Genomic DNA, 72,089 nt, shown 5'->3' with positions numbered 1-72,089 from the left:
TCCATCACAAATTTTAATCTACAGAAGGGGTAATTTATGTATTAACAATGGGCCGGGATGTACATAAATTTATCGGCCATTGTCTTATCCCTTTCGATCCCTGACTATAAGATGATAATTCATTCTAGACAGAAATATGAGTTTTTATACATTCTCATACAAAGTACAAGACTCCACTTTATCTAAACCTTTTTATAAGCAAGTCAAAAGGTGGCCTTGACAGGGATCTAAAGAGATAAGACAATTGCCGATAAATTGATTTATATCCCCAATGGTGATACACAAAATTAACCCTTCTATAGATTACAATTAGTGCTTAAAATGTTTGGAATGAATAAACCAATCAAAATTCAATAAAAGTCCCCAAAGTTGTTAAGTCAACGAATAAGAAAACGTTATTATAAAACTTTGGGGAAAAACTGTCCGTCAGTCCGTCCGTAGCGCCATGGGGGAAATGCGATTTTCTTGGCTGCTATTGAGGATATACGGGTAAAGTTTTTGGTGAAGATTTCCTGTATCAATGAGCATCAAGTGTATAATTTACTTTGTCCGTCAGTCTTTCGGTCATGCATAAAAATATATATTTTTAAAATTATTGCATATTTATGAACTGAACATCTTTTCTATATCCCTTTTTGTTTGTTTGTCCTTCCGTGAATTTTTAGTGCTTCGCTACTTATGGATGTTGTCATCCTTGTTCTTGTGCCTAAGTAATTCAGAAAGTTATGCATTTGGATAATATGACATTTGAAAATTTGTTTTTAAAAAATTACATACTTTTACTTTACTGTTTGAAGTATACACTTTCCAGGAAGGGAGGAGACATTGGCATGATTATTACACTAGTCCCCAAAGTTTTATAATAATATTTTCTTATTCGTTAGCTCAACAACTTTAATGAATTTTGTTTGGTTGTTTTATTAAGTTGTGTGTCCAAACGTTTCACTCACTAATTGTAACATACAGAATATTTTGTATCATCATTTGAGATGTGCATCAATTCATCAGCCATTGTCTTATCCCTTAGGATCCCTGTAACTGTCTCTAAATGTTATATTCTATTCATCTGAATTCTATAATTCCATATCAATGAAAACTAAAAGAAAAATTATTCTTTAAATTAAATCTATTGAGGTGTTGAATACAGTAAGGTTACACAGGGATCTAAAGGGATAAGACAATATCCAATAAATTGATGTACTTCTCTCACAATGACACACAAAATTAAACCTTCTGTAGATCAAAATTAGTGATTGAATCGTTTGAACAATCAACTTAATTAACCAAACAATCAAAATTTAATAAGTGTCCCCAAAGTTTTCCAACCAACAAATGAATAAACGTAATTATAAAACTAAGGGGACTAGTGTCATAGACAGCCCATTGTCCCCTCCCTCCCTGGCTGAGAACATTGAGGTGACAGGTATATAGGTGGATTGTTTATAGCACTGTGCTTATTTTCATTTTGCATGATACGGATTAGTCATTTTAAAAGACCGGTCTGCGGATTACTTTTTGAAAAAAGTAAAGTAAAGGTATTTTTTTTTCTTTCTGTCTCTACGATATGCAGCTGCAGCTTATAATATTGAGAGAAAAAAGGTATTTCATACGGCTGCATACTTTACCAATCCCAGCTGTTTATACTTAAACCAATTAATTTCAACACAGATTAATAGTTGTTTTGGGCAATGTGTGTTTGTTTTCAGATATCAAAAATGCATGAGCAAGGAAAATTTGTGTGTAACTTATAGAATAGATTTATTTATCTATCAATGCTTTTTCAAAAAAATTAGAACTATATAAATGTAATACTAGTTGAATATATTTTAAAGATACCATGCTTTAGAGTAAATCATAAATTTCAAAAATCAAAAAAGCAAGGAAAAAACATCAGTAATAATATCACAAATTTAATCCTTTTATAAACATTGATTGTGAGTTTGTTTGCAAAAAATCAAAAATTTTAAAACAGGAAAATTGTGCGGGAAAAAGTGTTGTAAAGTTTTTGTCATCAGTGTGATTTTGTCTCCGACAGAGGTGTGTTTTGAGTGTTGAAGAGGTGTTTTGTGAGCATTGTCAGAGATGCGCTGTGCACGCGGCAATGTTTGGCTTGGGTTGATTCTTTGTGGAAGATAGAATGCGGTAGTGTGATAGGTGCTTGTGTTAATTCACTATCAGGTATGTTTGGATAAATATTTTAATCCTCCCTAAGCAAATTTATTGGTATGAAAGAATGTGTGTCCAAGCGTGGATTTTAGATAAAGATAATTTTTTTGATATAAAAATATTTTTTTTTATGCCAAAAATAATTATGAAAAATCAAAAGCCCATTTTTTATATCAGTAGATTTTATTGTGTTATGTGTATCTTTTTGGATAATTGATTTTAAGCTATATCTGAATACTCTAAAGATTTTACTTGAAGAAAATGTGATATTTTTTTGGTTGCATATTTACTGAATTTAGACGATATCTATGTTTTATATTGACTGATCTTGTTTTTCTTTTTTATAATTCATAAATAAAGACATATGAATCAACATCTGTGTGATATTAACCCCTATCACTGGCTGAGACTACTCTATAATTAAGTTTGTCCGAAGCAAGGGCATCTTAGGAAGACACATTACTGCAAGCGTTACACTAATAAATAACTGAAATACCAAGTTTTGTATGACTAACTATAACAGTTAATGTTGTTGATTGAATTATCCTAATAGAGGAAACTTTTGATTGATCTTGTAATCAATCATCTCATCTTTATTTCCTTCTGATTTTTTGTCTTCATATACACCAGAAAGGGAAGGGACGTTGGATTAGAAATTACATTGTTTTAAACCTTGTTTTCTCATTCCGTTGGAAACGCTTATCAAATCTTAATTGGATCATACAAATAAGTATTGTCAAAAAATTCCCATTTATAATAACAATATCATTAGGGGTGGTTTTGTTGATTATAGTTAGAGGTTTACATAGTTTTGTTTGTTTATTGTCTATACCTTAAAATCCCTGATGTACTTAAAGGCCTTTAAAAGAGATATATACAGTTTTTTTTATGTTCTACAGAAAAAGAAAAAAAAAATTTATCGTGAAACATGACCTAATAAAAAATTGAGGAATGCTAGAATCATCCTATTGATGCATTTTTAGACATTTTTAATCATTATTTCGAATTTTAAAATGGTCATTCTTTAGACTATAAAGCACCACATTAGAAGTGTATCTTCTTAAAATATAATAACGTCAATGTTTATTAGGGTGGGTTGATTTTGGACATTTTTTTCCTGAGACCAAAGCGGGGATCTGCAAATAAGTATAATACACCTCTGGATGATTTAAAATTTATTTTAAAACCGCTGACGACCAGACATTCAAGTGTATAGCTATTTGTAAATGGGTGACAAAAATTTATTGAATTATGGCTTCATGGTGCTCCCAGGAAAGGCATTGAGTAGTCGAATCAGGAAATTTTGACAGTTTAAAAAAATCTCGTTCTTAGCCTGAGAAAATCTCAAAAACCTCTACAAATTGGACAATTTTTAATAAACCTTAAAATATAGTGGTTTTTCAGTCATTTCTAATGCTAGGAACAAGATATTTTTAAACAGACAAAAGTTCCTGATTCTACTCATCAATGCCTTTCTTTGAGCACCATGAAGAAATAGTTCTGATTCAATACATTTTTTACTCTCATTGACAAATAGCTATACAATTGTATGTTTAATTGTTATTTTGTATCTATAATGAAAGATGCCATACTTGTTTAGACAAAACAAAAGAATGAATAAACCTATGTATCTCACTTTTTGTTCTTAGCTTTTTATCAACTCTTTTCAGTCCTTTATCTTTCTTTTTCTCAAAATTGCAAGGACAGGGATTAGTCAACAGCAATTTCACCAGATTTTGATCCTGCAAGTTTGGAAAAATTAAATAAGTGGCTGGCAGAAAAAGCCCCAAAAACGACATAAAATTTTATTTCCATGATCCAAATATTTTAAATTTTAATAGAGATAAAATTTTAAGAATGAGATACACAAAAACATAACATTATTTCAGATAATTAAAATCGGAGTTTTTTATCCCTTCTCCAACTGCCCCCCCACCCCCCCCCCCCCCAACCCGCCTTCCCAATTTCATTGGCGGGAAGTTTTTCAGGTAAAATATCGTATTTCTCAATGGACCTCCTGCTTTGTTTCTTTTAAATTTTACATCAAATTAGTCGTGGAACTGTCGTTATTTTGGCGGCTCCAAGAGTATTTATTATGTGGGTTTAGCAAAAGATATTATCAATAAATCTACATGTTATGTAAAAGGGGGGATTGTGTGGGGATTGCAAGGTTTTCAACTAAAGATGTATGAATTCTCCCGTTATTTGTGAAAAGTTAGAATACTGTGGAAAACATTTGAAAGTTTATCTGCAAAAGAGAATTTTGACCAATTGAGTCTGCGAATGATTTGCTTGGCCTAGTATTTAATGAAAATATATGTGCTAGAAGGTGAAATTGAATAAAGATGCATGAAAAACTCCCAAGACCTTTGATACCACTTTCAAGCGGCGAGAGCGGTAAAAATATAAGCCAAAAATTCACAGGCCACCAATAAAGGAACACAAATAAAGGAGCGGAAGGACCTAATTATTGGATTTCATAATTTTCAAAGTGTGATACTCTCAATATAAAATATGTTAAAATTGAAGAGATAGTTTCAGGTAAGGTTTTAAAAAGTCAAAATTAATTTTTGTTGCGGACAGTCATTTTAAGCAGTCAAGACTTGATATGAAAGCAACTACTAGTAGATTAACTTGTGTAGTACTTAACTTGTGTAGATTTCCTACAGTACTGAAGAAAGTTAATCTACGACTAAGGCTTCAGAAAGATGGAAAATGCAGGGATATAAAGGGATAAGACAAAGGCCAATAAATTGATGTACATCCTCAAAGATGATACCATAAGGAAAAAAGCTCTTTGGATGATACACAAAATTACCCCCTATGTGGGATAAATTTATTGGTTGAAATTTTTGAACACTCAACTAAATTCAATGAATCAACCAATCTAAGTTCACTAAAGTCACCAAAGTTGTTAACCCAATGTCATAATAAAACTTTGGGGACTAGTATAATAAATAGCCCATTGTCTTCTCTTTCTCTAAGGAAAATGAAAGGTATAAGTCTACAGGAAATATTCATCATAACTGTCAACTTTTTATTTATAATTTGATTCTTCTTCATATATACTCTCATGGGCGTGCAAAAGGGTCTTCTCCCCACTCCCCTGAAAAATTAACAGAGTGCATACATCCCTTTAACCCCTCTTCAACCATATCGATTTAGATCTAAGAAGGTTGTCAACATTTTCGCGCATGACATAAAAACTAACATTTGAAAATTTAAACATTTTCAAATAAAGGCAGGTTGGGAAGATGCGGCTTTCTAAACCACCAAATATTCTACTCCCAGCTGCAGACCTTGCAGCGGCCAGTTTATATTCACCCATGCTGCATCCGCGCGGCTGGATCTGTGGCTGATGACCCCCTGAATTATACAAGTATAAAGACAGACGGTTTGTTTAAAATTTGTGTTATTAAAGTAGTAAATAATCAAACTGACCACCAAAAAATCTCAATATTAAAATCTTAAAATTTCTTTAGAGAAAAATACAAGAAACATGTAAAAATCTGGAGGGTATAAATGTTTGAGGAATTGTTACAATCTGTTTTAAAATGTTTATTGTTAGTAGCTAAGCTACTCCCTTGTTCCAAATGTCCGTCTGTCCGTCCGTTAGACACCAATAGGGGGATTTCTCGGCTTCTTTATTAGATAGATGGCTGAAACTTTTTGAGAATATTCCCATCATTATGGAGCAGAATAAACCATAAAACATCCATGGCAGTCAAGATGCTTCTTAGCAGGTTTATGGCTATTCTTATATTTTTCACATTTTACCCTTATCTTTAAAAATCTAAAAAGCTGGAGGTTATAAATGTTTGAAGAATTGTAACAATCTGTTTTAAAATGTTTATTGTTTAGAATTTAGTACACATTCAACTTGCCGCATTGAACATGATAAATTGGGAAAAATATTAAAAAAATCAAAGAAAATGAAATAATTATTTTCCACCCTTTAACTATGAGTACTCAATAACCTTGTATAACTCAAAATGATTTGCCTAAAATGCAAAAGTACAAATAACCATTTTAATACTGCCTCTAAATTGAATTAACATTTGATTTTGAAAATATCTTTTTTGCCTTTTAATTTTTCTTGATAAGTAGAACTAATATATCATGTAGCAACGATATCAAAACAATGTTTTCTGATATGTAATTGTACAGATCATCTAGACAGGGAGAAAATCTGGATTCTGACAAAATATTCCCCATAGCCCATCCTACATTTTCTCAATTCTCACCCACTTCCCTTAGTTACAGCATAAAACAAGTTATACGCCAACATTACGCCACAAGTATATCCAAATTTTATGCAATTTCAGATGGAATTAATTTGCTGAATCACAGCCCCTGGTCCTAGATGAAAACAAACAAAGGTAGCGCACAATCACTTCCACAATTTACCAGTTCATTAGAATTAGATCTGTAAATTATTGCTATACAAAGGCCAATCATTAGTTATCCTCGCCAGTGGCTTACAACACAGGGGAATATGCCAGGGGATGAATACATCCTCCTCCTGAACGCCTATCATCCTCACCCTTTGAATTTTTTGTTATTGTGTTTTATTTGCTAGTATGAGGAATGTTTCAGATTTGATACTATGCGGGAGTGATGTAATACCCACAAAAGTAGACAAGGAAATCAAGACATCTGCAGCACTAATAAACATTAGGTAACAGAAAATTTGATTTAAATGGACAAACTTTGTCTGGAAGTCCTAATAGTGAATGACAATATGTAACACCTATTCATAGACCAATTAAATGAATATATACCCTGATTTCCTTTAATAACAGTAACAGACTTGATGTAGAAGCAGGTGCCATTTTCAGCGTCTGTTTTATGACATATCATTGGATGCCGCCTTAAATGCAAACATGGAAGCTTTGTGTAGTGCCTATACAAATGATGTCATATTAGAATAGTCCAATATTCTAATCTGCTTTATTTTTGGCCGAAAGTTTTTAAATTTATTATTTATTTTCCGTGTGTTAGCGCTTAGTCGAATGCTCTTATTAAGTCAAACTGTTCTTAATTATGGGCCATTTCGAATATATTTGGATTCGCAGACGTGCCACACCTGAATATCTCTCGTGGAACACACTTGTGTATATTGGGAAAACTCAGTGCTAAACTTTTAACTTTGTTTCTCTCTCCATCATAGGATTACACTGAAAGGCTTGATCAAGCCCTCCTTCCCCGAAGAATCTTCCTCCTTCATGCCCTATCTCCCCCTCCAAAGTCTAAAGTTTTAGGCACAAACGACTTTTTTCTTTCTAAAACGTAGCATCTCTACAAAACTTTCATTGTCACATATCCAAAGTTAAGAAAATAAATCTATACAGGGTAGAATGAGAAATGTATATAAATATTTAAGTCTACGATTTCACGGAAGCGTTAAACTTTTTTAGGTCAGGGTTGAGGCTGTTTTTTGGTACCCTGCGGGACTTGTATCCGATATAACATAACATAAGGTAAAAAAAGTAGCAAAGAAAAACTACCCCTCCCCTTATTTTATATGCTCGAGAAAACTCTAAGAGAAAATAGCTTATCTTTCTTTTAATTCTAAAGTAATAATTATATGTGTTTTGTGTAATTCTAATCTTTCTGTATATGTCGTCGTCGCATAATATGTTGCTATCCTTGTGTTTATATAGTGGACGCTTTTAACCTAAGAAAGTTGATTATTACATTGTGGGAATGAAAACCAAGGTTGATGCTGGATATAGGTCAGTCAGTAGGTGCTGCAGAGAGTTACTAGCGGCTACGTGCCTTGCATCTAGGGGTCTGTCTTCAAAGGGTCAAAGTTAAAGAAAAGTAATTCTAAGGCCAAATGAAGAAAAATGGCTTGCCCGCAAATTTGAAATTATAAATTCACGAAACCTTTTTAATATTACCAAAAATATATTTTCAAATCAGTCAATCTATTGTCAACTAAAAATTTAAAAAGTACAACTTTAATCTTCAAATTTTCTATTTCATATAGCATATGCAAAGTTTAAAATACTTGAAATAAGAACAAATTAAATGGTTTTATATTTAATTAAACATTTAAGTAGTAAATGATATTCTGTTTTTAAATAATGAATAAAAATAGATACAAAAATACAAAATATACATATAAAGATACAAAAAAATTATCGGAACAATCCTAAAATTTAACGTCATAAACGTCAATTCTCTTTAAACTGAAACAAATTTAAAACAGCCTTCTAAGTTTACCCTATGAACCTAAATGTGAACCCAATTAATTAAATTAAGCGGTTTCTGGATTTTTATTTATAGTAGTTACGTCCAAAAGTTATTCTCCAAAATTTATACTTTCTTCTAAACTCTAAGATATGAATTCCAGAGAAGAAAATTTTTCACCAAAAGTCTCAAAAAACAAGAAAATTGTATAAAATTTAGCGTTTGTGATTGAACACCGACAATGTTGATTAAGATGTGTTATCACATGCACATAAGATTATTTTTTTTATATTTGCATAAATCTATTCATATCCCAAAAAAAAATCCAGGGATCTATAGGGATAAGACAATGGCCGATAAATTGATGTACATCCCCAGAGATTATACACAAAATTACCCCTTCCGTAGATTAAAATAGTGGGTAAAATGTATGAACTCTCAACTTTTTAAACTAACCTATCAAAATTACCCAAGGTTGTAAACCCAACGAATAAGAAAACGTTATTATAAAACTTTGGGCACCAGTGTAATAAACAGCCCATTGTCCATGAAAAAATCAGAGAGCTTTATAGTGTTGAGTATTCATATGCGATTTAATAATGTAACATTTTGTGGATGTGATGAAACACCTACAATGTTGATTAAGGCAATCAGACGTTTGTCTGTAAATCTGGCTGATTAATACAACAAGCTAACTACATTGATAAGGGATAATGCAACATAAGAAAACTATTTTTAGACAGACTTTTTAACAAATAAAAGGGAATAATCGTGACAAACATACTTTTGCGCAAAATATTTTTTTCATATACTATCCTTTGTCCAGTGCTAACTAATCTTCGATTTTTCTTTACCATAATCTAGAAAATAAACAGCCTTATAAGTAATAATTCATATTTTTTTTCTATTAATGTGTTTGTTATACAATACTTTATTTAAACTTTATTTTGACAATATTAATTACTATCGTTCTTGCTTTTTTATATTACAATTATTTTTAAAAATTTAAAATTTAATTTCAAAGTTAATTATTATAGAAAGTTTCAATAGATTTCTTACATTTTAAAATTTTTGCAAATCAAAATAAACAAAGATGGTTTCATAAATAACAGCGAAGGTTACAAATTAACACATTTTTTACATAGAGTGAGGTAGGTTGTGCTAAAATTCCGTAAAAGTGTAAGTCTCCAGTCAAAAGCGATTATTAAGTCTAACTGTTCTAATATTGACAAAACACATAGTATAATTAAACGAATATTTAATAACAGTTAGACTTAATAATTGCCTTTGATCGGAAGGTTACTCACAATTTCACGGAATTTTAACACGACCTACCTCCCCCTTTATTTTTAGGCTACAATCAACGAGTAGAAACTCTTATCTAAGCAGTTTTAAACTGTAATAGAATATTCTGATGAATTAGATAAAAAATGGCAAATGTGAGGTAAAATGAGGTGGTTTTCTCAGGGAGGCTGTTACTATTGAGTCTTAGGGTGGCTGTGGCTGAAATGTGGCGGATTAAAAATTTGGTGGCTTAAGCTTTTGTTTACCTAATAGCCGCGCAGCTGATGGTGGCCTAGCCACCGAGCCCTAGAAAATACTTTTACTTTGTGATAAAAATAATAGTTCTTAGTAAACTCAAATTTTGCCATTTGTTTAATTACAAATAATTAAGAAGTAGCTGACCAATGTCCAATGTACAAAATAAATTACAGAGAAGCTTCGCTGTAGAAAAATTTATTTGTAATCAACTGGTCAATTACTTTGTATTGCACTCCTATATTATAAGCTGTATGGCTATGCATTCTACAAAATATTGTAGATCTGAATAAATTTGTTCAATAATAGTACATTAGAGTAAAACAATAGAGGGCCGACTTTCATTTGGGTCTTTGAAAATCAACTAAAAGTGTCAAGCATATTAACACAGCCAAATCACTACTAAAGAGCTGAGATCAATTTGCTCTAATATAAAATGACGTCTTACAATACAAATGACCAATGATACGCCAATATAAATTTTATTTTACCATTGGTCAACAATGTATACTTGCCTATCATTGGTCATTTGTATTGCATGAAGTCAATTTTTTTAGGCACAATAAGCTGCTTCCCAACCTTGCAGTCTATTGTGGTGGCATTCAAAAACATTCAAGTTCAAACTCCAACTTTTAAAGTATACAATTTAAAATGAAATACATTTTAAACTTTAAAATATTATTTCTTGATTGTCCGTGAAATGTTATTATGTATCCATGGAGGGAAATGAATTTGAACTGTTTATTACACTAGTCCCCGAAGTTTTATAATAACGTTTTCCTATTCGTTGTCTTAACAACTTTCATTGAATTTTAAATAGTTGGTTTATAAATTTGATTGTTCAAACGTTTTAATCATAAATTGTTATCTACAGAATGGGTAATTTTGTGTATCATCATCGGGGATGTGCATCAATTTATCGGCCATTGTCTTATCCCTTTAGATCCCTGATATGTACTCATGCATGATAAATTTAAACAATATGAACAAATAATTTTGTTTCTGTTCTTTCCTTTTCAAAAATGAATGAAAATATTTTCATACTTTTTTTTGTTGTTTTTTAATCCTTATAATAAAGTAACAGGATCTGTGTGTGTTTGTATTTGTGTACTGAAGGATCTCGTTAACCACTGAACCAATATGATTATTCTTTACAAGGTAACTGAAAAAGTTTATAACTATTTTAGAGGTGGATACCGCCACCCTCCCAAGAGAAATCACAGCTAGAACCCAACCATAATTTTTTTCTTTTCTTTAAAAACAATTGAAGGATGTGGGGTCGACTCCCTTCTCCCTCCTGGTATGTATATAATAAAATATATTTATACATTAAAGTTAGTTTGCTGATATTTAAGATTTAATTCATCATACAATTTACAATTGTAACTATTTATTAGTTGAAATCAGCATATAAATGTGTAATTATGTCTTTTTTAAAAATTAGAAGTATTGGTTAATAGGAATAATTGTTTAAAAATATTTCTTTTTTCAAATTAAAGAATGTCATATTTGTCAAAAATCAATTTACAATCAATCGTAGGAATTGTCTTTAAAAAGTTTGACTAAATGATTTTGTGAAACCTATAAATGATGTACTTATGGATAAATAGTAATTATATACAGCCAATAATTATTCTCTAATAGGACAATAAGGTCCAAAAGTAGCGAAGTAATAATAAGCCAGGGATCTAAAGGGATAAGACAATGGCCGACAAATTAATTTACATCTTCAAGGATCAAAATTAGTGGTTGATACGTTGAACACTCAATTACATAGATCAACCAACCAAAATTGACTAAAGTCCCCAAAGTTAATAAGCAAAACTTATAAAACTTTGAAGACTAGTGTAATAAAGAGCCCATTATCTTCTTTCTGTGATAAGAAGCTGACAATATTTTTGATAAGTAAGTAGAGTAAGAATAGAGGAAATGGTATTCAAGATTGCTGTTGAATAAAAAATAAAATAATTATGTACATAAAACAATTTTTTTGCTGGTAATTCCAATAAATCACAGAATATGCTATTCCTGTTTAGTTTAATATTTTCAAAACAATTTAACAAACGTGGATTAGTATAGTTGTTGAAATATCCTTGAAAGTATGGAGAGACGGACATACATTAGGTAAAGAAAAGCTTCGCTGTAAATAATTATTGTCTGCCCTCCTTGAAACATTAGTGGCGGCTATAATTAACTTTTTTAATAACCTCAGAATCAGCCTTCTATTTGTTTTATTCATACTTTATTTTATACCATCGTCGGCTGCGCTCCAAGAATCTAGGGTCCCTATATTTGAAGGAAGACGGAGGAGGTAGAAAAAGCCTAAAACCATCAGAGTCTTAGATTTAATAATAAAATAGCCTAAAGCCTTCCAAAAAGGAAAACTCGCTCAGTTGGAGATTTTAAGCTTAAGACAAATAAACCTTACGTCTTTATATATTAAGATGTGAAAAGGATGACAACATCCATAAAAGATTTACAAATAATATATTTAAAAAAAACTAAGATTGACAACTTTTTTTTTAAAACTTAGACAATTAACAAAAAAGTGAAGAAAAAAACTGTAAGAGCCATTTTAAGCGTTTAAAAGACTCACGTATGAGTCATTATAATTTTATGTAAGTATATAAAATAATAATATAATAAATCTAATTACCCCTAAATATGTATTCATAATAATATAACATTAAATATGGGTAAAAAGAGCTCTACCTTGGAACTACAGAGTAAATATTTGACAAGTTTCTATCTAGAGTCCAATACTTAAAAATTACCAAATATTGCAAATGTTGTATGCAAACTTATGTTGAACATTTTTTCCCTAAAGATAAGAAGTTAATTCTTAATATCCTAATTTTTTTGTGGATTTTTTTTATAATACAGATTTAACAGATCAAGTTGATAACAAAGAAGGTCTTTTTTTTGCGAATTTTCCGTAAAGTTGTGTGTTAGTGTCAAATGCGCTTATTAAGTCAAACTGTTCTTAATTTTGACCAAATGTTTATGTATATATGAAATGGTCAAAGTTAAGAACAGATTGACCTTATAAGCGCATTTGACAAAACGTTAACTGTTTTTTTGTCAATACTTTTAAGTAATAGGCCCAACGCCATAATTACTTAGTGCCCACAATTTATATTTTCTTAATGATAGTTAATGTAGGAATAGTTATTTATCGCATCGTATTATAAACAGCTTTCCGCGGATACAAAAATGTACAATTATAAAATTAAAACTAGTATTTTAGCCACGAAATGCCGAAGGCTCGAGCTTAAAAACAGGTTTTTAAGCTTATAATTTCACATTTTTTTTATATTCGTAGAAAACTGGATGTAATAAGATGCAATACATAATTTTCAATATGGTTGAGAAATGGTTCTAATCCACCGGATATTAATCGGTTTCGAAGCGATACTAGAAATATTTGTTCCTCCCCTGGTGCCTAGCAAACCAACTACCATTTTTATTACAAACAAGGACGCGTGTAACAAAACAAAATCCGGCAGATTAGATTTTCAAATACATGTTATATATTGATAATTAACCATTGGACATTTTCATCAAAAAAGGGAGAACCAATAATTTTTAGAAAAATAAAGTTTAAATTATTAATAATTTTCAAGAAAAATTAAGAATAAAGGAGGTTATTTGGGTTTACCAAAAACTGATTAAGTTCTACATTTTAGCTGACTTTAGGATATTGTAAATCTTGGGATGGGTTGAAGCTATTTTTATACCCCTCTCTTCCCCTTATAGACTATAGACTCTAGATGGTTGGTGATGGATTTTAACAATGTTTTAATAGGAGGTATTCATAACTTGTATATACAGAAAGTGTCATGTGTGATGTCATAAAAATACGTCTAAAAAGGAAGGATGAGAGGAAAACCCTAAAAAAGAGATGGATTTAGACGTAGTTTTATGACGTCACACATGACACTTTCCGTATCTCCCATATTTTTCAAGCAGACAAAAGACACAAAAAAGACAATAAGACAATGGTCGATAAATTGATGTACTGTACATCCCCTATGATTATACACAAAACTAACCTTTCTGAGGATTAAAATTAGTTGTTGAAACGTTTAAACAATTTAATTAACCAACCAATAAATATTACCCAAAGTTGTTAGGCCAACGAATAAGAAAACGTTATTATACAACTTTGGGGACTATCATTAAGCAGCCCATTGTTCTTTCTCTCTCTGTTTTTAATGTACTTTTTTTATGGGTATTTGGAAAAGCTAAGGAGGAAAGCTAAGCTTATTAGCCAACACTATGAGTATTAATAAGAGGCAATTATGTATCCGTTTTATATATTGGACAAATTATCTGTTTTCTTTAATGTTGGAATATTTGTAAGGGTTTTGTTTTTACCATTAAAGGTTATGCTTAAGTCACACTGTCCTAAATTATAGACATAAAACTCGGGAAGGGAGAAGATTTTGGACAATAAATTTAGAGTATAGATGTATAAACAGATAGCTACAAACATTCCTACAAAGCTCTGCAGAAGGTTGTTTATCGATAGAAATTTTGCTTTCTCACTTAGCTGCTAGAAAGCTCATATGCTGTCAATGGAATAAGGTTTGAAGAAATAATCAAAATCACCAACTTGTTGTATGAGGATTTGGGGGACCTTTATTATAAATTAAAGTCATCTGCCCCATTGTACAAGAGTTAAAACAATTAAATCAAAAGATTTTAGTGTAAAACTATTTGTAAATAAGAGTATAAGAATAAGATATTGTTATCAACGACAAAAAAATGTTTTGCCTAGTTTTTGTAAAAAATTTTGAGCATATTTATCATTTAAAATCAATGCTATCTTTTCAAAAGTGTTTCCATTAATTTGTTTGTGTTTTGTAAGCAAACCCTGTTTTATTATTATTTGTACTGTGTTATTTTATTTGAATATATATTTCAAAGATAGCTAATTTAAAAAAAAAATAAACTGAGATGAATGTCGGAATTTTCTTATTAAACATAATAATGTGTATATAATTAGAATAGTAAGACCTTGAAAATAAGCAATAAGTTATTAGATGATAATTATCAGTAAATTTAACAGAATTTAAACGTAATTATTACAAAGCTAGCTTAAAAAGTGTTGACAAAAAAATAATAATCCTTTTATTCAAATACTATAGAACATTATAACAAGGATGATAATATCAAGTGTAGCAGCATTACAATATATGTCTTTCTAAAATCAATTGATTTAATGAATAAAATATTGAAAATATAGCAATGTACAGATTTTTATGATTTTCAGGAATTGAAAATAATTACATTCATTTGGTTGCTGATGTAAAAAGCAGAGAAGGGCATGTATAGAGTCATAAAAGAGCTGCAATGATTTACATATATTTAATAGGATATAAAATCTTTTTATCAAATTCAAATACAGAATAATTTTTATTTGCAGATTCATTGGAAAAAAATTCGGACTTACTGATAGACAAAGTGAATTATAGAGTAGCTTCTCTACTAATTTTTTAAAACTTGGCCACACCACACGAGGGCCAAACCAGTGTCACTCTCTCATTGGCTAGTAAGCAAATAGCGTCCACAACAAACCACGCTATTGGCAGTCACTAATTTTTCCTCGCTTCCTATTGGCAAATCGAACTCAAAATCACCGCCATCTTAGCCACACGGCTTCACTCGTTAGAAAATGTTGCCGGAACAATCATCTCCCGCATTTTGGGAAAGAATGGAAGTGATTTTCGACAAAAAGTTTGAGGAATATGATAAAAATAAAGCCAAGGTAAGACATGAAGAAGTTTTTAACACAATCTCTAGCCATAAAAAAGAAATAGATGCGGTAAAAAAACAATTCTCCGAACTTAGTGATAAAATCTCTGTTCTCGAGCAAATTGACAATTTTAAGGATGCCCAATTATCGGCAGAAACGTTAAAAGCGATTAAGGATAGTATTGCGGTCCTCCAGAGTAAGTTCGAATGTCAAGCAAAAAACGATGACAATTTTAAACGCTATTCGTTTTTTCAGAACTCCTGCAGGGAGCAGCGTAGTAGGGCTTGGTCCCTGAGGGTGACGAATTTCCAGTCGCCCCACAGCCGAGAGAAGATCACCATGCTGTCGATATACAACGCACTCATTCTGCCCTCGCTGAAAATAGCCCACAGAAACGGCCTACTCGATTTCGTCCCCCAGTACTGGGGGGACGTCATCGAGTACGCCCATCATTTGCCGTTTAACCCCAAGAGGAAGGAAGTCCCGCAGGCCATCTTCAGGTTTCATTCCCGTGTCCACCTCCAAGCGGTAATGATATCCAAGCGCCCTGTCCTCGAGGAATACACAGCTAAGTTAAATAACACTTATAGAAACTCTTATAATAGGAATGTACGCCGTGCAAAACTAGAATACTATAGGTCAAGTATAAGAAATTGCGGCAAAGATAGTAAAAAGTTATGGCGTTGTTTAAAAGATATGCTAGGATTTGATCAAAAGAGTGCTGAGTGTTCATATTTAGAGGTCGGGGATAGGAAAGTTGAGGGTGACCAAGCTATCGCTAACGAATTCAATTCCTATTTTAGCCAGATTGGAACCTCCCTTAAACCTGAGATCCCAACAACAGAAAAAAACTTTGCAGAATTTTTACCCCCTCCTATTCAAGACTCAATCTTTTTTGAACCCCTTTACCCTTTTAAAGTAATAAATTTGATTAGGAACATCAGGCCCAAAAGGTCCACAGACATCAATGATGTCAGCATGTTTTTAATTTCTCGCTGTGCGGATGTTATCGCACACCCCCTTTGCCATGTCTATAACCTTTCCCTCCAATCTGGCGTCTTTCCTGACGGTATGAAAGTAAGCAAAATTCTTGTCCTTCACAAATCAGGTTCACTCAATCAAATGGATAACCACCGTGGTATTTCATTGATTGATAACCTAAGCAAGCCCCTCGAAAAATACGTATGCGATAGCTTGGTAAATTTTTTGGATGAAAAAGACTTTTTCAACTGCAGACAGTTTGGATTTAGGAAAAACATCTCAACTTACCATAATGTCCTTGATCTCTCAAATATGATCACTCAGTGTCTAGGTCGAAACAATTCCTGTATGTCCATATTTTTGGACATACGGAAGTGTTTCGACATGATCCCTAGGAACTTGTTGTTTGAAAAGTTAAAGAATGCAGGGATAAGGGGATTACCATTACAATGGTTCCGTTCTTATTATAGCAATAGACGTCAAAAGGTGTTTTTTAAGGGGTTGTTTTCATCTACGTTGGAAGAGATTATCATAGGCGTATTACAGGGGTCAGTCCTTGGCCCAATATTGTTTTTGATTGAACTCGCAAAAGTAACCATCCCCAAACTGACCGCCTGGTATAACGCAAATGAACTCTTAATCCATCCCCTCAAGACCAAAGTTATGGTCTTTACTTCCCCCAGAGAAAACCTTACCCCTGAAGAAATTCAATTAAAAACTGAATTTAATGTCTTCATAGACATGAACAACGTAGGTGAAAGCATCCCTGAAAAGATCACAAAGTTAAACCTTGTAGATGATAATAATGAGGGTTTTGTAAAGCACTTAGGAATTAGCTTGGATACAAAATTAAAGTTTTCTTATCACCTTAAAAAAGTACATGCCAAAATTTCAAAGATTATTTACTCTATGCGTGTCATGCGCCATTTGCTTGATAAGAAACACTTAAAGATTTTATATACAAGCTATATTAAATCTAGTGTTGAATACTGCTGCCTTCTGTTCACAGCCTGTCCAGCCTATCTCTTAGATCCCATTTTGAAGATACAGAAGGCGGCAGTAAGAATAATAGAAAACTTACCTAGCAGAGCACACACAGCAGAATATTTTAAAAGTAATGGGATATTGCCCATTAATCTATTAATAAAATTTAACGTCTGTAAATTTATGTATAGGTACCTACATGGCTTACAGCCAGAAATTTTTAATAATACCTGGGAAATCTCCCGTGATCGCCACAGGTACAATACAAGAAATGTAAACAACTTTGCATATGCAAATGGAGTAAATAGAACTTTTTTACTAAATTCACCCCTTCATTCTTTTCCCACAATTTTTAACAGTCTCCCTAATAATATAAAGCAAATAGTAAATGAAAAAGAATTCAATAGAAAATGTTTTACTCACTTTCTTAACCAAATAGATTTTACATAGGTACCTATAACAAACTAACTTAAAAATGGTAAGTGTTCTATCAATATTTTTATTTATCCATGTCCTATACTCAAAAATCCAAAAATAGGATCTGTAAGATCCGAACTCTCACCCGGGTAGTTAAGGAGGGGGGGGAGGGGGGTATATAGTGCTTTCTACAAAAACTTCACCAAATTCTTGCATTCTAACATTCTAACTTCAAACTTAATTTAATTATGTTTTTAAATTATATTTTTCATACTCATTATTTTCATCATACATCATTAATTTTCACCAAATCTCTTTTTCCCATTATCCATCATCTCACCAATTTCATTGTCATCCATTTATAGTTTTTGTTGAGGCCGGATAGTCTTATATTTGAACGCACGGACACATCCTATTATAGAGCAGCGTTGACGTTATTGGGTTGTTAAGTCTCTGAGAATTAAGCTTAGGCGTGAGGTTGGGACACAGCGATACATGTACTTACAACTGCAACAACAGTAAGGTTGTTGACATAAAAATTAATCCATTAAATTGGAGAGAATATTTATTTCAACAATTATTACAAACAAAACTAACTCGATCACTTTTATTCATTACTTTATATGTTGCTGCAGTTACAAGTTAATAAGCGTCGGAGCTGGGTGGCTCTAGCAGACTCATCTAAATATACGATTGGTTGATACATATTTTTTCACGTGTACATTCATTCACTACAAAATTAGGCATCAATATCATAGGGTTCAACCAAAATTAAATCCATCACTCAGTTTCATAGTCTTTAGTCTGTTGCCCACTCTCCTCTTCTTACATTCCTCTCTCTATTCACAATCAGCCATACCGTCGGTCAGTTCCTCCCCAAATCAGATCACTCAGTCATTCAGTCCTCATTAGCGTCAACAATCTCTGGCAGGTAAGGTGACCGACGCCGCCCACTAAGAGTCTGAGCACATCTTTCCGCACACGCCATGAGCCGTTCTTCGATGATAGGAACGGCGGCTTGCGTGCGCCGCAAAGAGAGCAACCCGGACAGGCAGCCTGTCAAGCTACGGGGTTGTCTGACAAAGATAAATGAGCGCAGCTCATTAATCTCGTCATAAATCCTAAGCATTTCGAGGTAAACAACATCCTCAATTGAAATCTCCCAGAGGTAGAACTCTGCCAACAAGGAAGCGTTTGTTAAACGCTCAGATAAGTTATTCCAGGGACCGACTGCCGCGGTCAGAACTCGGGTGCGCAGCCACTCGGACACCAAACCCGCCATCCCTCTCTTTCTCTAATTCTTTTTACCTCTCTCCTTGAATCTCAACGTCTTAACGTCTTAACGTCTTAGCGTCTTAACGTCTTATCGTCTTATCGTCTTAAAAGAACCTTCACTTGAAGAACAATGCTAGTATACTGATGTGTTTCTAAGATGATTTTTAGCCTTTTTAAATTGAATCTAGCAAAAACAATTCCTTAATATCAAACTTAACAAGATTTTTTAACTTCAAAGTCGCGAAGCCACTCTACAACTAGCTTAGCCAATATTGAATACACGATCAACTTAGGTTACCTAAGTACATCGCCACCTGTAACGTCTGACAAAAACTCTAATGAAATCAGTTTTTCTCTAAAATCTTAATTTTTAAAAAAAAAATATATGTAAGTTTTTTCTTATATTTTGTTTGGTTTTTGCTTGGCTTTATTTTTATTTTTAAGTTTTTACTTAACTTACTAGGTACATAGGTGCGCCTACCGCGCATATGTATTCCTTGTTATTGCAATGTTCAATGTTAAATGTTTAAATGTGGCTAAAATCCATCAAGCCCTCCAGTTTTTATCCAACAAAAACTCAAATATGTAAATTTATTCTTATTTAATAAACGCCATCAGGGATGTAGGAATATGGTGACGGGTTGGGAAATAAATTACAGGTATCAAAGAAGTGTGGGATTGGAATCCCGCAGGATTTTAAATTACTCAGTTCTTACAATCATTTAATCCGGGAACGTTAGGTCGGTGGGAGTCGCAGTCTATAACGGGAAAAAAAACATGGCCAACTTCCATGGCACCGGTAACATAATTGTACTGGTCTTATTTTTGGAAACCCCGTATGGATTCTAGTGGAATGATTGTTAGATGGTATATTCAGCATACCGTAGTATAGTAGTCTTATATATGTGTTTATATATGTCATTATGTAACTAAAATAATTTGTTACAACTATTTTCTAAAAGCTATGAAACGATTTGGTAAGCGCCGCGAAGAACTGCGGTTCAACAACCCCGGCCGGGGTTAAGCCATCCACTCGCTTCACAGCTTGCTCAGTGTTCAATTGAATAATAAAACTGTATTGTAAAAATGTAAAATGTAGGTGAACGGGGAAGGAGAAGTTCACTACAACCCTGAGCTAGGTACATAAATAGTAAATGTACTACAGGATTTTAAAATTGCTAATAAATTACAATTTAATGGATTATTTATCACTGTATAATATAATAATTTATTTATTATCTTGCCTGCAATCTCTTTCAGGAAAGAAATCTAGTATCTTAATTAACTTGCAATCTTTTTCAGGAAGAAACCTATAGTTAAAAATTGTAAACTTTATTAGTAACTCGCCCTAATTATATGCACCTTAGAGGAAATAAAATCTTATCTTATCTTATCTTATCTAAATAGACATGCGCAGAAGCTTTACGTAGGAGCTACGGACAGTTCTAATATTTCGGAAAGGGGAAAGGAAGAAAGTTATCTATCTATTACTGGGAAAAACATTTAAAAGCCCCCTCAAAAGGAAAATATTTTAAAAACAAATTAAACCTATATTGATTTTAATTTGAACCTTAATAGTGCTATTTTTTAAAATTGGCATTGATGTCTACTTTCCGAAATGGTTGTATTGTTAGCAGCTTAAAGTGAAAATATTTTACTGAAAGTCCTAATTTTTACAGTTTTTATAATTTTTTGACAATGCTAAAATTGATTTGTTTCCTTCATTATTTTAAGATATATCCATTATTTATTAAGGAAAAACACAAATATATGTTAAATTTTATAGTTAGGGCATTGTTTCTAATGATGAAAAATCCTGTATAAAACTCGGCCATTTTAGGGTCCAAGCTGTCAAATTTCTTGACCAATATGAATATGTTAGTAGGTCTTTGCCATAGTTCTATGTAGCCATATACCATCGACCCCTCTATACTCTAACTTTATTTTTTGGACTGTTTATTACACTAGTCCCCAAAGTTTTATGATAACGCTTTCTTATTCGTTGGCATAGCAACTTTAAGGACTTTCTTAATTTTAATTTTGAATTTTGATTGGTTGGTTCATTAAGATTGATTGTCTGAACGTTTCAGCCACATATTTTTAATCTAAAGGAATGGTAATTTTTTTTAATCATCATTGAGGATTTATCATTAATTTCTTGGCCATTTGGCATATCCCTTTAGACCCCTGCATAAAACTACTTTCCCTTATATAATAGTTTTAACAATGAGTCGATAAAAATAATTAGGATCATTAGATAATGCTGAAATTTGACTATAAATAATTAAAAGTTTTTCTATTATAGCTATATTGAAAGTTACATTCGGAGCTTAGAGCCAAAAGAAAATAATTGATCCTTATTTACGTCTTCTTGGACCATTTCTTTGATTCCAGAACTAGCTGATATTGAAAAATTACGTCATTCAATACAAATGACCAGTGATTGGTCAGTATATATATTGGTCTATCATTGGTCCTTTGTATTGCATGACGTCATTTTTTACAAATGCAGCTTCTAATTCCATACTTAATTTTATTTCTTTTTGAGGTTTACCACTAGTTTTTATCCACCATACAAAAGTGTACTTAAGTGCAAATTTTAACAATTTTTAATAAACTAAATGTACTTAATTTGTATATAATTTAAGATAAGTATTGTTTAAAATTTAAAATTATTTAATTAAAGTTACAAAAAGATTATTATAAACATTTTCTTGAAGATTATTTTTGTCTATTCTTATTGAAATAAAGGTATTATTACTTTCGGATCATGGAAAAAACCAAAGTAGCGGGTTTCGTCGTATTTTTAAAGTGGCTTTTCTCTTATATCTAGTCTCTGCGGAGAGCTCTATCCCTAAGGGGCAATCATTTACATATACCTACAATAAAAATTATTTATTGCATCGTATTATAGACAGCTTTTCGTTGATAGTATAATGAAAAATTACAGGACTAAGTTCAGTTTTCTGTATGGCTCAGAACCGAATCTAATCTATTGGTTTTTAAGTATTCCAGTTTAAAGCCATACTGTAGTAGTTATTTATCACATCGTATTATAGACAGCTTTCCGCAGTTATTAAAATCAAAAGTAAACGTTTAAAACCCGTTTTGTTAATTTTATTGTCTGTGTGTTTTAATTCATATAATTTGCTTTTCTCTTTATTTATAATAACTGCATAATCCAAAAAAAGTCTTAATGAAATAAATATTGCTGTAAAACAGATTAGACGTTAGGCGTAAGCCGCGTGTAAGCCTCAGTGAAATCTTCATGTTATCACTATAAAATTCAGCTGGATGTATAAAACTGCCCTTTAGCAGACAATCCTTCTTTCTGAAATTTCTTTAATTGCTCACAAGCAGGTTTAAAACTGAGGCTTATGCGCGGCTGAGGCGCGGCTTCCGATCCCTGTTTTTATCAAACTAAAATTCATCTGTTGTTAATTTATGGAAAAAAAATACTGAAAATCTTCGCTGAGAAATGTAAATATTAACTCTTTTGTTCTACATACACACAACATACCAACTTTTTTTCTCCTGAAAATGTAAATTTTGTTAAAGATTTCCACGAAAATGATATTGTAATTCCAAATAAAAATATTCACTAAATTCTCATATTTACATATTTTACACATAATATCTTCTTGCTACGTGCCATTCTTATAAACCTACCATCTTTAAAAGACTTGAAAAAAATATATGAATTGTCCATTAAATTTGCAAAAAATGTGCAAATATTTCTGCAGAGTGCATTACGGGTTGAAAACCATGCTTCATTTTTATGCATATAAAATGTTGCAGTACTGTACTTGCAAAGGGGGCTTCACATCATATTGTTCTTTAATTTCAGCCGTTATTTTTACCACCCTAAAAGCTTGAACGTCCTTGCTCAGGTGCACCGCTGCGGTGCCTATCCAATAAAAAATCCGCCAGTTACTCAGAAATATTCAGCCAATAAACTTTAACTGGCCAAACACTTAGCTGAAGTCAAACTGCTGGAAAATGAGCAGCTGTAGGTCTTTAGAAAATTGGGTATTTTACTTTAAAACTATATATTAAGAAATATTTTTTTGTCTCTAGCTGAAGATTTCGATGAATACTGAACCAATTGAGTTATCCATTTAATAGAAGCTTCACATTCGTCCCGGGAAGGTTTTGGTCTATCTATTTTTCAGCTTTATGTCATGGGAAGGTTTCAGGCTGTTTTTTTTATTATTTCCTCTCCCCTTTTCTAGTTTTACAGATTTATTTATTGTTTCAATGATCTGTAAATTGTGACTAAAGTTAGCAAGTTTAAAATGATAAGCTAATTCAAAAGCTTTCAGACACTTTGCAAATTTGTACACAGTGGGGATTAAAAACTAAATAATATTTATTGAAGCGGCTTTTCTTAGATTCATTTTCAATGATAACAGGATTTTGTTGCTGTTGAAAGTTTAATATTTTTGTGTAATAAGCAAAATTTATAAACTACCGCCTGGAACCTAAAATAGCAGAGAGAGGGGACAATTTGCTGTTTTTTACACTAGTCCCCAAAGTTTTATTATAACATTTTCTTATTCGTTAGATTAACAACTTTTGGGACTTTTAATGAATTTTGATGGTTGGTTTATTAAGTTAAATTTCCAAACGTTTCAACCACTAATTGAAATTTATACATTAACATTTTGGATGTACATTAATTTATCGGTCATTGTCTGATCCCTTTAGATCCTCGATGATAACGACTAAAGTAAACAGTTGTCAATTTATCACCCCAACTGGAAGAGACCACACAAAATAAGTTCAAATTTCCGATATATTGAACACAAAAGTGTAAACCAAGTGAGTTGGTAATTTTTATTGGGTAATTGTGTGCTAAATTATGCATAATTTTCCAAATATTATCATACTTTGGTTAAATACAGGTATAAGGTATAACAAACCAGCGAAATAAATCTAAAATAATATTTGGGGTGCCGATATAAAGGTTGTCAATTTTACTTTATGTTGCCCTTCAACGAGAGCTGAAAGTAACGTATAGGTTTTGTGATATTTTTTTCGAATTAATTTCGTTGTTGATAAAAGGTTGGTTAAATAATTATTTTGACTTATTTTAATATTTCTAATTTAGAGAAATAGTTTTGATGACGGTTTTATCTAGTGTAGATGTAAAAAATTAGCATACAGAAAGGGATATAGATATTTGAAAAGGGTGACGTGCCTACAAGATTCACACCCCTCTGACCAAACCCCGTGCACGCCACTGCTGACAATGTTTTGTTTTATGAACTTAAAAGACTTTTTTCCTTTTAATAATTACATTAGTTTGTTCTTAATAATTTTGTTAATAAGCAACCAAATTAAGTAATTTCAATTTTGTACCCGCAGACAACTGTCTGCAAAATCATCGCTCAATACAATTGAGAAAAAAACTGGATCTCAGTCTGTAGCAGCAGAATTTAGTTTATAGTCTTTAGAAAATGTCTGGTCTTGATTTTATCCGCCGTTCTATCCAGGGATATTTAGGGATAAGTCAATGGACGATAAATTGATGCTATCTCTAAGGAAGAAAAAGTACTTCATCTATAGAATAAAATTATTGGTTGAAAAACATGAAAACTAATTAGTTTGGAAACAATCAATCAAAATTCAATAAAAATACCCAAAGCCTTTAAACAAAGAAAACTTGATTATAAAACTGTAGGTACCAGTGTAATTTACAGTCCACTGTCCCCTCCCTCCCTCCCTGCACTGTAGCCCGCTCTGCCACTAACAATATCCAATCTTTACAATTCAAATATTTACAACAAGAATAGGAATATTACTAGCTTAAGAAACAAGGACCATTATGTCCAATAGAATAATCCGGGTTCATATACACAATTTAAAAAAAATGCTAAATTTTATCGCTCTGTTCCTATATGGATTTAACCAGCGGCTTCGCCCCTAGCCTCTAGGGGCTTTTTTTTCCCCAAGAGGTATAATTACATCTTCTATTACCTACCCAGCAGAAGCAAATTTTTGCGAATAAATGGCGAATTCGCAAAATTCGTAACAATTCTTTTTCAAAATTTGGGGGGAATTTTTTGTTTTTGGGGGGGTTGGGGTGTCCCACCCCCAAAGAAAATAGCCTTAAACCACCACAGGACCAGTAGGTATATTCCCTGAAGAGTAAAATCCGATCGGTTCAGTGGTTACCGAGATCTTAAGGGACGGACGGACAGACATCAAGCTACTTTGTAATATAGATGAAAATTACAAACTTTATTAACCATCAGAATTTAACCATGACGTCATTGAACACTGTGAAAACAAATTTGATTAAATCAGATTAAATTTTCATTACCATGTAAAAAATATACCAGCCTTTTACCTAAGTATCATTATATAAAAATAACTGGATCTCTGTCTATCTGTTTGTCTCTCTGTCTGTACCGAAGGATGGTAGCTGTGTTTAGTGCCCTAGGAAAATGGGGATAGATGTCACTGCTTTTGAACTACCTAATCTATTGACGTCATAGTAGAGGGAAAGATAAAGGGTAATAGGAAAGAAACCCCCTGGAAAAAAAGATTGGGTATAAGGTATTTCGTGTCGTTCTTCTTTACAGGGAAGCTTCTCATAGGTCCTGGGAAGGTTTTCAACTATTTTTGGGGAGGTTATCACAACCCTCCCAAGAGAAAACGTCTCAAAACTGCTAGTTTATACATATAGACTGTCCATTATGATCGACTAGAACCCTTTCAGATAATGTGTGATAGAACTTAAGATGTAATTGTACAACTTCCTTCAAAACAACAAAATTTGAAAGCTTTTGGTTTTGCAAGATTTCATGATTATTGGTTATCTGGTATTATCATTACATTCAATTCAAAAAAAAGAAAAAAAAGGATGAATATTATTGTCAAATAAAACTACACAATTTGTAATAATTTATTAAAAATTTATAAAAAATTTATGAACTCTAAAGATTTATATATGTGTGCGAGTCAGGGATCTAAAGCGATAAGATAATAGCCGATAAACAATGTACATCCCTAGTGATGATAAACAAAATTTTCCCTTTTGTAGATTACAATTAGTGGCTGAACGTTTTTATCAACCAATCAAAATTCAATAAGTGTCCCCAAAGTTATTTAATCAACCCGAAGAATAAGAAAACGTTATTACAAAACTTTGGGGACTAGTGTAATAAACAGCTCAATGTCTCCTCCCTCCCTGGTATTTAGGAAACAAATCCCTCAATGGATAAACAAACTAAACTATTATTCAATTTATATTCATAACGTGGCGTCAATTTAGAATGGCTAGGATTCCTTTCAACTTTTATAAAGGTGTATTATGTGTGTTTGTTTGCGTGTGTGTATGTTCATATTTGATATATCTATTAAAGTGTAGCTTTTATACATACTAGCGGCTGCTTTTAGGAGCTCTGTATACGAAGGAAAGTAGAAAAATAGCCTAAAACCATAGTTATATATAACATTGAATAGTCTGAAACCATCAAGGGACCTATAAGAAGCTTCCATGAAATGAGGAACTCAATAAGTTCAGTAGATATAGAAATCTTAGTCACATACAAAAAAAACTTGCTAATCTATACAATAGTTAAATTTCTTGTACCAGACGGATTGCTCTGATTGTGTATCTTTGTATGTTTGAATTGTCTGTTGTATTTCAAACCATTCATGGAAAGCAAGTATATTAACTTCTTATGATTCTTAGCTGTAAGGCCAATTCCTGGGAGGATTAAACACGGTGTCTGATGTGTAATCCCTTGCAACATATCTTGTATGTATAAATTTAAAGTTTATTAGTCTTAGATGTACATGAAGATTTTAGATCATTTGATAATAGAGTTTTACACTACTTAGAATGATTGACCAAATCTTAGTTTTCAAGAGTTATTATTTCCCTCCATTTTTTAAAGACCTTTCCCATCTGCTACGAACAGATCTACAGTATAGATCTATATACAGACAACTACATCTCTTCCTTTTTTAAAGACCTCTTTTGTCTGCTTCTAAATTATTTTCTGCTTCTTGGCTGTGCTAATATAAGCGATACCATTGGTTGATTTTCAATGACCAATAGAAAGGTTGCACAAGACGGTTGCAATGAGTAGATACAGTTATTTAACCCCTATCCACCAACGGGTGTGACACCTTTTGGGGATGAAAAATGGGAAAAGGCAGGTATCCCAAATTTGAAAGTTATTGGTGTTTTTATAGCCCCCACACCCCCTTACCGCACTCCACTGAGCAGAAACCCTTAAGGGTTTAGCTTCCAGTCAAAAACTATTCTTATTTTCAATATTTGACAAAGAGTTAATTCTTTTGGCCTTGAACATTACAGACTTTACGATAAAGGTTATACAATTATTAAGGCATTATGAAATTACCTAAATATAAGCAACTATTTAAAAAAAAATCCTATTATTTAGCTATTGTTAATACTCTACGTTATTTTATTAATTCTATATATTCATAAGTGATATATACATATGTATAGAATATTTGGATTTAGTGCAGTTCACGGTAATATGTTACTGGTAACGAATATCTAAAAACTTTAAAGGCTGCTGTTAAGCGGCATAAGAAGATCTTTAAATAATCTGGAATACCCAAAATCCAATGATGCACAGGGAAAACTTAACCGAAGAAAAAAAACGTGTAGAATAAGTCTTTTTCTCTCATTTATGTGCACTGCGAGATAACTGTGCATGCATTTTTGAGATTATTTGTAGGACTTCTTTTAAGATTTTGTGCGAAATTAATCTATACCGTTTGGCCGTTAGTGGCCTTTAAAGTTCAGATAATTCTTTAAATAATCGATACCAGTAATTTTTTACCGTGAACTGCACTAGATCCGAATATAGATTATGTGTTCCATATACTTGAAAGTAAAATATATGATGTATACAAAGGTACAGTTTCTCTTAATTATTATTAAATTAACATCAAACTTGTATATTCTGTTTATTACTGTATGAATATTAGAACGCTTTAATTTTTTAACTTATTAAAATGTTAAAAAAAAGGGAATAGTAGCTTTCACAAAATTCAGTAAAGTTTTGAATAAGATTCCAGTCAAATGCGTTTTTTAGATCAAACTGTTTTTAAATATGCATTTAATTATAAAATGTGTTTGGTCAACATTAAGAACACTTAGACTTAATAAGCGCATTTAACTGGAAGCTTGCTTACAATTTTAAGAAATATTGCGAAAGCTATTATTCCTTTTTTTATGATTCACACAAAAATTTAGAAATATTTCTGTCTTTTAAAAAGCTTTGTTGGAGAAAAAGATATATTTTCGCTCTTGCACGTTGAAATTGAGATGGAAAAAGGATGACAACATCCATAAAAGTGAAGCTCTGAAGCTCGAACATTAACAAAATATAAATATATAAGTTTGGACAAAATTATACGTTAATTTGTTGCAAAACTTCTAAAATACAGAATTTGGTCTAAAAACATACTTGCATTTTTAGGACTTGATTAAAGAAATGCTTCACTTATAATATTGTACCTTATTGTAATTATTCCAAGATTCAGATCAATCGGATGATTACATCGCATAAAAAAATTTGTTAAAAAAGATTTTAAAAATCAACATGTTTGAAATGGACATACGGACATTCTGGTTACGATGAATAGTTTCTACGCTTTCTGAGTCGTACCTAACTACCTCAGGAATCATCATGCAAAGTTTGAAATCAATAGGACAATTCTAACATGCCTAAATTAACGAAAAAAGCTATTCGTTACGGACGGACGTACAGGCCGACCCTAATTATAGAAAGCTTTACTATAATAAATATGGAAGGAAGGAGTTATTAAAATCCAATCCCCACCCTTCGCCCAAACTATTAAGGATCAAATTTAAAAAAAAAAACAAAGTTATAAGGAATCCCATATATTAGAATGTAACATTTGTTTCTCCCCCTAATCTCTATATTAAGTACTAATAGAGGGATTAAATAGCAACATGACCACGGGGTTGGTACCGTGTGCCGACTTTCAATTGGGTCTATATATTGGAATATCATCGGAAATATTAACACAGCCACGTCGCTACAAAAAATATTATGCAATTTTCTAGCAGACGAAAAAATTTCCCCTCCACTTGAACCAGATAGTTGTCTTGCTTATACATCTATACATATACATTTATTATCCCTTTGTTTCATATAAATAGAAAGATCTCTATTAGATATTATACAACTTTTCTTTGTAAGTCTCAATTCAAAGATAGATTTTGGGAAATACACAATAAACCTTTGAAACCCCTCATTCCCCCCCCCCCCAAAAAAAAATAAAAAAATAAAGAGCTTTTACGTCCTCAATCTTGAATACACCCAATGTTGTTTTCAAATTCAAAGTACAAAATACAAAAAAAAACATTATTCATAAAAGTAATTTTTTGCATGTATGCAAAAAAACTATATTTGCTAAATTATGATTTTTAGAATAAAATTACACATTTTAAATATATAAAACATGTAACAATGATAATTTTGATAAATAATTTATGTCAAATTATGGATTATTATATTTTACAATAATTTTATGCTATTCCTTAATAGGGTAAAGCTATAATATTTCAGTTCAAGGATAACTAGGTCCAGAGAAATGTAAGTTTATGAAAAAAGAAAAAAAAGTGAAAAATACAGGGAACTGAAAGGAATAAGACAATGTTCGATAAATTGATGTTCATCTCTAATCATTTTACACAAAATACCCTTTCTGCAGATTAAAGTTAGTGGTTGAAACATTTGGATACTAAACGTAATAATACAACCAATTAAAATCAATAAAAGTCCCCAAAGTTGCGAAGCCAGCGAATAAGAAAACGTTAATATAAAACTTTGGGTACTAGTGTAATACACAGATCAATGTCCACTGCCTCCCTGGATTTAATAGGTTAAATAGAAATGGCTACTATACAATTTAACCCCATAGGCTGATTGGAAAGGGGGCCCAAATTTGATCTCATTAAATACTCATGTAAGTTGAATTTTAAATAAAAATAATATTACCTATCTGTACGAACGAACAAATAAAGTGGATTATAGAGTGACTTCGCTAATAATAAAAGTAAGTAATGGCTTAATGAAATGCAAACTCAAGTATGGTTGGGGTTTCATACGTCGTAGTTCTACTAATAGGACTTGTGTAAACAATTATGTAGGTTGGTTAGCTTCTACATTATACACATATAAACAAGGATGACAACATCCATAAAAGCGAAGCTCTAAAAACGATATGACAGATGAACATTAACTTTTGTTCAGTGTCAGAACCTTATATACAAAATATGAAAATATAAGGTTTGACAAAATTAAACGAAAATTTGTTGCAAAACTTCTTAAATACAAAATTCTGTTTAAGGACATACTGACATTTTTAATACTTGATTATAGAGATGCTTCGCTCATAATATTGTACCTTATTGTAATAGGAATCAGCATTAAAAAAATCAGATCAATCGGATGATTGTATCACGTAAAAAAATTGTTAATAAAAAAGAAAAAAAATCAACATGTTTAAAATGGAAATACGGACATTCTGGTAGCGATTATAGAGTTGCTACGCTTTCTAAATCGTACCTAACTACTACAGAAATCACCATGCAAAGTTTGAAATCGATAGGACAATTCTAACATGCCTAAATGAACGAAAAGAGCTATCTCTCTGTGACGGACGTACGGACGGACGGACCTACCCTAATTTTAGAAAAGCTTCGCTTTCAAAAATGTAATATGTAACAAATAGCAGGGATCTAAAGTGATAAGACAGTGGTCGATAAATGGTCGTATATTTCCGATGATGATACACAAAATTAACCCCTCTGTTGATTACAATTAGTGGTTAAAACGTTTGGACATTTAAATAAAGTATCCAATCAAAATCCAATTAAAATCCCCCAAATTGTTTTGCCAACCAATAAAAAAAACGCTATTATAAGACTTTGGGGACTTATGTAATAACCAATAACCCCTCCCTCCCTGAACAATTGTTTATACATATTTAATATTTGAAAATAACTTTCGATATTAAATGTAGACTCTTTGTCTAAATTTTGGAAATTGCAATCCTTAAGAAGCAAGTTTATTTGTATTTAGTTTTAGATATCAATAAGATAAATATTTATTTCAGTCATCACATTGAAATACAATGATAATGACATATTATATATGAGGGACTAGTAATAGGAGAAAAGCTACTGGGAAAATGCGACGAAACCTGAAACTTCGTTTTCTTTCCATAATCCGATTTAAGTTATGGAATGGTTTTGGCTCTTTTTGTTGCCTTTTTTACCTCTTATTTTGCAAAGCTCCAAGATGCTAGAGTCATAGTAGCTAGAAATATATAAATTCAACAAAAACTATCTTTTAAATTGTGAAAAAGCTTAAGCAGAATATTTGCATTTCTATTCTCAAATAAAAAGACTAAATTTGATTTCAGTTACAACCCCTCCACTCTTTTCCTTTGTGGGAAACTTGAATCAAAGTCTGTAAAACTTGTAAATGATTTTCATTACTTTTTACTTGTAAATATATAGTTCTGCTTTAGATATTATACACCTTTACTATCAAGTTTAGACAATAGGAGCCAAAGGATAGCACAATATAAATTGGATTAATTTTTCATTCGATGTTTAGGTGTAAAACAGTTTTCTCATGTAGGTCTTAAATGCTATAGGAAATGAAGGGGTCTAAACAAATTAAATATACACTTTCTTATCTAATCCAACAAAAGAATTAAAATCTTTAGAATTTTGCTTTTGAACATATAATCTATAAATCTCTAATAAATGTATAAGTATAGATGTATAACCAAGACAACTACCTGGTTCAAGGGGCGAGGACTTTTTTTTCGTCTGATAGCAAATTGCTTTCTATTCTTTTGTAGCGACTTTGCGTATTAATATTTACGACGCTCTTGGCTGATATTCAAAGACCCAATTGAAAGTCAACACATCATTTAACCCTTGACTTTTCTATTATTGTCTATGTGTGTCTGCACCAAAATGGGTGCCTTGTAGAATGCCTTGGGTACGAATAAACTAGCATAAAACCTTCCTGATACAGGCCTTGTACCTGAATTCCTGGCTTTGCTTGATGAAAGTTTTTATCCTGTATCAACAAGGGATCTGTAAACCTTTTTACAACTTTGGTCTAACTTAGTTTATTTGTCTGGCTGCGTGTTTAGTATAGTAGTATAGTAGGTATAGCTACAGTTGCCTACAATATGCTCAACACTAGTAAACATTACAGGATCTCAGAATTAGGTAATGTTCATGTTCAGAAACCTAACCTTTGAAAATGAACATTATCATTTTGTGGGCATTTGCGCGGCATGCTAATATCTAGCGTAAAGCAGGAATCTTGATATTTTAAAGATTTCTGGAGACCTGGAGAACCAAGACCTGGATGATAATATCTGGATACTTAAATTGACATGAACACTTATATTTCATATGAGGATGTACTAAAATATGATATTTTAGTAATTTGGTAACATAAAATGCGTTGTTTAGGTCAACAAATATTTTTACCTGGATGACCCTGCCAGGTTTGCTGGCATCCTGTCCGATTCTCAATTATATCCCTCTATCTTTCACGCACATAGAAAATGATCGAATGTGATCCAATACTATGGTCCTCTAGTAAACATTAGACCTGTCACTTAAAATACACTTTTTAGAATTTAATTCTTCTGGTGACCTAAAAAGTTACTTTAGGGGCCTAGTAATACATGTATAAAAATTTTATCACTCTATCTCTACTGGCTACCTAGCGCCAGGCCTCTAAAAAGGCCATTTTTGAGATCCCAATATTTCATACAAAAATTTCAAATGCAAATGAGAATGGCTTGGAGATTATTTTAGGTGTTGTGCATATTTTTAAATGATAAAATACGATTAATATTGTTGTGTTAAAAGTGATGCTGTACGTATTGGTGCAAAAATGGGGACAAATTTCAAATTGTTTTAACGTTTGACGTCATACCCCCATCTCTTTTCTAGGGGGTTTCTTTCTTCCTTCCCTTTTCTTTCCCCTCACTTGTGACGTAAATAAACAGCCCCGTCAAATCAATTTAAAAATTGTCCCCATTTTTTGCACCAATACGTACAGCATCGTTAAAAGTATGCTGTGTTATCTTTGAATCTAGCGCTGGCGATGTCTGTTTTTTAACATTTTTCAGCATTTTTTTTAGAAAACTGACCGATGCTAGTTGTAGAGTAGACTTTGACAAAAGATTTTTGGGATATCATATCTTTGGCCTTATATGTTAAAGGTTGAAATAAGCAGAAGAGCTAAAAACCTACAAATTGGTGAGAAATTTTTAAAACCGCCGTGCTAAAGTAATTTTTTTAGGTTAGCAGAAGAATTAAATTTAAAAAAGTGTATTTTGAGTATCAGGCCTAGTAAACATGTTACTCTCAGAGCATCTGACCAAATGTGGATGTAAATAAAAATGAAATATAACTCAAACCCAAAAAGCATCATTTTATATCAGGATAAGAAAATGACTAAAAAATTCTTTTGTAAATGATTTCAAGACAAAAGTTAGAAAAAAGTGCTGAAAAATAAAAATAATTATAAAACAAAAAGATATTGTATATATAAAGTATATAAACTTAAGAAGAGCTACCAATATTGTTATGAAAACATAAAGAAGTTCACCAAGTTATTTAGAAAAATAAAAAGAAAACATTCATTTATCAAAAGTATTTTTCTTTAAAACTTCAAACCAACAAAAAAATATCCTAATAAACATAGATTTGATGATATTGGGCCTATTATATCCTATCAAAATTTTCTAGGCTACCCTAGAAATTAGGGTTTCCTTAGCCCCTTATAGATATAAGAGAATAACCCCTAACTTCTTGGCAATCCTAAGCAATTTTAAAAGGATCTATTGTCTGTAGAAACTAAATGAAAAAGTATATCATATTCCTATGATATTTCTGTTACAAATGAAATGATTTTACATTAAACTAAATCTGCAAAAAAAAATTCTCCTTAAATATTCTGAAGCTCTACTGTGATGCGTAATAGCCAGGGTAATGAGGTCCAATGCTTTATAATTTAAAATGCATGCTTTATGAAACTTAAATATTTATGCATAAAAGCTGAACATTTACTTCCAGAGAATATTACATGTGTAGAAATGATATGAAGTACTTTTAATAAATGACAATTCTCAAACGATTAGGTCTTTCAAAGTAAAAAGATTTCATTTTGTTTTTAAAATTCCTTTTATCAAAAGTACTTAATATTTCAACCTGTTGTTTTGTGTTAAATAAATTTTAACTAGAATTATGAATTGTTATAAAGTTAATTATTTTTATTAAAAATATTAGAAAACTTAGGCTGTTTATTCATATGGCTAGTTTATTTTCATATAGAATACACTATAAGCCTAAAATGCAGTAACCTTTTTTTTCGCTTTTGTTTTCTATTTTCAATACTAGCGGCTTCGCCCCTAGCCTCTAGGGGCTTTGCCCCAAGAGGTTTGATCAACCTAATTTTTCGTATTTTAGATTTAAAAATAAAAGTAAAAAATTTTTTTTTGGGGGGGTATTTTTCATTTTTTGGGGGGGTTGGGGGTGTCCCACCCCCCAAGAAAACAGCTTAAAACCATCACAGGACCAGTAGGTATATTCCCTGAAGAGTAGAGCCCAATCGGTTCAGTGGTTACTGAGATCTTAAGCTTCAGACGGACAGACAGACGGACAGACGGACAGACGGACAGACAGACGGACAGACATCGTTCTACTTTGTATTATAGATAAATTTAATATCAACATTTCTGTTATGTCTTTAGATTTTGCTCTATATTCTATCTGTTGTAATACTCTGTGGTTATCTGACATATAAATCATAAATCTTAAAGAATATTGTGTGAACATGATTTTAGCATATAGCCACCATACACAATACAGGTATAAATCACTAGATTGCACTGTAAAAAAAATATAGGGACATTTTTTCATGTATTTTCTGTTAATGCGCATATTCAAGTCCAACTGTTCTCAATTTTGACCAATTGTATAAATAAGAAATGGTCAAAATTTAATAGTAGAATCAAAATATGAAGGTTATACAATTTTTTTGTTTACAATTATTTGAAATTTTTTTTACAGTGTATCATTATTAATCACACCTTTATCTTTGTACACACTACACAAAATCTTTTAACAATGTGTCGTCATCAGAAAAAGTACATTTATTCAAATTTGACAAAAAACAATGCTTAAAAATATTTCAACTACCCTTCAACATAGGTGTAAATTACGTTTTGATTAAGATTATTGCACATTAACATTATTAGATTTTACATTATTTGTAGTTCATGGAATACTAAATTATTTAGTAAAGTAAACAAGAACGATGTCATCTTATTATATTTTGAATTTTTTATGTCTAGTTTATATGTTACTATCGGTTACGCCCCATAGAGGCCTCTAGGGGCACTTGAGGTTGGGGGAGGGGAAATTTTAGTTTTAAAAAGAAAAAGAAAAAAAATTTTAGAGGGGGAGGGTAATTTTTTTCAGGGTGATTTGTCTCTTCGGAGGTTGGTGGTCCCTTCCCCAAAATAATAAACCAGCCCTGGGCCTATGAAAAGCTACACTGCAAAAGAGAAACATATTGGTTCAGCAGTTTTTAAATATAGACAAAATATAATTATCTAAAATTTCCATGATACTTTATATAAATTAAGTTAATTTATGTCTTATTGTATTCTAAAATACCACAGAAAACAATTTAGATTATTCGAAAAAATGGAAAATATAAAATTAATTATTTTATATGCATATAGTCTGAAATACATTAGCAAAATGTCATACAACTGAATAGATTCTTGATAGCCGAAATAGATTATTTCACATATTATGTGCTTTGTTTATTTTTATATTTTTCACATATCTTATCTATGTAGTTCATTTTTTTGTCTCTTAAAATTTTTTAGGTAATAGCATAATCATTAAATATTCAGACATTCTATTGCTTTTGTTTTGTTTAAATCAATCATATTGACTGAAACTGGTTTTTGTAAACGACAATTACAAATATTGGAACAATAATGTTAATGCTTCGCTTATAACATTGTACCTTGTTATAACAGGAATCAGTAATGCAAAAATTGAATGAATAGGATAAAATAGGATCACATAAAAAATTGTTGTTAAATGGTTAAAAATCAACCTGTTTTAAATAGACGTACTCAAATTCTGGTAAAGATTGTAGAAATCATTAGGCCATGTTTAAAATCGATGGGACAATTCAAAGGTGCCTAAATTAACCATAGGAGCTATCCGTTGCAGACGGACATAAGGACGGAAGGAAGGACCCTTTGAAAAACGATATAATACTTCTGTGGATAAAAATATTATGGATAAAAATTTAGAAACCCTCTATCGAACAATTACTTTCTCTATAATTATGGTTTCAATGAACTTCATCAATATAAAAACTTATTATTAACATTTTCATTAATTGAAAACTAGTTCGCCAAACGTTTTTTTTATTGCTGTAGGTAGCACTGCTACTCTACATTTTAATGTCTTCCATTATTTATTTTCGAACAATTATTCACTACACAATTTTCTTTATGTAAACAAATACAGAAGAATTCAGAAAGGGGCCAACATTGTTTATTACGTTAGTCCACAAAGTATTATAATACGTTTACTTATTCGTTGGCTTAACAACTTTGGAGACTAGATTAAATTTTGGATCATTTGGGTTGGATCATTAAGCTGATTGTCACAACTAATTGTGATCTAATTTTGTGCATTATCATTGTGGATATACATTAATTTGAAAATATTATTTCAACATTGGTGTTAACAGTTTAGAAATAAATCCGATATATCGTTAGTAAGCTACTCTACCTATGACAGTTCTCATTATTGTTTTATGAAACTAATTGTTTTCTTTTATGCTTTACAAAAATGATTATAATCTCTAGTGTAATTAGTCAATATCCACAAGGTCTGCAACTGTTAATTTTTTCAATGGGTTATAGCGAGAAAGCCTAAAATGTCACGTGTGACGTCATAAAAATACGTATAAGTTTCGAAGCCATACTGGAAAGTTAAGGTAATGCAATCCTCGAATGTATCGGAGTTACTGCACATTTTGGCAGCTGAAGAAGATTTGTCTAGAATTAGTTTAGTTGCGAAATTTGGCAGTTAGATGTGGCTGCAGTTTTTGCAGCGTCTACCCAACCCTGCTATTTAAGCGTTTATGCAAAAATACTATTGATTATTGGTCACTAAATAAGTACGCGAATTATAAATAAAAAAATAAAAGATTTATAAAATTTGTCATTATAAAAAAATATATTACATCATAGTATTAAAACAGGATTATTAAAAATATTATTGAAATTAATATTTTGATGATGTTGAATTAAATTAATTCTAAATAGAATAGGCATCCGAGCATCTGTCGCGAATTAGACTCATTTTTTTTGGAAAAGAGTGACTGTCATCTTTCGTTCATGTTTGAACTTTCAGCTTATTTTTTAAATTGTAGAAAGTTGCCTGAGGCTTACAGGCGGATGACGCACGACTGCTGAGCCCTGTAATAAAGGCTTCGATTAAGATTAAGTTAACCCCAACGACTAACTGCCAGCCTTTTAAATAAATAAATTCAGATAGTCTACAAAGAAACATTTTTATAAATTTATAGAATTGATTTATAATTACCATTTGACAACTAGTTAAAAAATGGAATTACTTAATTACTACTCAAAGAATAATTGGAATCAATATACAAAAATACTTCATATAGTAATATCCTATTAAGTTACTTTTGTTCCCAAAAAATTTCTTAATAATAAATAATAATACTATTTCTCGTATTCATTCGAATCCGGTGGATAGGAACCGGTTCTCATCCATACGAAAAAACTATGTCTAGCATCGTATTATATCCAGCTTTCTACGAATATAGAAATGTACAATCATAAGATTAAAACCAGTTTTTTTAGCCCGTGCCTACGGCACCTAGGGGCTAAAAAACTGGTTTTAATCTTATAATTGTACATTCTATATCCGCGGAAAGCCGTTTATAATACGATGCGAGAAATAACTATTATACACCTAGATAGTAATCCAAACTATTATGTCATTGAATTGTGGGTGTTTTTTTTTCTGCAGGAAGGAAGAGCACATTGGGCCGTTTATTGCACTAATCCACAAATTTTTTTAATAATGTTTTTGGATGCGTTAACTTAACAACTTAGGGAACCTCTACTAAATTTTGATTGGTTGGTTAATTAAGCTGGGCGTTGAAACATTTCAATGAATAATTGTAATCTACAGAAGGGGTAACCTTGTGTATCACCCTTGGGGATGTACATAAATTTATTTATTCTTTTAGATCCCTGTTTTTTTTTGAGTAAATTATTGTTAAATAGTTAATTCAATTTTCTATGATAAATTTTAAGGGAAAATGTCAATATATGAAAGTAAAATGTATAATGTATATGACAAACCTTCAATCTAGCATAGACAGGCTGGTTAACACTGTTTTATAAGCAGCAAAGAATCTATATGAATAAAGATGTACGTATGTCTATATGTCACTGCAGAAAATTCATTAAGAGAGTCTCTAAAAAGTCTCTACAATAAAAAACGACTAAATTACAAGCATAAACAAACATGCTTACAAAACAAATTTCGCCGCTATGATTCAGAGTTCTAAAGGGTTAAGACTATGGCCGAAAAATGAATGTACATCCCCAATGTTAATACAAAAAAATTACCCCTTCTATAGATTACAATAAGTGGTAGAAACGTTTGGACACTCAACTTAATAAACCTGCCAGTCAAAATTCAATAAAAGTATCCAAAGTTGTTAAACCAACAAATAAAAACATTGGAGACTACTGTAATAGATTGCCAAATGTCCCCTCCCTCCCTGGCTATTATTGCTGATAATTTACTTTATGTTAATCAGACATTATTTATTTTTTTTAGTAAAATTATTGTATATTATTATTGTCCCTTTGTAGCTGCTCCACTTATGCACAAAATCATTCTTATCTACTCAATCAAATATGAATAAATAATTAAGCTTTTAACATGAAAAATCTTTGATTTTTTGATTGATATATTGATGGTTTTGGCGTTTTAAAAACTTTGATTGGTCAGAACATATTATCCTTATTTTTTAAGAGAGAGGGGACAATGGACTGTTTATTACACTAGTCCCCAAAGTTTTATAATAACGTTTTCTTTTTCGTTGGCCAAACAGATTTAGGGACTTTATTGAATTTTGATTGCTTGGGTTATTCGGTTGAATGTTCAAACGTTAATTTTAATTAGTTAGTTAGTGAAGGGATAATTTTGTGCATCATCATTGGGGATGTACATAAATTTATTGGCAATTTTCTTACTTATCCATTTAGATACATGACTTTAACCAATGCAATGGCTTTGTAAGGTTATCATTTATTGGTATTGGTATCGTATTTTAAAACATGATATGAATTAATAAATCAAAAAATTAAAAAAAAACTTGCAAATATGCTTTTCATTAATCTTCACAAGAATATGATTATACACAATATATTATATATAAAAATCATCAGTGTAATTTAGGTTAATTTACAGCACTTCACTAATCTACGTAAAAAGAACCAAGAAAGTTGTTCTTCATACACCTGTTCATACCATGTATCTAAAAAGTTGATTTACAATTTACATTACAACTTGCAGCTGCGACCCTTGTTTCTATGAGTTTTAAACTTGTTGGTTATTTTCCTTCCCCATTCTTTCAGTTACCATTCTTTACCACTTCATAGGAAAGTTTCAAGCCACCATTAAAAAAAGTTATTTATACCTTATTTTGGTTAAAAAGGGAAGCACATTTAAGAATCTCAGTAAATTCTACGTATAACTTAAAACTAGACAATTACAGTTTTTATTATCTTTTGCTCTTTTTCACTGAAACCCTGCGTTACAATAATAAACCTTAACTAACCTAACATAAAACCCACATATAAAATAGGTATTTTTATTAAAAGTATGTTTGTGGTCCAGATGCAATATTAGGGAAACTACCTGAAAACCTGGTCAGTTCACTGATAATACTAATTGCAACATTAATCATAAAGAATGTCCAAATACATTGTAGTGACAAATTATGTTTATTGTTCAAATAATTTGGACTTAGTAATTACCATTGAAAGAGGGAATAATGGGCTGGTTATAAGTCCCCAAAGTTTTATAATAATGTTTTCTTATTCGGTGGTTTAACAACTTTGGGGACTTTTACTGAATTTCGACTGAGTGTCCAAACGTTTCAACTATAATGTTATCTACATAAGGGGTAACTTTAAGTATGATTATTGGGTATGTAAACCAATTTATCGGCCATCGTCTTATCCCTTCAGAACCTTAGTAATTTCTTGGTAGTCTAACATTGTAAATAATAACTAAATATAAGGCCTGACGAAAGCATATATTTTTGTTTCCACACTAATTTAGGGCATAACTGATAATTTTATTTTAGATCGTATTTAGCTAATTGTGCAAAATAACAATACAGACAGAACAGAATATACAAGAAAAACGAATATTTCAAATACTGTCAATAAATTTCAAAAAATGACATCTATTATAATTTCTATGAACTAATAAACTAAAAGTTGCGCCAATGAAGATAAGTGAATCAAATGCTAACTCATAATTTCTTTGATGACATTTGAAAAGTAACTAATGCCTAGTTTCGCTATTTTTTAACAATCTGAAAAAAAATGTTTGCTGTACATGTCTGCGGCTAAAATTTGCAGTATCTATACAGCCTCTAGAAAGTCCATAATCAACAGCCTTTTTTTCTGGTACCCAAAGTTTTTAATAATGTTTTCTTATACGTTGACTTAAAAACTTTAGGGATTATTAGTGAATTTTGATTGGTTGTTTCATTAAGTTAAGTGTCCAGACGTTTCAACCAATAATTGTAATATACTCAAAGAAGAGGGAATTTTGTGTATCATCATTAGGAATGTACATCAATTTATCGGTCATTGCCCTATCCCTTAAGATCCCTGGGTGGATATAAACTTAAATACAAGTTACCTCTCCCTCCCCAGAAAAAAAAAGTTTTGAATAAGTAAGTCTGGCTCTCACAGACAGATCTTAGGTCAGCATATTTGGACTTAATCAGGCTAACATAATTCTATTTAAAATTTTATTTTTTGAATTTCATAAGTTGAATAACACAGATTTTTGCTTATATCTGAATGTAAAAAAATCATCATATATCATGAAAAAGTAATGCATGACCAATTGTTTTCGGTATTGTAATTAAAAGGTAGGGGAAAAGTGTCTCAAAAATCAGCCACGTGACGTCATAAAAATGAGGGAGATGAGAGGAGAAGTGGGAAAGAAAACCCCTAAAAAGGAGATGGATAATCCCTCATTTTTATGACGTCACATTGCTGATTTTGAGACACTTGTCCCCCTAAATTAAAAGTATAATGTGGGGCACTTTCATCAAAGATTATTGAATTAAAGAGTTTTTATCAACAACCCAGAAAGGGTTCCTATCTTACCAAAAAAATAAGACATTAATTTTATCATAAAATCTTCATTAAATAAAAAATAAAAATTTGCATTATGAATGAATTTGAGTTGCCCACATATTGCATATTGAATAATCCTGCACATGGGTAAATCATTTCATAACAAATGCAACTTTAATCAATGCAGTCAAAGGGTGTTCCATCACAGCTGTAACCAACAATAAATTCGAATTTTTTTTATTTTTTCAGCAGAGTTTTTCGTGATTTTGGGGGGGGGCAATGCTTTGTAGTAAAGACTTTTATTTGCTCCCCAAATATATTTTTAAAGATTTATTTTGCTTCTTGTCTATAACTAATTCCTGGTAACAACAAAAAATTTTATACCTACAAAAAATCTATCTGTAATTAACATAAATCAGAAAGTTATGTGTGACAATATATGATTACAATCAGGGGTGTGTACAGGCTTTTTTAAGGGGAACCGCACACGAAAATTTTGATAACCAAAATCGAGGAGGTGTATCTTTATTATTCCTCCCCTTAGAACCCAGTATTAGTGTCGGACTGATTATGACGTAACAAAAAAAATTAGCCAATGAGAGGACATTATTGACCAATGGTAAAATTCATTTTGGCGTCTCATTGGCTATTTTTTTTTGTTACGTCATAATCAGCCCGACACTAATACTGGGTTCCTCCCCTTATATTGTGACTTTTTTACCTTTACATTCCAATTGGCTTTATTAGGGGAGGGGATGTTTTTTGTTATGTATATTGTACACCCTTACGAAGATTATTGAAGAGAGGTGTTGGGGGTGTATACAGCCTTCTACAGCCCCCTTATGTACGCCTCTTATTATAGAATATAAAAACATTTACGTATGTTTTGAGAGGGGGGGGGGACTTTCTGCTGTATTGACAAATCTTCGCAACTGTGTATAAACACGGGCCTGAGAGTGTATTGGACTGGTGGGTAATCAGGAATATAGTCATTTATTTTGTCCAGGCGTCGTCTATATAGTCACCTCAAAATAACAAGGCGTTACTTATGTATGAATTAATAGTTATTTATAGTATTGTATTTTAGACAGCTTAAAGATTAGACAGATTAAAACCAATTTTTTATTTTTAACTTTGTGGAAAATTTTCTGTAATACAATACTATGCATGATTTTCAGTATGACTGTAAAATGGTTCTAATTAATCGAATATTGTTCGGTTTCGAAGCCATACTGGAAATATTATTATGAATGTGGAAGAAACATAATTGAGGAAAGCTAACCCAAATGCAAAGAAAGACAGAATCACAGATAGTAATTGCCTTCTCTGTATGAGGGGAAAACATCTATTGTAGAATTAAGATCAATCTAAAATTAAATTTGATATTAAAATTTAGGAATTTGATATTAATTACTATTCAGTTAGAAATCTTTCTCAACCCAATTTAAAAGGAAAAAGTCTACTTCATCATTCTGAAATATATTTCAAGAAAAAAAACTCATTATTAATCGCATCTCTTGTAGAATCAAGAAATATTAGCTTAGTCGTTGATATTTATTACATTTTTGTCACTTTGGCAAAGTGTTTGAAATACAAAGAAACATTCCCAGCTTTCCAGAACCTATGATAAGCTACAGAGTAGACACATAAACTTTAGTGGTTAGCGAGATCCTTCGGTACAGACACACAGACAGATAGACAGACAGACAGTCAGACAGACAATTTTCTGTTACTTTATGAAAAAGAAGAAATTTACCCATTATCATTATCCCTGATTATAAGTAGCTCTATCTGGCGAAAATGAGAGAGATGTCAGAGATAGAGAGAGAGAGGAGACAATGAGCTATTAATTACACTAGTCCCCAAAGTTTTAAAGAAACGTTTTTTGATTCGTTGGGGACTTTAGTGAATTTGATTTGTTATTTCTTTGGGTTATGTGTTCAAACTTCTCAACCACTTATTTAAATCTACAGAATGGGGTAATTTTGTGTAACATAATTAGGGATGTAAATCAATTTATCGGCCATTGTCTTATCCCTTTAGGTTCCTGGAGAGATGCACTCATTGAAAACGAATAGGAAATGATTTGGACCCAGGCCAACCCAACAGAAAAGACCTTATTATAGGAACCACTTATCCAAATCCATTTCTTATATCACACTGTTTTTGTTGAACTTGTTACATACCTCTATAAAGGGGTTGTTGAAAAGTACTGCTTTATGTCCAAAAGTACAACTATTAGTACTTTCAAACAAATTATATAATCGGCCTATAATTATATTTTACAATTGAATGAAATATGAAGCTAATAAATAAGTATAGAATTGTTGTAATAATATTTAATTGAAATAAAAGTAGCTGGATGGACAAAGTTTCTCAAAAACCAGCCATGTGACGTCATACAAATTATCAGTAGTAGCCACCCAAAGCCAACTTTGTCTACGTGATCCATACCAAAGCTACCAGTAGGGAAGATATGAAGGTAGAAGGGCCCGTCGATCAAGCATAACAAGCCAAGCCAGGGGGAAGCCTAACGAAAACCCAGCTAACCACCTCGTAGCTGGGTAGAAGGAGAGCATCCATCCAAAGCCATTTCAATCTCTGAAGAGCCTTCTGACAACAGTCTTAGATGGTGCGCTTACTCGCTCCTCTTAAATAGAAGCTACACTCGTGGTGACCTTGCATTCAGCCTCAGCCACCATCAGCTCTAATCGCCATCTTGCATGTAGCCGCAGCCGTGCGGCTGAAGACGTGACTACCGACCACTGCACTGGAAAGAATCATTGTTCCTTTCAAGTAAAGTAAAGGATACCAATATAAGAATATTATGACTCAATGAAAAAAATTGTATATAACTTTGTTCTTAAATTTCTCGATATAATGTTTACATTATAATTAGGAAGAAACAGAAGATAAGCAAAAGAAAAATTTATCATATACTTGAAGAGCAGCTTTTTCACCAAAAATACCTATAATTGAGTCCATGTAGCAAAAAAACCAGGGATCTAAAGGGATAAGACAATGGCTGAATAAATTGATACACATCTCCAACAATATTACACAATTTTAACTCTTCTGTAGAGCAATTAGTAGTTGAAACATTTGGACACTCAAAAATTGAACCAACCAATCAAAATTCAATAAAAGTCCCCAAAGTGGTTAAGCCAACGAATAAGAAACGTTATAATAAAACTTTGGGGACTAGTGTAACATTGCTCCTCCCTCCCTGGCAAAAAACTGTGTAATTATATATATCCTATATATAGACCAACAATGTAGAACAAACTTTTCTTTTGTAGAAAATAAATATTGGGATTTTGTGTAAAAAGGTTCATTTCCTAGTTTAATTATACGCTCTCAGGAAACACAGAATAATCTATTAACTTTACCTTGGCCCAAAACGAAACAAGGATATTCATATTCATGGGATATTTAACAAAATGGTCAAAAAGTGTGAGAAAAATCATAGTGTTTAATTTAGATTGGAAAGCGACAACCTTTTCTTATCTAAAATATTTAACATTTAACGAAGGCAGAATTTTGTACATTAATTTAATTTTATAGGTAATTTAGTAATTTTTATAGGCAATAATAATTATTGCAGCTTATTTGTGCATTTTGTGGACAAACCCCAAACTGTCCCAGTTTTGAGCAAGACGATTCCAGTTACGTCATATGCGTTTCGGGAAAGAAAAAGGGAAGGGGGGAAGAAAATCTCTTCAAAAGAGATGGGAGAAAAGGGAAGATATTTTCTTCCCCCCCTTCCCTTTTTATATGACGTAACAGGAATCGTCTTGCTCAAAACTGGTACAGTTTGGGGTTCGTCATTTTGTGGCTATTGATATCAATTTTAATTGTGTTATTACTGTATGTATGTGTTTGTTTGTCTCTAAATAAACTACTAATTGGTATATTTTAGGTTAAATTTGATATTATATAAGCGGCGCGGTGGTGTAAAATTTCCTGTCACCCAATACTTTCCGGAAAATTTCCCCTGAATTACCTTTAAAAATTATATTATTAGTAGCAAAAATTCTCGCTAACCGCAAGACTTATTGAGTCGCCTTTTCAATATAGCTTCTTCCAGGTCCAGTGAAGGTTTATGATATATTGTGGGAGGGTACCACCAGCAACCCAAGAGAAATAACAACTGAAAAAATTATGCTGCTTCCCAAAAAATCACCCCATCCCCTTTAAGTGTCCCTAGAGGCCTCTGAGGGCGTATCCGGTAGTATCAATATAAAATATTAAGATAAAAATCTAAAACTCAAAAGTATGGAATCAAAGAATAGCTTTTTATCCAAGAAAGATAAAAGAAACACTAGGACAAAACCTATTCATTATTTAGTCTACATTTTACTTTAATCTTTCTCACTATCATGGTAGGCTTTTTACATTAGGATAAATATACATAAATTGATAGAATAAGGTTAACTTTTAAAATTTCTTTTTTTTAGAAGATCTATGATATCTGTATATCTTTACTAAAAGATCTCAGCAACCGCTGAACCCAAGTCTCAGTTGATTTTTAGCTGGAAACAGCCAGTCCCTCTAAGATGAATGTCACCTTGATTATTCTAACCTCACCCCATGCCTTTTACCTAAAAGTTGTTGAATTTGTCCATCCCACTTACCTAGCCAAGGCCTCTGGAAGCTAGGGACAAACTATTATTTTAGTTGTACATTAGTAGACTGAGAAGATAAGTTAAAAAAAAGTCTTTAATATTTTGCCACGAAAAGCTCATTTATAACTTTTAAGATCAAAGTTAAAAAACAAAACATCTAACGATCAACTGATCAGTTAGGTAAAGCTTTAAAATATCCAATAAAAAGGTTAATTTTTGAACATGATTCTCCCGAATTTGCATTTAAATTAATAAACTTACAATATCTAAGTAATATTGGCAAACTTTTTCCACAAGCATGTGATTTATTGAATCTTTAATCTTTGCAACATTTATGTACAGTTTTATACAAGATTTTATGCTGAGATCTAATAATTACATAATAAACAAAAAAATGAACCTTGTATAATTAACATTGTAGTACATGCACCAAAATAGTAGACCATGCATGTTTAAGATTAGTTTTTTCATAATCAACCTTATGGTACATCTTGTTTAAGTTTAATTTCTCATCCTGTATAATTAACCTTGCAGTACATGCATGTTTAAGTTTAATTTCCCACCCTGTATAAACAAACCTTGTAGTACATGCATGTTTTAGTTTAATTTCTCACCCTGTATAATTCACCTTGCAGAACATGCATGTTTAAGTTCAAATTCCCACTCTGTATAATTAACCTTGCAGTTCTATAATTAACCTTGAAAACATGCATGTTTAGGTTTAATTTCTTACCCTGTATAATTAACCTTATAGGGAATGCATGCTTAAGTTCAACTGCCCACCCTGTATAATTAACCTTGTAGTATATGTATGTTTAAGTTTAACTTCCCACCATGTATAATTAACCCTATAGTACATGCATGTTTAAGTTCAACTTCCAAACCTGTATAATTAACCTTATAGAACATGAATGTTTAATTTTAATTTAACACCCTGTAAAATTAAAATAACTGTAAACATGCATGTTTAGGATTAGTTTTTTCATAATTAACCTTATGGTACGTCATGTTTAAGTTTAACTTTCCACCCTGTATAATTAACCTTGTAGTACATGCATGTTTAAGTTTAATTTGTCTGGTAAGTTGTTTGGTTGTTAGATTTGCATAATTCTTTGGCTGCACACACACTACATGTTGTAATAGGTGTTTATCTATTACATGTGCAATAATTTTTTGCGTATTATCTGTAAAGTTGTGTGTTAGAGTTGAGTCAAATGCGCTTATTAAGTCAAACTGTTGCTAGTTTTGACCAAATGTATAAATATAGAATGGTCAATATTAAGAACAGTTTGACTTAAAAAGCACATTTGACTAGACGCTAACATATAAAAATGACCCTCTATATAATTTTAATATTAATGTTGTATTAATTAATAGTCCTAACTGATGTTTTTTTCATAATACATAAAAGTTTAGAAATAGGATGATTGTCTATCAAACAGATTGAAATCTATAAAATTGTATCAACTTCGCAACATTTCATTGTGGATGTCAAAACTTTATCTATTGAAGCAGCTTATAATGCCTAATAAATATGACGTCATACAATACAAATGACCAATGATAGGTCAGTATACATGTATATTGACCAATGGTAAAATGTTTACATTTGAATTGTATGACGTCATTCTTTATTAGGCACTATTAGCTGCTTCCTTAAATGGATTAGATTAAAAAGGGCATATATTTCACATTTAAGTTAATTAAAGAATTAAAGAACAATTGCAATGCAAAATATTCTTTATTTCTACCTACATTTACATATGCTCTTTAGTTTAAGAAAAATCAACTGGATTTATATGATCACCATTTAAGATTGAATCTAGTGTACAACCTGGGGGCAACCTATCAGAGAGAAAGGGAACAATAGGCTATTATTACACTAGTACTAGTACCCAAAGTTTTACAATAACGTTTTTTTCTCGTTTGCTTAATCAACTTTGGGGACTTTTACTAAATTTCAATTGGTTGGTTATTAAGTTGAGTGTTCAAACGTTTCAACCACTAATTTTAATCTAAAGAATGGGTAATATTGTGTATTATCATTGGGGATGTACATAAATTTATTGATCACTGTCTTATCCCTTTACATCCCCGGGGCTAACCATGCAACCGCCAAATACTTGCAAACATGGGAGAATGGTATGGGGTCAAGGTACTATACTTGCCTGCAAACCAACGTAAAGTTAAAAGATAAAATTGGTACAATCAAAGGGTTGTTTTTCTCTGTCTTCTAACAAGAGCATATTTCGACCTAGGTCTCTAACTATTAGTTTTAAAAAGCTGTCTTTAATATCGACTCGTCGTATTTTAAAATGGCTTTTTATAGGTTATTTTAGGTTAATTAAAGGTTATATTGGGTTAGGTGGTTGCCCTACAGGGTTAAGTAATTGGCCCCGCAGGGCTAGAGCCCCCCGCAGGGGCTAGAAATAGGAGAAAAGCTACTGTGAAAAACACGAAGAATCGCCCCATAAGGTGCGATGTTACGAAAGGAACTATACCCTGAATATCTCCAAAAATCTATGAATTTTAAAGGCTGCTAGCTGTCAAACGGCTGAACGTACATTTTTATGCTCATACACCGATTTAAGCGGCATAATAAGGCCGACAAATGATCTAGGGTAGCCAAGATCCAACGATGCACAGAGAAAGCTTCACTGAAGAAAAACGCGAAAAATCTTTAGTCGGTTAAGATTTTGTGCGTGCATGATCTATGGTTTAAGCGTTTGGCGAGAATTTTAGATTCACACGTAAACAGAAAAACTTCCTGCCCATTTAGGATACTACACAAAGTTATTAAGTCAGATTGACTAATCTTACTTTTGAACATCTTTTTTTCAAAGTAGGTATCGAGATGATTAAAGTCCCTCCACAGATTATGACGTCATACGATAGAATAGCCAATAAGAGGCCAGTATACACTATAATTGACCAATGGTAAAATTTATGCTGGCCTCTCATTGGTTATTTTATCGAATAACGTCATAATCTGTGGAGGGACTTAATCATCTTCGTAGGTATCAGATAATATTCATAACAACAAGGATGACATCATCCTTAAAAGCGAAGCTCTGAAACGGTAAGACAGACGAACATTAACTCTTGTTGAGTGTCAGAAATGAGTATAAACATAAAAAAATGTTGTTAAAAAGATTTAAAAAATCAAGTTAATTAAAATGAACGTACGGACATTCTGGTAACGATTATAGATTTGTTACGCTTTCTAAATCGTACCTTACATTTAAAGGAAACATCATGCAAAGTATGAAAGCAATAGGAAAATTCTAACATAGCTATTTTTACGGACGGACGTGCGGACCGAATCTAATTATAGAAAAGCTTCGCTTTTAAAAATTTATTACTAAACTTATTATACATCTATGTATATGTCTTTGACTTCATATTCCTTCATACCATTTAAATTTGCTTAACACATTAACAACTTAAATGTAAACATAAATTTCATAAGCCTCTCAAACATTATGCCTAACATGAATTAATTCATTTATGTAACTTCTACATAACTTTGCTTAATAAGTGTTCAAATAGAATTTCATAATTTGTTAATGCGGAGCGTGTAATTTAAGGATAATATGAAGAAATTAAAACGTTCAGTTTAAAATATAAGAGGTTTTAATTGTGTTACTAACTTAAAAAGGGCTATACGGTATTAGAGTAAAACACTAGAGGGAGAAAGGGTTAAATAACTGTATATCCCCATCGCACTGTCCTTGTGCTGACTTTAATTGGATCATTGAAAATTAACCAATAGGGTGGTATTTATTAACACAGACAAGTAGCAGAAAACAATTTGGTAGCCGACGGATAAGGTCATTGAAAAAGGGAGGGAGATAGTTATCTGTATATACGGTGCAGCGTTAAAAGAAGTAACAGGGTGTCTTTGTGTGTGTGTGTGTGTGTGTGTGTGTGTGTGTGTACAGTAAAGGACCTAGCTTTCCATAGAACCTAAATAGTTCTCCTTTTTAGTGAAGCTCCATATAGGTCAGGTATAGTTTATATAAGCATTTTGTGGGTCAAAAAGGTAGTTAGTATTAACAGGGGTGGTAAATTACTTTCTATATTCATTATTCCCCATTGGATTAGAACCGGTTCTAAACTTACTTTCTACTTTTGCAATTTTCTTCTTTTTTGTTGCGTTTTAGTACCTAAAAACCAACTAAATTTAACAAAAAAAACTTAAATTACTTCAAAAATAAGGGGAATACAAGAAACTGATTGCATATCTAAATTCTATGGATCATTCTATATCTACTAGTTACTAAAAGCACCGACTAGCTATTTTTAAAAAAATACAAAAGTTAGGACACGTTCTTTCCGAGCTTTGCGTTTGTAAATGTTATACAATTTTTATACAAGTGCTTTATGGTTTATAATTTTTAAACATACAAGTATTGAAATTATTACTTAAACTCTATAATATATTGAATTTTGGGCATTTATGAAATAAATTTTATACAATTTCTATAATAACTTTCCAATATCTAGTTTCAAAAGAAAATTGGAATAGATTTAGATAATTGAAATATTTAAGGCAAATTTTCACCATTTTGTAATACTTTTTAGTAGCGAAGCTACTCTATTATTTGCTTTGTATGTCCGTCCGTCAGTCCGTCACTTGTAGAGTGTCAGAAGTGAATAATTAGAATATGAATGTAGAAAAGTCGAAACTTAATTGTAAGTAAAATTTGTTGAAAAATGCTTAAATACAGGATAGTTTTTAAAGATATACTTGCATTTTTAGGGCTTCATTGTTGAGATGCTTCGCTCAAAACATTGTACTTTGTTCCTCTAGGAATCAGTATTAAAAAATCAGATTAATCGGACAATAAAATCACTCGGATAATTAAAAAAGTTAAAAATCAACATGTTTAAAATTGACGTACGGACTTTCTGGTACTAATTATTGAGTTGCTTTGCTTCTAACTCGTACCTAACTATTACAGGAATCACCATGCAAAGTTTGAATTCGATAGGACAATTCTAACATGCTTAAATTAACAATAAAAGCTATCCATTTCAGCAAGACGGACGTACGGACTGACCCTAATTATAGAAATGTTTGCTTTTAAATCGGCGGTATTTTGTCAATTTCATCACCATTGTCCCCTTTCTCCCTTTGCAGAGATTTAAAGAGATGATCTTATAATGCTACTATTGATATAATCCTATGGTTAACTAATAACTAAGATAACCCAAAGACACACTGTCTAAATAAGCCAATAGGAGATTACAAAAAGTACATTTCTTTGACCTGTCATTGGTCGAATCATTTTACAAATTTGAGTAAGGGCATGTTTTTATTTCGTAAGCATTTAGTCAGCTATAAATTGACGCTTTTCTTAGTATAAAGCTTTTTATGAACCTAGTAATAGTGTCGGACTGATTATGACGTAAGAAAAAAATTAGCCAATGAGAGGCCACTATAAATTTTACCATTGGTCAATAATGGCCTCTCATTGGCTATTTTTTTTCTTACGTCATAATCAGTCCGACACTATTACTAGGTTTGCTTTTTATGGGTAATTTATATCACGTACATGACAAACATGACAAACCACATATTAAGTTATTTATGAATAGTTGACAAATGGAGTCAGATGGATTATCTAGATATATTATTTCTATAGGTTAGCTCTATTCAGTCAGGGTGTGCAATCACAGTCAATGTGTCAAAAGTATTATAAGCGCTAAATTTCAAATAACACATTATATATCCTATTATTTTTTTTGTCTGATGCTTAAGATTTTAATGACTATTGAACTGAAGGTTTTATACTATTTTTAGTAGCGAAGCTACTCTATAATTCGAAATGTCCGTCCGTCCGTCTGAGACAGAAAGAGGGAAACGTGATTTTCTCGGCTCCTATAAAAGATAGAATGCTGAAATTTTCAGGAATTAATTATGATAACAGCCTACATATTTTCACCAAGTTCTATTAAGATTCGTCAGTTGGTTAGGGTGCTAGATCGATTTCTACATTTGTAAGTTTTCATGGTTTTCTCAACTCCTATTCAACATAGACTGCTGAGATTTTCAGGGATTTAATACTTTCATATAAAGCATACTTTTATGAAGTTTTATTGAGATTTGCTTATTGGTTGGGGTGCTAGTTCGATTCCTAGATTTTTTGGTTTTTATGATTTCCTTTTCTCCTATTTGAGATAGAAAGCTGATATTTTTAGGGATTAAATAATTTCACAATTTACATATCCCCACAAAGTTTCATTAAGATTTGCTAATTCGCTGAGGTGCTAGATCGATTCCTAGATTTTTACGTTATAAATCTTACAAGGTTGCGTGATTTTTTAGTTTAATAATTTTTTTTATAAAACTGCAATAAAGTTATTTTTTCCGGATATCCATCCATAATTTTTGTGCTTCGCTACTTATGGATGTTGTCATTCTTGTTTCCCCTTCTTACAACCTTTGAATAAAGGATACCTAGATACTAGGGGCACAGCTATTAATGTAAATACAAAAGTTTAAGCTAAAAATATCTGATAAAAATGTCTATCCTTACCAGTATCAGATTAGTTATCACAAAAATATTGGCCACAAATTCATGTAGCTTTCAGATTTTAAAGGTAACATATTTGTTTTGCGCTGTTTCTATTTTAGGTGGAAATGATGCCACACCAGTTATCACACAAACAAAAGATATGCAAATCAGAGTTTTATTTTGTACAATGCATGTTTATTTTTTATGAAATTTTACTACTCGGACTTTTGGGTACCTGTCCCCACATAGCATAGATAGATATTAAAAATGTGCCAATCTTAACATATTTCATTGCAACTTATCCTCATCAAGGTGAAAATAGCGCAAATTTTATATTTTTGTTGTTAAACATTTTATCTCGTAGTTTATCAAAACTTATTCATGAGGTCTTCGCTACTTATGGATGTTGCAATACTTTTTTGGCATTTAACATTGTTTAGTTTATTATATGCTAAGTACATAAAAATTGTGCTTTTTCTAATAAATCAATATTAACTGAATTTATGAACTTAACCTAAAAAGTGTTTCAAGGTACTGACACAGTATTCAACGCTGGCAATAGAGTTTATATAGAAAAACAAGGACAATCATATTCAAACGTATACAGTAGAAAAGCTATTATTACGTTTATCATAAAGAACTGTCGTTTAAGTATCATATAAAATGGTGGTAGAGGAAGGATTGTACACTCCAAAATTTTAGTACATTCTTACGATTTTGACCCCCTCCCCCCGCCCCCCTCCCTACAACCCTGGATTTTAGAAGCGTGTGACTTTTTTCACTAAACACCCCCTTTTGCTATTATAGTGGGTGCATCAGGGGGGGGGGGTGGAGAAAGTGTACGGATTACACACGCCTCTAGTTTTGAATTAATATATCCCTTCCATCCATAAAAAAAAACGGCAAAGGAAAACAGGAGCTTGTTGAAAATTGTAACTCTAATGTTAAATGCAAATGGTTTGATTGGTATCTCTTGTAATGCAAATATCTAAATTCCAATATTCACTAGAGAACATGGACTTAGCTTCAGCCATTTTAATCCATTTGAATGTTATGTTATTGACAAAATGTCTCCTTCAAATCTTATAATAAAGTAAAAGGATCTCTATTTGTCTGTCTGTGTGTACCGGAGGATCTCGCTAACCGCTGAACCGATATGGTTTTCCTTTACAGGGAAGCGTCTCAAAAGTCCTGCAAAGGTTTATTACTACCTTAGGTGAGGTTATCACCACCCACCCTAGAGATCGTAAATTGCCAATGTAAACCATAGGAAAAGAAAAATCTCATTTTCCTTCAAACCTCATGAATAAAATATAATCTGTATTGTATGTCTGTTTGGCTGTAAATGTATAATAAGAGACGCAATACTTACCAACGATGTAACTGTGGCAATAGAGATAATCTAGAGAGTAGAGACATACTCTTTAAATCAGCCAATAGGAAAACATTAGAGTAAAACAAGAGGGGGGGGGGGTAGTCCCCAATAGGGGGATCCAGGTAGTTGTCTGGTTATGCATCTATATTTATAGATCTATTAGAACAGTTAAGGTACATTCCAGACATGTCATCGGTTGAAATTGTACACAGATTTTGGTAGAAAAGAGATAAACTTTTTCATGTCATTAGCATAATGAGTTAGGTATGACTAGTCGCAAATCTTATATAATTTTTTTCGGAGGTAAAAGGGAATATAGTGAAAAAATTGAATTTCTAGTATAGTTTTAAGCATATGAAAAAAAAAACTATAATTAATAGTTGAGTTCCTTAAAGAAAATTTAGCTTTCTAGAAATTATATCCTCGAAAAATTTCGTCACTTTTATAACTTGAATACAAAAAAAAGAAAGGTGTTTGTCTGATATCGAATCCTTTTTTAAAGTTTGGCAAATTTTTGGGTTACATGGACCATCTAGATATATTATATCTATTCTGTGTGTGTTACTGCATCTTATATCATCTGATGAATCAGAGTGTATATTGAAACAGAGATCTAAAGGGATAAGACAATGGCGGATGAATGATATACATCACTAATGTTAATACACAAAATTACTCCTTCTGTAGATTACTATTAGTGGTTGAGAAGTTTAAACACCAAACTCAAACTAACCAATCTAAATTCACTAAATGTCATCAAAGTTTTTAAGCCAACGAATAAGAAAACGTAATTATAAAGCTTTGGGGAATAGAGTAATAACAGCACATTGTCCCCTTTCTATCTGATATTGAAATAATAAGGATAGAGTGCATGACGTAATAACGTGTAAGCAAACACTAGTCATACATGTAAATTTATAGAATCTACGCATATTAAAGTTATAATAAATCTGGTCAGAGAGGGAGGGGACATTGGGCTGTTTATTACCTAAGTCCCCAAAGTTTTTATAATAATATTTTCTTATTCGTCCGCTTAACAACTTTGGGGACTTTTATTGAATTTTTATTGGTTGGTTTATTAAGTTGAGTGTCCAAAAGTTTTAACAATTAAATGTAATCTACCATAGTGGTAATTGTGTGTATCAATGGGGTTGTACATCAATTTATCGACGATTGTCTTATCCTTTTAATCCCTGAAATCTGATACTAAAATTTAAAATATGACAAAAAGTAAAGTTTTGTTTATTGTTTATAAATCAAAGTTAATGTTATAGTTTATGATAAATTTTAGTAAAAACTACTCTAAAATGCAATTATAGGTTGAAATCAAGTTTTTGCATTAATACTTTTTGGCCAAATATATATTCAGCTAATCATTATATTCTAGCAAGGCTTTTCTTTACAAATTTATTTACGTCGACACACTGAATTTGAGCGAATATTTAACTCTAAAGGATTGGTCGGGCGGACAATTTCTATGTGTTAAAACCTTAGAAATAAAATTTTCGACCTTTTTCCAATTGCATAAATCAGCTGGAATTCTAAACCTGAACCAGATGTGGCAATCCCTGAAAGTTTTTTCAAAAGATCAAAAGAGTTTCAATTTGATGCTTAGTGGCGGCTGACGAACAGCTGCCGAGCCTAATGAAGCGATCTAACGCGGTGAAGTAGCATAAATGATTGGAATAAAAAACTGAAAAGTTGTCGGTCAAAATGTTAAGTGCTTTAATTTGGTTTTTCTGTAGATATCGCTGACACTTAAAATTAAACAGAGAATAACAGTTTTATGTTTGGTTTTTGATTTCAATAACAAAATGTATTCTTTAAAGTGCCCTTTCGTTTGCAGATATATTGTATACAATAATATTATCATATTTAATTAAAATTTTCCCATTTCATCGAGGTTTAACCATACACTCACCGTCTGTATAATTACTAGACTCGTATAATATCACTTAATCCCATTTCACATAAAGAAAATTTGTTTTTAAACTTCAATTGGGGGGAGAGTAAATTAAAAACTTTAACAAACTTTTTTCCTCTCTCTCTCTCTCTCTCTCTCTCTCTCTCTCTCTCTCTCTCTCTCTCTCTCTCTCGGATCAAATTAAAATTCTACAGACAATTTGCATATTTGAGTTTTTAAAATAAAGAAATGCCAAAGTTTTATTCATAAGCTGTTTTAATTTTGGTGCTCAAATGTATGATAATTCTTGATTTTTACAATAGCAAAAAAAAGAATTTTTGCAAATATGGTTATTATTTTATAGAATTAAGAATTATAATTTCTATTATAATTATATAATTTCTACTTAGAAGTGTGTTATTGTTGTGTAGTATAGCTCTATACCGAGCGTTTTTTAAGACTTGATCTTTAAAAATATAAAATTTAGATCATAATAATTTTAAAAGTTCTCAATAACTGCATTTTTTGGCAAGTCTCAGTTAGCATGCTAAAATCATTTTTATCTTAAAAAAACTACAATTCTGAGCCAGCTAAATATATACTTTTTTCGGAAATTTCTGGCACAAACACTGAAAATTGGTTCAACATTTTTTTTTGTTATTTCTGCTTCTAAAAAAGTCGCTTGCTAAGTAAAAAATGCAATGCTTTTAAAATACGGGTTTGGTAAACAACTGAGTTTTTTTCGAACGACTCCATCCTGGCAGGCATAGCATGCCAGAAAAACTAGTAAAGAGAAAAAATATCTTTGTTTTAATTTATCAAAGAATTTTGCTAAAATATCCAATAGTAGTACATTATAGTATGAAATATGGGTGATAAGGGCTGACTTTTAAGGGTTAACAATTGCCATACGTAGCCAGCTCTAAATATGGCCTTGATAATAAAATCACAGTGATAAATAAATACAATTGTGCATAGCCATATAATTGTACTTTTATAATATACTAGCGGCTACGCCCCTAGAGGCCTTTAAGGGCACTTGAGGAGGGGTTAGTTGAATCCCGAAATGATTTTTTAAAATTTAGATTTCTTAAAAATTTGTTGGGAACGAACGGTTCAGCGATTAGCGCAATCCTTACGATCCGGGACAAACAGACAAACAAAAAGACATCCCGTTACTGTGTTATAGTGATTACATAATTTACAGAAAAGGTATGGAAATATTCAGAGATTTTTTTTTATTTCTTAGATGAAAGGAAATATAAAATAAGAACCATTCTTGAATCTTAATATATAGTCTTCTTAGCACATGTCCGCGGACATGAAAATACTATACAATTTTTCCATGATCGTTTCTTTTATGTTTAGGGCCGTTTCCGTTGGAAAAAAAAATTATGAAAGAAACGTATGATTATAAAGATTATCTAATTATTTTTTTTAAGTGGTGCATTTTCTTGAGAAAGAGGTAAAACCCTTCCCTAATATAGGTATAAATCTTCCCAGGACATATGAGAAGCTACACTGTAAAGGAGAAACATATATGTTCAGCGGTTAGCAAGATCCTTCACAACAGACATTCTGTTAATTTTAGATAGATTTTATGTGATATTTTTAAACAAAAACTAAATTACGTTCTTTTTAAATTTGGGATGAGTTTTTTTTCGTTTTTATTAAACTTTCCCTAAATCTAGGGCTCGGCTGCCGCACCTTCAGATTCATGGATGCATGTTCTCAATAATTTAAATCTCATTAAGGCTGCAGCTGCCGAGCCTTGCTTGAATTCCAGATATTTTTTTGCTTAAATATTTATTTCGTATCGTATTATAGACACTTTTCCTCTGATATTAAAATAAAAAAATTATAAGATTAACACCAGTTAAAACAACTTATATTAATTATATGATTTTTATTTTAATATTTGTGGAAAACTGTCTGTAATACGATGCTACACATGATTTTTCTGTATGGCTGAGAACTGGTTCCAATCCGGAGGATATTGATCGGTTTAGAAGCTATAATGTCCACATGTTATGATGTCTAATATAAGAAAGATAATTCCTTCATTTCTGAAATGTTCTCAAGTTAAGGCCAAATCCATTGAAACTCTGCAGGGATCTCAAGGGATAAGACAATGGCCAATAAATTGATGTACTATAAACATCCCCAATGATGATACACAATATTACCCCTTTTGTAGATTAAATAAGTGGTTGAAACGTTTGAATAATCAACTTAAATAATCAACCAATCAAAATTAACTAGAGTCCCCAAAGTTGTTAAGCCAACGAATAGGAAAAGGTCATTGTAAAACTTTGGGGACTAGTGTAATGAACAGCCCATTGTCCCCTCCCTCCCTGTAAACTCTGTCATTTCAAACTTTGTTGGCCTGGTTAATGTAGATTTATGAATATAAAGGAAACTTTATTTGATGTTATGCTTTTCTATGGAGTAATATTGTGGCGGCGCTGGCAGTCAGGGATCTAAAGGGATAAGACAAAGCCTGATAAATTGATGTATACATCCCCTATGATGATACAAAAAATTACCCTTTTGTAGATTACAATAGGTGGTTAAAACGTTTGGATACTCGACAAAATGAACAAACCAATCAAATTCAATATAAGTCCCAAAGGTTGTTAAGCCAACGAATAAGAAAATGATATTACAAAACTTTGGGGACTAGTGTAATAAACATCCCATTGACCCCTCTCTCTCTATGGGCTGCTGAGAGTAGTTTGAACATGGATTATAATAATTACTGCGCAGACCACATTAGTATTAATAATTTAGTTTTCACTGGGTCTGATAATATAGTTCATAGTTTTCTTAAAAACATATTCTCATAATTTTATTTAAAGCAAAGTCTATCTATAATTAGGGTCTATACATAATAACGTTACAATTTTATTGGAAATAGGCAAAAGAATTAGATGTTTCACCGATATAACAATGAGTTGGAAACCACTCTATGTACTTATATAAATTATCGGATAATTTTATGCCCTAATAAATTAGATCTGGAGTTCTTTAATCTCTAAATATGTAAGACTTCAGCTTCTTTTTAGCCAAAATTGATTTATCAAATGTGAGTTTCCATTTTGTGAATGTCGCCATGCTTGTTATTTTAAACTTAAGTTGTAAAGATTTATTAGGTTATTAAGTTTTATGTATCTCTCTCCGCATAATTCCATATTACTTTGCCTCAGATAACATTAGTGCCATTTCCAGGGATCTAAAGGGATAAGACAATGGCCGATAAATATATGTACAGACCAAATGATGATACACAAAATTACACATTCTGTCGATTTTAATTAGTGGTAGAAACGTGTGGACACTCAGCTTAATAAACCAACCAATTAAAATTATATTAAAGTCCTCAAAGTTGTAAAGCCAAAGAATCCGAAAATGTTATTATAAAACTGTGGGGACTAGTGTAACAAACAGCCCAATGTCCCTCCCACCCTGAATAGCATTAGTGTAATTTTAAACATTATAAAAGACATTCTTGTCCATAGCTAGCCCAGCAAGGACAACAAGGATGACAACAACAAAAAAACATTAACTGACAAAGTAAGTTGTAGAGCAGATTTTCATTTATCATAAAATCTTTTTAAAAAAGTATGCTGTCTATCTTTAATAGCAGCGGAGAAAATCACATATCCCTGATGCCATTACGCATTGATGGATGGATGGACAGACAGACAAAGTTAATTATAGAGTAGCTGGTTTAAAGAAAACGTACAAGGGAAAATAACCATCACAAAATACTGCCTCTGAACTCGCATTTTATACAATAACTAAATAAGTAGATTTCAGGACTTAAATCTTTTTATAAATAATTTAAATCTCGAACAAAAATTACTTTTTCAAAATCGGATACTGAATCGTTTTGCTTTCTTTATTAAATGTAATCCAAGAAATTAATTTGAAAATAAAAATTTCGAATAAAAAAGAATTGAAAAAAAGACTTGAATTTAGTTGAAAATGATTTTCTACTGGGTTTATTTGAATTCTGGTTAAAAGTAATGCAAGACCAGAGGCGTGCACAGGATTTAAATTAGGGATAGTGCCTCCCCCCCCCCTCATACCAATTGCAGATCTTGTGAATGGTACCCCTTAAGAAAATATTCTCTGCGTCGAGATGAACATTTCAGCGCTTAAGGGGTGATAGGATCTCATAGTGATCTAAAGGTATAAGACAAAGGCCGATAAATTGATGTTCATACCCAATGATGATACACAAAATTACCCCTTCTATAGATTACAATTAGTGGTTAAATCGTTTGAACACTTAACTTAATGTAATAAACAGCCTATTAACCCCTCTCTCTGTGGGATATCTAGTGGTTTTGTTGCAAATTATATTTATCTTACAGTAAACCCCCCCCCTCCCCCAGCCAAAATCGTGTGCACGCCCTTGTGCAAGGCAGTCCCAGATTTATTGGAAATGCTGACTTTTGCAGACTCAATTCGTCTTACACTGACCAAACCAAAAAAAAACAAGGATATATATAATCATGAGTAGCGCTGTGAGTTCACATAATTAGATACAAATAAAAAAGAAAGAGGAGTTGAACAAATCTTGACACAAACCGAGTTGTATTGCAAAAAATTAACCTATCACTTCTATGTCGTAAATTTGACTTTTATAGTATAGAACTGCAAATAATGTAAACTAGGCAAATCTAAGGTCGTCCAATCCTAGGGTTGTTAAAATTAATGATAATTAGGGCATGATAATCATATACGAATTTAGTGAATTTTGATTGGTTGATTCATTAAACTGAGTATTCAAACGTTTCAGCATCTAATTTTAATCTACAGAATGGGTAATTTTGGGTATCATCATTGGGGATGTACAGTACATTTATTTATGGGCCATTGTCCTATCCTTTAGATACCACAAAGACTGTTAGATTATTTAATCCAACACCTTGTGATATGTAATAGATAGTAGTGCAGGACTGACTTCTTGACAAATGTTTAGCGTAGCTGCGCTACCAAAAAGAAGGACAGCGGATTATTCCACAAAAAAAAACTTTTTTTTGTTGTAAAATAGATTTCTTTCCATTTCATTCTTCCGAATTTCTATTTTAATTTTAATTTTAAAATGAAGTTTAATGTACAGATTACAATGTTCTTTCGTTAAATGGTTTAAGAGATCAAGATGGATTTCTAGGAAAAGATGATAGTCTAGTAAAGAATATAATTTGAGAAAAAATCATTTTAGTTTTAAATAAATATATAAAAAAGTATTTTTTTTCTGTGGTTACTAATATGAGTAGGTCAACCCAGGTAGGGAGGGGATATTAAGCTGTTTATTACACTAGTCTCCAAAGTTTTATAATAGATAATTCTTATTTGTTGGCTCATCAACGTTGAAGACTTTTTTATTGAATTTTGATTAGTTGGTTCATTAAGTTAATTATACTAACATTGCAAAAACAAATTACAATCTATAGGGGTAATTTTGTGAATTATCATCATAATCAGGGTTGTACATCAATTTATCGTCCATTGTCTTATCTCTTTAGATGCCTGACATCAACCATTACAAGAAATTGTTAAAAGAAAAACAAAATAAGATGCTAGTGGTGAAGCCACTAGCAGTTTACAAATTTTCTATTGTAAAATATTTGTTTGGTCGAGACAATAGTATTGAAAGTTTGATTTGGCATTTGTGTAGATTTATAATTGAAAACTTGAAATGACTTTGTTCCAGAATTAAATGTCGTGCAATCAATTCGGCAAATTTTCAAATTATAAATTTAATATTTTTTAAAGAGCAGCCAATATAATGGGTGCTGATTATTTATTAAGCTCAGTATGTAAAGATTGCTTTAGTAGCGAAACTACTCTATAATTCACTTTGTCTGTCCGTCAGTCCGTCGGTCCGACAGTCCGTCGGTCCGTCAAGTTTTATTATTTGCCTAATAATTGGGGTGCTAGATTGATTCTTAGATTTTTAGGTTTTCGTGATTTTCGTGATTTAGGATTGACGGCTGAAATTATCAGGGATTAAATATGCTCATATTCAACATGTTTCCATCAAGTTTCATTAAGATTTGTCTATAAATTACGGTGCTAGATCGATTCCAAGAGTTAAAAGTTTTGTGATTTGAAAGGTTGTGTGATTTTAAAGGTTTCGTGATTTCCCTATTTTATCAAGTTTAATATTTGTTGTATGAATTATTGTACTCCGTTAACAAAAAACCAAGAATACTCCTTATTTTTAAGATGAACTGAAAAAAAATGAAGATTGTTTTCCACTGTGCCCTAATCCTACTGGGTCAATACCAATATAAGAGAGGTTGGGGGTTTTAGAGGCACTTTTAGAAATACCAGGGCAAAATTAAATTTTTACTCTGTCTTAAGGAGTTGGTTAGCAGAATTGATTGAACACCGATTTAGCATATTTGATTGGACAAGTTTCAAATATAATTAATCTAGTTTAAAGACTTAGGTATTATATAAATGGTATAAAACCATAAAGAGATTCTAGAGACGTTAAATATGGTATCCAATTCCATACTGTTGCTATGTATGGTGCGTGACTTTGATAGTAAGATTAGGTGGAATGCATTGTCCCCTAAACATGCGCAAATTATAATTATGCACATATACATTTAGGACTTCCAGTCAAAGTTGTGCAATAAAATAGCTGCGGTGTCTATCGGGCTAATGGACGCTTTACATCGCAATTATTTGACGTGGCGTATGTTTCAATGTGCGTACAGATAGGTCTAGAACCAGAAGCGACACCAATAACCCTCTAGGTCATCTACAGACTTATATATAAACTAGCGGCTACGCCTTTAGACGCCTCTAGCATAGGCGTCCAAGGGGGGGGGGTAATGGGCCATTTGGCACCCCCAAAATATTGTGAACAATACCCCCCCCCCAAAAAAATTATCCCTACCTTGGGGGTGCCGTAGGCACCCCCAACGATTTTTTTTTTGGGGGGGGTATTTACCCCCCCAAACGATTTTGGGGGGGGGGTAATTACCCCCCCCCCCAAAATAAATGTTCTTTAAAAAAAATTTTTAGGGGGGGTATTTACCCCCCCCCCCCAAATTGGATGTTCTTAAAAAAAAAATTTTACTGAAAATTTGCATCGTGGCAACGCCCCTTAAGGGGCAATTCGTCGTATTTTTAAAATGGCTTTTGATAGTTTATTTTAGGATAGGTTATATTGGTTTAGGTGATTGCCCCACATGGTTAAGCAATTGGCCCCCCGCAGGGGCTAGAAATAGGTGAGAAGCTTGTGTGAAAAAAACGAAGAAACGCCCCTTAAAGAGCGTTGCCACAAAAGGGACTATATCCCAATATAGTCCAACCAGTTAAAACAGTTCTTAACAAAAAAATTGATAGTTTGATCATGTTTTATTTGCTTGGGCCTTTATAAGGGCTAAAACCATCCCGGGGATCTATGATGTAATTGTAAAGCACTGAAGATTCCATAAAATAGATACCTAACTAAATTAAATATTTCATTAAATAATGAAAAAGAATTTCTATAGGCGATTTCTTTTGGGAGGATGTCAGAGTGTCTCAAAACTAGTTATAAAACTTACCAGGACCTATAAGACGCTTCACTTTAAAGCATAATCATATTGGTTCATTGGTTAGTGAGTTAATTATTGTATTTTTATGTTCTAAAGAATGAGATACTACTATATATTTGAATAGTAGTGGCGCCCTTAGCATCTAAGAACTCGTATTTTCTAAAGGGTAAAAAGGGAGGAGAAAAATAGCCTAAAACCACTCAAAGGATTGACCTATAATAGTGTGGAACCATCATGGGATCTATGTGAAGCTTTCCTAAAAAGGAGAACTCAGTATTAAAAGTAATGAAATCTGAAGCTATAGTCAAATAAACCTTACTTACTACTTTATGTTATAGGATAGTACTTATTAACTTAATAGATTAGGTAGGTGCTTTTTTTTACATAATTAAATTACCCCCCCAAAAAATTTTACCCCCGGGGTAAATTAGTTTGGGGGGGGTAATTACCCCCCCCAACAGACTTTAGTGGGGGTAATTACCCCCCCCCAATCAAATTTTACCCCCGGGGTAAAAATTTTGTGGGGGGGTAAAAAAAAATTTCGGCGCGCTTCGCGCGCCATTTTACCCCCCCAAACACGAATTACCCCCCCCCTAAAATTTTTTACCCCCCCCCCAAAAAAAGCTTGGACGCCCCTGGCCTCTAGTGGCACTTTAAATGCCTATTTTTAAAAAAATGATACTTAACATGTATATTGTCTATGTTGCGTTCAAGTCTCTACGTAACATGTTTATGTTGCTTTCAAGTCTCTACGTAATTTTTTTTTTTTGTGATTTATCTAAGTAGGGTGGTGTTACCCTCCCCCAAAATAGTTATAAACCTTCCTGGGAACTATGAGAAGCTCCCCTGTTAAGGAGAACCCGATCGGTTCAGCGGTTAGCGAGATCCTTCGGTACAGACAAAAAGACACACAGACAAACAGACATCCTGTTACTTTATTATAAGGATATGTATGTATCATTTTCAGGATTTCAATATAAAGTTATTGTTAAACATTGCAAAGATCTTTTGGATGGAATGATTGATTATATACTTCGCCCTCTTCAGTCGTTTTGTACTACCCGAATTTTCTGTAGATTTCCTGGTTTTGAAAATATTTATCTTTCCAAGAACTTTCAAAGAAACAAGAAACAAAAATAAGTCCCCAATGAATAAAAGTACGGCCTCTAAAACTACATTTCTATTACTTGAATGTGTGAAATATTTGTAAAGTTGGACACTCGTATATCTGACAATTATAAATAGACCAATTAAAAGTTTTCTCATAAAATTTGTGCTGCTATATGAAATGAAATGAAATGAAATGAAATATTTATTTTATGACACATAGTAAAATAGGCATACATATATAGATGACATAAATAATCACAAACAAGCAGTAAAATTGATCATGATTAATTAATTACAGTATAATAACAAGGTTAATAATATCCACATAAGACAAAAAAGTTAATATACGTGTCAAAGGACTAAATAATCTCTCTCGAGGTGATATTAGATAGCCTTTGCAAATAGCATAGAAAAATAAGCTAAAAGGTAGTGTGAATCTTTTTATTAAAACGAGAAAGTAAACATTTTATAAGGGTATATTACAGGGATATGAATAGAGAAAGGATTTGCAGACGGAAATGGTAGGATGATTGTGTGAGTGTGTGTGAGTTCATATTAATGATTAAAATACTTATAATTAAGTAAAGAATGGAGAATTGATTAATCTAAGGCTTGTAAAACAGACAACATAGAGGTTTTACATTCTTAGGTGGCAAGAACGACAAAGTAGTCTATTACATGTTATATCTATTCTTGAGAGAATACATTTTTTAAGCTGCTTCTTAAATTGATTTAGGTTTAAGGCATTTTTTATATTGTCACGGTCATTAAAACTATTCCATGTATTAGGTAGAGAACAAAGAGGAAGCCTCTCTACTAAGTTGATTCTGGAAAAAGGAACAGTGAGATTATTATTGTTCCTCAAATTATAGTTACCATTTAATTCCCCCCTTCTTGGCCACATATTATTAAAAGACCTGGGCAACAAGTTATTTATGTACTCATAAATAAATTTTAATTTAAAATAAAGTGATAAAGATTCAAAGGGTAAAATATTGAGCTCTTTAAATAAAGGTCGAGAATGACTATAATAAGTTGCTTGCTTAATACATCTTACAGCCATTTTTTGTTTTGTTATGATACCAGTAAGATTTGAATGTGATGCACACGAATAAATAAGGATTCCATAAACCAAATGACAATGAAAAATAGAGAAATACAGAGCCTTGAGGGCTTTTTCAGTAAGTAGACTTTGGCATTTTCGTAGACAAAATAATGATTTAGAGAGTTTTTTGTTCAACTCATTTATATGAACTTTGAAATTCAAGGCTGGGTCCAGAAAAATACCTAAAAATTTTATAGCTGGAATATCACTTTCATGGTTGACAAAGTCAATTCTATGTCTAAGTAAAGGGTTAGGGTAAAGGGTATTTGGTTCATTATCATCAAAATAGAGATTGATTTCATTCCAAGGAATAAGAGAGGGGGTAGGATAAAATATAGTGAATTTTGTTTTGTTGGGATGTAATGACATTTGATTAGCCCTAAACCACTGGGAAATATTTTTGAGTTCTGCATTAACAAATTCAACAAGCTTATTCAGATTTTTACCAGATGCTAATATAGTGGTGTCATCACAGAAGAGAAGGACTTTTAAAAGTGTTGTTTTAGGCAAGTCATTAAAAAATATAAGAAACAAAATAGGACCTAATATGCTACCTTGGGGCACTCCACTATCTATCTCTAATGGATCAGAATCAAAAAGGCCAAATTTAACAAATTGATTTCTACCTGTTAAATATGATTCAAACCAATTGAGCATATTGCCATGGATGCCAAATTTACGTAACTTCATCAGAAGAGTATTTTTGGGAACACAGTCAAAGGCTTTACGAATGTCACAAAAGATTCCAATTGTATACTCCTTGTTATTCATAGCTTTACTAACGTGATTAAGTAGGTGAATCATGGGATGAAATGTTGAGTTATTTGGCTGGAATCCAAATTGTAGTTCATCAATAAGATTATTTTCAGAAAGATATGCTTGCAAGTTAATAGCAATAAACTTTTCTAGAATTTTTGAAAATATAAGAAGTAGAGAAATTGGCCTGTAATCACTAAGATTAAAAGGGTCTCCGCCCTTTTTGAAGACAGCAGTTACTTTTGCAATTTTAAATTGGTCAGGTACCGAACCAAGTTCAATTGATTTATTGAAAATATGGCATAAAGGATCTAAAATATAATGGACAACTTTTTTTTAATAAGAATGATGAGATTCCAAGGTTGTCACAAGATTTTTTTATCTCAAAGTTATTAACAATTTCGGTTATATTTGCAGGTGTGATTGGGGGAATATTAAAAAGATTGCCAGATTCTTCAAGATAAGAATCAGGTGGTCTGTCAGTAGGTGGTATAGTCTGTCGAATATTAAGAGCAATACTAGAGAAATGCCTATTAAATGCCTGTCCTATGTTCTTTTCACCAAGAATGTCATTACCTTCAACAATAATTTTATCAGTTGTAAATTTTCTTTTTGAGTTCAAACCAGCTGCATCTTTAATAATTTGCCAACTCTTTTTAAGATTGTTTTGGTTGGAGACAAGAAGATTACTGTAATATAACTTTTTTGCAGTTTTTAAAACTTTGTTATAAATATTTTTATATTTAGTATACAATTCCTTATTCTCAGTTGTTGGAACTTTTGCTAATCTAGATTGTAATTCAAATTTCTTATTCCTAGACCTTAATATACCGTTGGTCATCCATTTTTGAATGAAGTGGTAATTTTTATTAAATCTGATTTCTTTAACAGGAAAGTTTTTCTCAAAAGAAGATTGAAATAAGTTTTGGAAAATAGCATAGCTTTCTGTAGGGTTATTTTTTTCAAAGACTTCATTAAAAGACAAATTACTTAAGTCATCTTTAAAGCTTTCAATATTATTGTCAGAAAAGACTCTGGTGGAAATTACTTTTGGGCTTGGCTTGTGTTTATTAGTGCTAATAAAATGAAAAGTTGAAAAGTGATCACTCAAATAAGTGGTTATTATTCCAGCAACCATTTGATCCTTAATATCATTTGTCCATATGTGGTCAATAAGTGTAGCTGTATTATTATGGGCTGACACTCTAGTAGGATTAGAGATCAGCTGCAGGAAGCCAGCGCTGAAGAGCATGCTGACAAAATCAGCTGTATAGTTATGTACATTGTAAGATAATAAATCTAGATTAAAATCTCCACAGAGAATAGCTTTACATTTTCTCTCATTAATAGAATCTAAAATACCTTGAAAATGTTCCAAAAAAAGCTCAATTTGCATATTAGGTGTGAGATTGTTTACACCAGTGCTAGGAGATCTGTAAAAATTACCAATAACAAGTTTTTTCTTGTTGTTAAATTCTAATTCAATAAATAAGCTTTCAATAATTTTTTCATGAAAAATGGAGTACTCATTTAGAACAGAGAAATTTAAAGATTTGTTAATATAATATGCTACCCCTCCACCAACGAAAGTTGATCTTGTTTTAAATACAATCGGATGATACAAAGATATTTCAAAAATGGATGGAATGACAATGGAGTAACATTCCTGTATACAAATGATGTCAAAAATAACCCCTTTTTCTTTCCAAAAATAAATTAAATCAGAAAGGCTAGAAAATTTAGCATTTATGGATTGTAAATTTATACTTAAAATAGAAATGTTTTTAGAGTTATTAAATTTTTCACAAAATTGATCAGGAGAATAATATGAACTATCTAAGTCAATTTCTTTATAAATATCAAAATCTTCGTTGTCATCATATAACAATCTATGAAAATTGTTGTTACTTAAATTGTCTGTTCCAAGCCTATGGAATGTTTCATTCATTTATATTAGATCTAATAGTAGGAGAGAATAATAATCCCACACACACACATACGTGGTAAAGTATACAGGTAAAATGAAGGGGGAAAGAGTAATCAAAAGGGAAAAGGGGCGGGAGAAGGAGGGAGGAAGGAAATAATATATACATGTGAGAAAAAAAAGGGTTGAATTTATCATTTACGGCTAAGAAATTATAGAAGTTTAGGGTGTCCGACAATTTTTTAAAATAAGTGATAAGGTTAAGTTATCAAATCAGATTTACTTTAATTGAAGAATGTAGAGGAATTAAATTGTTACATGAAAAAAAAGTAAAATTAAAAACTACATGAGGTGGAATTTTAAGATTAAAATGAAATTAATTCTTTCTAAGAATCAGCATTAAAACGAGAACGAGCAAGATCATTATCATTTGGCAATAAACCTGTAGTTTTCACAACTTCACCTTTAGGAGCTCCATTAATCACATCTTGCCAGCCCTGATTTTCATTTAGAGAATTGATGCTGGCAGCTCCAGGACAATCTGAAGACTTCTGACTCCCATGGGCTCCACGACCTTTCCCAGCAGGCTGACCACCACGTCCACCAGGCTGCCCCCCACGTCCACCAGGCTGCCCCCCACGTCCAACAGGCTGCCCCCCACGTCCACCAGGCTGCCCCCCACGTCCACCAGGCTGCCCCCCACGTCCATCAATCTGACTGCCACGCCCTTCAGATTCTCTACCTTCTCTGCCTGGACCTTTTGATCTCAATTGGCGATTGTTAGAGGGAAGATCTGCTCGGCTTTTTCTACTAGCTGCTGGATCATGAAGTGCAGCTACAGCCTTATCAACAACAGCTGATGGCTCAATCCTTATATCATCTACAAAAAATACCTCAGAGTGCTCAGCTTCAGTAGTGCCATCTCTAGAGGCTGCCTGTCCTTTGCTATCAGCCAGGGAGAACCTAATGTTACCATCAAAAGCCCAAGCAGCCTTGACTCTAGCGTCTTCTTTCAAAGCTAAGAGATACTTGTGATTTCTAGCAGTTAGGTCAGGATAGGCAGAGTAATATTTTACCCCCAAAGTGGCCTCAGCAGCAGTTGGATTCGGCATATATTGCCTCTTATATCTAAGGAAAAGATTTCTCATATACCTGGAAACAAATCTTATAATTATGGTTCTAGGTTGATTATTCTGTTTCCTACCAACAAAGTGACCATTTGAGAGAAGGTCAAAGCATTTGGGAATGCAGTCAAGCTTTTCAGGACCCCATTTAGTGTTCACATCAAGGACTTCAGGCTTAGGGGTAAGCTTTCTCAACACAGGTTCTATGACAGCATTATAAGCTGTTGTCATACAAGCTTCATCAGCTCCAGCTTTTTTGACTAGATCAGAAGGCACAGATAGCCCATGTATCCTGACTGCCCAATTTCTTGCATACTGTTCGTTGCTATTGCAATATAGCTCTAGCTTAGAAACATTAGGTGGAGCTTTTTTTTCACTATCTTTAGCTTGGCATATAAGTTCAATGAGTTTTTCTGCTGTCACATTATGCTCAGTGAGAATCTTTGATAAATTCTCAATATTTTTATCACTTTGAATTTCACTGTTATTAGTCGCCATTTTAAAAATAGAAAATTGTTGGACACCCTAACACCAATAATTTCTATTTATAAGTCATACAGGATATGTAGAAATATACGTCCGGTCAGTTCAGCGGTCAAATAGTTAGTTAGGACGTTGAATAAGATATTATAAGTTTTTATTTAAATAAATATCGAGTCTTTTTTACATTTGGGTTAGTTATTTAGTATGTAACGGATAGTAATGTATAAGTAGGATCTCCATAATCGTTACCATTTAAAACTGTTGATCTTTAATTTTTTTATAAACAATTTTTTGTATGATTTAATTATACAATTTATCTGATTTTGAAATAGTGATTTCTTGGACAACAAGGTACAATATAATTAGTGAAGCATCTCTATAATTATTTCCTAAAATGTAAGTATGTACTTTTGCAACAAATCAGTATACAATTTTTTTACACTTATGAATGAATAATCTGCTTATTAAGCAATGGAACTATACAAGTGTGAATGTTCGCTTGAATAATGTTATCATCCTTGTTTAAATGCAATTAATTAGAGATCATCACTATGTTAAGAACACATATGAATGGTAGTTTTTCAAAGTCCTAACTATGGAATGTAGGAAAAGCTAGCTCTAGACTAGAATGATATTCCTTGGAGGATGTATAGACCAGGATTTACAATTATACTTGTATCTATCTTTACTCTTTATTTATATGTGCCCAAAGCCTCTAGGAGCAGATATTTTATATATCAAAGGTATCCAAAAACATAAAAATAATAATTCATTATTCATTTATATCCTATTATATGGAATAGTAAGATATTTTTTTTGTCTGAAGCTTAAGATTTTAATGACTACTGTTCTGATTGAGTTTTCCATTATAGGAAAGCTTCATATAGGTCGCATGCTGGTTTTAGACTTTTAATTTTAGATTTAAGCTGTGTGATGGTTTTAAGCCATTTTATAACCATTCCTTACCTTATTTAAAACAGATTCTCTAGATGCTAGGTGCGAAATCACTAATAAATTATATAAAGTAGTAGGGTTTTTTTTGTCTGTAGCTTAGGATAAAGATTAGTTTGTAAATTTATGGAAAGTTTACATAGGTCTCAAAATTGTTTTAAGCTACTTAATTCCTAACTTTAAGTTTTAGGGTGGTTTTAGGCTACTTTCCTGACACTTCAAATACTGTGCATCTAGATGCTAGGGGGGCTTCTGCTAGTTTTTTTTTAAACCAAAGTAATTGTAAATTATCTTTTTGACATACTTAATTGCTTTGCAACGACATATTAACCCCTTTATTTAGTTTTTTATGTGGGAAAGATTAAGTTGATCTGTTTCAGAGCTTTGCATTTATTGATGTTATCATCCTTGTTTTTATTAAATTAAATTACTCAGATACATAGTTGTTGTTGAACAAGGATGACAACATCCATAAAAGCGAAGCTCTGAAACGGTAAGACAAACGAACGTTAGCACGTGTAGAGTGTCAGAACTGAATAATCAGAATATAAATGTATAAGAGTCGAAGTAAAATTGTAAGTAAATTTGTGGAAAAACTGCTTGATACAGAATAATGTTTATGGACATACATACATCTTTAGGACTTGATTATAGAGTTAGTTCGCTTATAGTATTGTACTTTGTTGTCCTAGGAATCAGTATTCCAAAAATCAGATCAATAGGACAATTTTATCATACAATATATTGTTGTTAAAAAAATTAAAAATCACAATGTTTAAAATGGACGTACGGACATTCT

This window comes from Acartia tonsa, chromosome 2, assembly GCF_053477335.1.
Source record: "Acartia tonsa isolate MP-2025a chromosome 2, ASM5347733v1, whole genome shotgun sequence".
Classification (NCBI taxonomy): Eukaryota; Metazoa; Arthropoda; class Copepoda; order Calanoida; family Acartiidae; genus Acartia; species Acartia tonsa.
The sequence above is the reverse complement of the archived record's forward strand: the minus strand, read 5'-3'. Positions refer to the sequence as shown.